General features: G+C 34.4%; 4 protein-coding genes, 1 long non-coding RNA gene and 1 pseudogene across 7 annotated transcripts in view; 3 read left to right on the plus strand and 3 right to left on the minus strand.

Moving 5' to 3' along the window:
- Positions 1-11,947: 11,947 nt before the first annotated feature.
- Positions 11,948-21,742, plus strand: LOC132613307 (nicotine N-demethylase CYP82E3-like; annotated as a pseudogene).
- On the plus strand, positions 13,384-14,255 carry LOC132614065 (uncharacterized). Its single transcript, XM_060328427.1, has 2 exons — positions 13,384-13,643; positions 13,716-14,255. The coding sequence occupies exons 1-2, from the start codon at positions 13,606-13,608 to the stop codon at positions 14,002-14,004; spliced, it is 327 nt and encodes a 108-aa protein (XP_060184410.1). The 5' UTR covers positions 13,384-13,605; the 3' UTR covers positions 14,005-14,255.
- LOC132614066 (uncharacterized) lies at positions 14,332-16,922 on the minus strand. Of its 2 annotated transcripts, XR_009572167.1 has the most exons (3): positions 15,618-16,908; positions 15,069-15,320; positions 14,332-14,522 (listed from the first exon to the last, which is right to left on the minus strand). It is a non-coding gene; the product is annotated as an uncharacterized LOC132614066 (long non-coding RNA). The 2 variants fall into 2 exon arrangements; XR_009572166.1 differs by lacking the exon at positions 14,332-14,522 and having other exon boundaries at positions 14,730-15,320; positions 15,618-16,922.
- Positions 21,743-23,234: 1,492 nt separating the features above from the next.
- Positions 23,235-23,837, plus strand: LOC132614052 (uncharacterized). The gene has a single exon (XM_060328407.1). It carries the CDS (start codon positions 23,327-23,329, stop codon positions 23,720-23,722), a length of 396 nt encoding a protein of 131 aa, XP_060184390.1. The 5' UTR covers positions 23,235-23,326; the 3' UTR covers positions 23,723-23,837.
- Positions 23,838-31,972: 8,135 nt separating this feature from the next.
- On the minus strand, positions 31,973-38,144 carry LOC132614998 (plasmodesmata-located protein 6-like). Its single transcript, XM_060329553.1, has 4 exons — positions 37,428-38,144; positions 36,391-36,600; positions 33,499-33,606; positions 31,973-32,438 (listed from the first exon to the last, which is right to left on the minus strand). The coding sequence occupies exons 1-4, from the start codon at positions 37,951-37,953 to the stop codon at positions 32,428-32,430; spliced, it is 855 nt and encodes a 284-aa protein (XP_060185536.1). The 5' UTR covers positions 37,954-38,144; the 3' UTR covers positions 31,973-32,427.
- A 33,617-nt stretch (positions 38,145-71,761) lies between these two features.
- LOC132614960 (uncharacterized) overlaps positions 71,762-72,089 on the minus strand; it is a 5,954-nt gene continuing 5,626 nt past the window's right edge. For both annotated transcript variants that reach the window (XM_060329515.1, XM_060329514.1), the window contains one exon: positions 71,762-72,089. This exon is cut by the window's right edge. The gene's annotated coding sequence lies outside the window, so the exon portion shown is untranslated.

Here is a 72,089-nt window from a genome sequence, read left to right on the forward strand (position 1 = left end):
GCAATATTAAAGAGGACCACTCGCTCCGTCTCAAAATAAGTGTCACCTTAACAGAAAAGAGTTATGCCAAAATAAGTGTCACTTTAGGAATGACATAATACATAGATAGGCCTCAAACTTGACCTCAACTGACAAGTATGTCATCCAACTTTGAATGTGTACAAGTAGGCACCTTAACTTATCTCCACTTTATCGGTTGAACGCTCCAACTTACAAAATGATTATCTAAATACCTCCAAGATTTATGTGTCACGTCCGCATTTGTGTTAAGATGTTCAACTTTATATAAGTTGAGGTGCCTACTTGTGCACACCCAGAGTTGAAGGGCATACTTGTCAGCTGAGGCCGAGTTTGAAGGGCATACTTGTCAGCTGAGGCCGAGTTTGAAGGCCTGTTTATGTATTGTGTCCTTTAGGAATTCAAGATAAGATCTGGCAAGTGTTTTTAACTATGCCCTTAACATGAAAGAAGTACACCCTCCACCCCAAAATTGTACAGTTTTGAGATTTTTGAAAAACAATTATAGAGAAGGGAGATTTTAGAATTAATACATCTTTGTGCTTTGAAAAATTCATTTATTTTGGACCATAAAATAGTGTCAGAAATTCATACTGGAATCGAGATATTGAATTAGAGAAAATATATATTTATTTTTTTAAATTGGAACAGATGAACTGCGTACGTAATAAATATATTTCTGTAATTACTGCATTTGTTTTGGTGTGTGTGCGTTCAAAGATTGTACAGTGTTCACAGATTGTGCAATGCCCAATGAGACCCAATTTGATATGTCATTGTATTGTCAATTTTACAGTGTTAGGACATTAGGAGGGTGTATTTAATTCGTTTTTTTGTGTGGTTCTAATTTTGCCTTTGGCGCATCTGTGCTTGTGCATAAACCTATTCAACATGCAATCATAGCATATTGTTTGATTGTATTTTGCATCTTTTTATAAAAAAGATTTACTTTCTTCTATTTCGTAGGACCATTTAAATTTTTGTTACTATATTTTTAAATTTTGATAGTGAATTTGAATATGAAACTTTTACATTTCTTAAAAAAAAATGAAGAAAAAAGGGTTAAAATAGCTCTTAAGTCTTAACTATGAGAATTGGAACAAGTTTTACCTCCATTTGATTTGATCCTAAATATGCCTTTAACGCAGGTGGACTCGCTTAATTGTGTCCCCCAAGTACGCAATCAGTGACTATTTATGCCATAATAATAGTGATGATCGTCAATTATTCTACCTTATCTTCATAGGCAAGTTTTGATATTTTATCAATCAGGAACGAAGTTGTCCGTATTCATAAGCAATATTGATACATTAACTATTGGAAATAGTCTGCATTTATCATCTTTATTACGGATTATCGAATTCACTTCATAAACTAAATCGTAGTTATTTGGATGTACATCATGACCAAAACAGGCAGGGGCCTAGGCGCTTTACATATGTCTCAGCGAGGCGTAAGCCTCGTGAGTATTTAATTTTTATTATTTCATAAAATAATGTTATTACAATAAATATTTTTTAAATAGTTAAAATTACATAAGAAGGAAACTAGAAATAATTGGTAAATATATATAGATGTGCTTCACCCCACAAAAAAACTAATGAGAACAATCTATTATACGCTACTTACAAGCACAAATACTATTCGTTACTTTCTTTGAGACAGTAGAAGACAAGATAAAGAATTGGGAAAAAACATAAATTTGGCATCTAGCAATAAAAATAGGTCTTGACTTTTATATTTAGTGTTTCAGTTCCATCTTAAAACATTTGAGTAATAACAAGTTGACTTTGAGAATTCGGACATTATATTAAGGATTTATTTAATTTCGTTTTAATTTGAAGAAGTTTTCTGGGCTTACGCCCCAACAAAAAAATCTCGCCACACACGCCCATACGTACCACCCGAATTGCTGGGCGTACGCCTTTTGAGACTTTCGCCCCCCCCCCCTCCCCCCCACCATTGCCTCGGGACGTTTTTGGTGCGCCTGGTCCCACGACTCAGCCTGAAAATGCATTTTAAAAAACTAATCATGGCTCTATTTATGATTAATTATCTCTACTGTTTGAAATTTATTTTGAAAATCCTTTTATATCAATCAAAATAACAGCGATTAATTCATCAATCTCGCCTCCTAACCAGAGGCGGACCCAAATGGGTGGGTGGGAGTGCACGTGCACTCTCACCCTTCAAAAAAAATTGTGTATATATATATATATATATATATATATATATATATATGTGTGTGTGTGTATATACCTTGATAAATTAATATATATTTAATTGTGCACTCTAACAAATGAAATTGTTTTTGGGGCACGTTGGTTGCAACTGTTGCTTCCTCTACATGTCACCCCGGATCGAACCCGAATGTCACTTTTAATTATTTTCTGAGCCTATTTTTAGGAAAACAATAAGTGTTAAAAGAGCTCACCCAGATTTGAATCTGCACTGTCAGCACATGTTGCACAACCTTAGCCACTGAGCTATCTCTTTTATTTGCTTCACTATATTAAATTTTATTTATTACACATATTTGACCTATATACTTGTATTTTTCGCCACTGCTACGCTATTAATGACCAGTCAGATACGGTATTATCCCTTAGTCCTCATTAAATTTTTGTTAAGAGTTTATGTCAAGATAATGGTGCCCCCATCGTCTTAAAATCCTGGATCCGCCTCTGCTCCTAGCGATGACGACAATTATTGTATTATTTTTTCTCGGACTTTTCATATGCTTCAATATTCACTTCAAGAATGGAGCAAATCCGATTGGATTCGTAATATTTTTCATAGCCCTTAATCATTAGGAGTATTTGAAAATATTATTGTTTTTATATCGTATATCTAATAATCATTATCAGCATGTCTTACTCATCACCTAGTTGTATTGTACCATATTATTATAAGTGCAAAATAAAGAAATAAAGAAAAAAAAAAATATATATATATATATATATATTTATTTTTTGGTATGCACACACGACTATGAAATAGTCTTTCAATACGGAAAGGTCTTTGCGCCACACTGATTTTGGCCACAATGGCTAGGTTAAATTTAGGACCCGTTTGGCCATGAGAATTATTCACTTTTTTCCGGAATCAGCGTTTGGCCATGAAAATTCCAAATACAACTTGAAGTTGTATTTGGAATTTGAAAAACGCCAAAAAACTTATTTTCACTTTTAATACATTCAAATAACCAAATAGTTTTTGCAAAAACTATAACCAAATACAACTCCAACTTCAACTCCAACTCCAAAATACCAAATAAAGTGAAAAATATTTGGTTTTCATGGCCAAACGCCTACTTAATAATTTATGCTTGGTCTATGTCATTTTTACTCTTTCCTCCCAAAGTTCATTAATTCAAAATTTGCATGGAATCCTCTCTCATCAATTTAGTTTTGGGTTTTTCCTAATGCATTGAGAGTCTCAAAAGATGCACACATACTTTTCTTTCTTAATTACTAAAAAAAATAATCTATTCATTATTAAAAAAAACTTTTAGAAATTTTTCATACATGGATTACTTAATTACTTGTAACTTAAAATGAATTCGTAAAGTTATAACTTTAAAATAATGACATATGTTAGTCATTTTTCCTCTAAAAATTTTTAAAATGAGAAATTCAAGAGTTTAAGCTATAAGTTGAATGTAACTTTATTATTCTTTCAGCGCCATCGCATAGGAGAATTCAAAACTTGACATCCACGGTGGACTATTACATTTATAGTAAATGAGGTAGTAGTCTAAAAATGATAAGGACATTTATATTCAGACGGTTTGCGATTGATTCAATTATTATAATAATTTTTGTTTAAAAATATGCAACAAATCAAGAAACCGAAATTTGTTGAATTTATTAGCAAATTCTCTCCCATTTTTTTACAATGAATATTTTTTAAAATAAATGGTAAATAAACTCTTTCTATTTTTAAAATTGTGCATATTAATTAGACAAGTTGATGAAAAATTTGTAGCTGTATTTTGATATTTTTATTTGATTTAAATTGATTACTTTATTATTTTTAATGTTTTATGGTATTAATCTCTTTTTGTTAATATTATATTTTAAAATTATTAAGATTACTAAAAAGTACTCAAAGGCATTTTTGACAACTATCACATTTTTACATAATCAAATCAGAAGAAAATAAATGCACATTAACTAACTAAACTCACTAAAACTATTAACAAGTTCAATTAAAATTCTCAACTCTTTATTCTAAATTAAGGGTGAAAGATAACTTGTAGTATAAAAGAATAGAAGAACAAGAGGAAAAAAACATTATGGGACAAAATAAGAACAATGTAAATGAATAAAAATGTAAATAAATCAAAATATGAAAGATTGAGAGGGTAGAAAGCCTGATACGTAAAAAGCAAAATTATATTAGCCTTACAAAGTTAAAATTGGATCTTGCTAGTGGAGAGGCAATTTTTTCAAAATTTAAGGCATCGGTAAACCTCACTGTTACACGTGAGTCCGTCCTTATGTTAATAACGCTTAGTTTATTTTTCTTGATTTAATATATTTTTAATTATATTTATCTAATTTTCTAAGATTTGATTTATATTTTTTAAGATAAATAACCTTGCATATATAGCAGTAACAGAATAACAAGAAACTTATTTTTACTATTTCTTTTTTGTTTTCAATATGTAGTATTCAAATTAAAAAAATGTAACTCTACTTAATTGATGTATTATCTAGATCGAATACTTAATTTGAAATAAATTAAAATTTTCAAACAAAACGATGAGTATTTTTTATGTTTTCTCCTCTATTTATTCTTAAAAATTTCAGTTGTTAATCTTGTTGCAAAACTTTAAGCTTTGGTGAGTTATAGACTTACCCACATTTGAAGTGCGAAAGAAAAAATAATCATAATGTTCTAATTCGACCATCTGATGCTTAACTAGTTGAATTACATATTTAAATTCATTTTTCAAGTATTTTTGTAAATATATTAGATTAGGTTTTGTTCTTATAAATTATTTATACGTATCAACAGTTTTATAATACAAATATAATGAAAGAATTGTTGCGTTGCGGCAAATAATCCTTCTTTATACAAATTCTCGAATAAAATTTTTAAGCAAAACTTCAATAGGCGAGATATGATATTGACCGGAACTATATATTAACTTCTGCCCGACTTTATAGTTAAAACTCTAGTTCCGCTTTTTGCCAAGAAAATATTGGTGTAGTAATAATTTTTTTCTTTGGTGGGAGGGCTAGGAGTAATTTTTAACGAGGAAAAAATTAATAATATAATTAATCTTTTTTTCATTGTTATTTTAATATAATTATTTTAATATTAGTTAGCCTTACAAGATAATTATTACCGTTATAATTAATAAAGGAAATAAAATAACTGCAAACAATTATTGGGATTTAACATTTTAAAGTATACTTTTTTTTCCCATTATGTATGCCATTTTTCCCATTATGTATGCCAAAAAAATCTAGCAAAAGTTCTTAGAATGCTTGTAAAGTATCTGATTTCTTTTATACAATTATATAATTTTTTTGACCTATTCATGTTTTCATATTACCTCAAATTATTTAAGTGCTAGGAGACAATAATATTTATAAAATGAGCTAATTATTTTAATAATGATGATTTTTCTTTGATTAAAGTTGGCGAAAAGGATCAAGCAAGAAGAACATTCTATACGTTATCTTATTTCAAATTTTTGTATTTATTTCTCCTTGAAATTTTCAAGTTGAAATCTACCAAATATTTTGACTTGTATAAGCATAAGTTAGTGTATTTAATAGTGTGTTTTGGAGGGAAAATTATTGGTGGGAAATTGCTGGTAGCAAAAATTCTACAAGTAAAGGTTATGATGGTCTTTTTATAGGTGTGGCTAAATTTGGGCCAAATATTTATATCATTATTTGGCACTATTTACCTTGAGAAGTAATGTTTTGAATTGAGAATATCTGCCGTTATACATCCTACAAAAAACAATTCCGGGTTTTCATTTTTCTAGACTTCTAGTAGTGCGAAGAAAAGAAATTTGGAGCAAATACTCTGTTGTATCCATGATTTTAATAGGAATACACAAAACGAAATCATAGAAGAAATTGTCCACAACTCCACATACCAATAGTGACACGTTTTAAAGTCGTGGGGGCCTAGGCAACGAGCGGACAATATCACTAGGGGATTGAGCTGTTACAAATGGTATCAGAGTCACTGTAATGACCCGCTAGGTCGTTATGAGCATTTTGACCATTTACCCCCGCTAGTTCCTTTCTGAGACTAGAAGTGAGTCTAGTGATAATTTAAGGAGCTAGAATTCTGAAATAAAGGCTTTTGATTATATTTGTGTACTTGTTTGAAAACTTGACTTATTTTCGTTGTGGGGTGACTTAGTAAATTTGACTTCCGTTGGGAATTCTGAGGCCAGGGGTGAATCCGTAGCATGTTTTTACATGGAACTGCATGTTTGGTTTGCGTATGAAGGGCCTCAGATTGATGTTGGGATATTGGGTGTAAATCTGGTGAAAAACCAGAGCTCATTGGTCAGATGTGACCGCTGTAGTGGGTGTACTACCGCTGCAGTAAGTCCGCCGCCGCGGGTAGCTGGTCATCGCCGCGGGATTTCGGGTTTAATGAGGTCCGCCCTAGCGATAGGATTTCCTACTGCAGCATTCAACGGGAGCAGAAACCGACTTTTATATTGTAAATACCAAAAATAGTTCCCAAGAAAGTGAGAGGCGATTTTCTAAGGCTAGGGTGAAACTCCTCTTTGAAGGGAAGACTTAACCCTTTTTTTGTTCATTCGATTACCATCTTTAAGTGCCATGTCTAGTTTAAGATCCTCGAATGATGAATGAAATATTAGAGCCCTAGAAATAGTAAATCATTGGGTAATGAATGGGTCGTTGATTTTATTATTGTTTACTCATCTAGGAGTGTAGAATATCACTTCCTAGGATGAGAATAGATTACTTATGGTGGAAATTGCATATTGAGACTTAGGGTTCTAATAAAAATGAGAACTTTAACATAAAAACTGCTTGAAAGGGGTTGAATCGATTGGAAACTCATGAGTTGGAATAGTATGATTGTTGGGATAGAAATTATGATAAGTTCATCAATAAATGATGGTTTCTCCATTTGAAAAGGTTAGAAGTAATTGGGTTTTCTTTCCCAATTGTTGTTCCTGTTAGAGTAAATGACCCATTACTCACCTAGCATTATATTGCTAGACTTTGAACGTTCCAAAGCTTTGTGAAAGGAAAAATTTGTTGCAGAGTAGCTTGTATTGTTCCATTTCTGCATCTGAGGTAGGTTACGATCTACTTGAGTTAGACTTTGATTAGTTGAATGTATATGTAATAGAATTGATAGGAAAAGGCATGTATAGGTCTTTAGACATGGAGGCTGGTTGGAAATTCCTAGGTTGGTACTGATGGTTGATTAAGTGGGCTTGTCGCCATTACTTTGTGTACTGAAACCTAAGGTGTAATTGTTGTGTTATAAGAAGGAAAAAGTTCATAGATACTCTTCTTATTGATTGAGATGATTACATACTCACTATGTTTATGAGTTAATTTACTTGAGTCTCAATGTGACTTGTGGCTTGATGCCTTGTAATTCTTGACATGATATTGTTGGTTGATCATATTCCATATTGACTGTTGGACTGGAAATATGTTGAGATTCATATTATGATGAGATATAGAAAGAATTCATATAGAAAGACACATTTGACAGGGGGTGAGGATGTGGCCTGTTAAAGGCTCATGATCCGAGGTCAGTTCCGGAGCGAGTGGTACATGGACACCATGGGTCCCATACAGGTCATGGCTAATTAGGCAAACATTACCAGTTGGCATGTGTGTACACGGTTGAGATACTATTATTGTTATATTGCATTGCATCAGACTTGTATTATTCCTGTTGATGGTTGTGGCTGGACTTATCTTATTCCTGTGTTGGCTGATTTCTATTGGTGACATTATTTGGTTATGTGTTGTTGTGCCTATATGCCTATCTTATTAATTTTATGAACGTATGCATGATACTAATCTTAGTCGGCTTATGATATCTACCGGTACATAGTGCTTGTACTGATACTACCTTGCTGCACTTTTATTTGAGTGTGAGAGACATCTTCCAGACCTCATATTTAGCTTAAGGCCGGTTCTTGATCAGATCCGAGGGTGAGCTCCTATCCATGACATGCCGCCTGAAGATCTTTTTTTTTTATGTCTACTTTCATTCCAGACATTATTTACATTTATAGACAATTATTCATTCTTTAGACAGTTATGTTTTAGAGTCCTTGTACGATGACTTTTGGATTTTGGGGTTGTAATAGTTAGAATTTCCGTACCTTTATTTATTTATGGCATGACTAGACAGTTTAGTTATTATTATTATTATTATTATTATTATTATTATTATTATTATTATTATTATTATTATTATTATTATCATTATATCCTGGAATGTTTTAAGATTGATTAATTAAATGATGATTGGTTAAGGAGATTGATTCGCCCACTAGGAGAATTAGTATGGGTGCCACTCATGGCTATTTGGGTCGTGACAGTCACTCATGTGTCAGCCTTGTCAATGTTGGGTCAGAGTTCAACTATGTTTAAGCAACTCTAAATAGGCGGGGCGAACCTTAGTGCTGAGTGCAAATCCCATACGGTGGGGCAAATGTCAGCAAGAACGCTGAGTCCATAAGAGAGGGTATATGTGACATCCTAGCTTAGGACAAGAATCTCGCATCGGTAAAACACAGGAGAGATGTTGGTACTCCCTCCGTCCCATATTAGTAGTCCGCATTACTACAAATATCTGTCGCAAAATACTTGTCTATTTACAAAATCAAGGTAGAATTAATTAAATTTTTCCTACTGATATTGACTTTCTCGGTCAACATTACGAGTTCATTTCGTTTGGCTCTGGAAGACGATCTTGTCCAGGAATGACCTATGCATTGCAAGTGGAGTACCTAAAGATAGGTCATTTGATCCCAGGTTTCAATTTTAGAACTCCATCGGACGAGCAATGGATATGAAAGAAAGAGGTGGCATGACTATGCGTGAGGTAAATCCTGTAGAAGTACTAGTTAGGTCTCGTGTCGCGTCGCGCCCAAGCTTTATAAAATTTAATTAAGATGTTTCTATCTTTGTTGAAATTGCTTAACGGTGGCTATTCAAGGCATATATACTAATCATGCTTCCTTGAGCCTAGGGTCTACCGGAAACAACCTTTCTGCCTTTTTAAGGTAGGAGCAAGGTCTGCGTACACTCTACCTTCCCCACACCCCACATCTGGTGGGATTGTATATACTGGGTATGTTGATGTTGTTGTTGTAATATTAATCATGCTGATGTTTTACCTCTCTATTCATTCCACAGACTACTCTGATTATAGTATTAAACAACTTTAAGTAGTAAGGATATAAACAAGGGAAAAGGCTCAAATGCCATCGAACTATCGGAAATGACTCATTTATATCATTCATTAATAGTTTGGCTCATTTATGTCATCGAACTATCAGAAATGACTCATCCATGCCATTTTTCATTAACGCTGGTTTTACAATACTAGATATGATACTTTGCCTCCAATTAGAGGTCTATGTCGTTTGATTAAACCAGCACAGATTTGTGGGTCGGATTTTAGTTTAATTTAGGATTTAATTTGTGCTGGTTTAATTAAACGACGTGGACCTTTAATTGGTGACTAAGTGTCATAATTGGTATGGTAAAACCGACTTTATTGAAAAATGACATGGATGAGCCATTCCTGATAGTTCGATGGCATAAATGAGCCAAACTATTGACGAGTGACATAAATGAGTCATTTCCGATAGTTCGATGGCACATTTGAGCCTTTTCCGTATAAACAATACCCAGTGTTGTTCGATGGCATATTTGAGCCTTTTCCGTATAAACAATACCCAGTGCTTCCTATAGCTGATCTCATTTTGATGATTCACCTCCTCTTTGTGGGGGTTCTTTTGTGTGAAGTTTGTATCAGTAAGTATCTAAAAGCTCCTTAATTATATATAGCAGTCAGCAAAGAAAGAGGAGGATTGTGCCATGATACAAGGTGCAGAAAGTTGACTGCTTTTATCACAATCTCCTATATAATTAGTGTGTGTGTATATTACTCCACAATATTCAAGAAAGTTATGACCATTTTCTGTACTCACTTTAAACGCTAGAACTTGTGGAAATACACTTTGGTTGAGTGATTGCTCTCAAAACTTCAAAAAATTAAAAGATCCCCACACCACATGACACAATTGTACAAACAGAAGCTAGAATCAGTTAATTTTTCCCTATACTTTTTGCAGGACATTCCTTCAAATGATAAAGAAATTTTGCCAAAGATGAGATTAAAATGCTGATTCACTTGACAAAAGGAATGAAATGCGATGGAAGTTGTGTGATTGGGACACAGAGGAATAGTAGATGGTGTTATCTGTTTGTTGCAAAAACTTAAAAAAACAAAAAAAAACAAAAAAAAAAAAAACAGTACTAAAAAATCTCTATTTTCCCACTAATTTTCCATTAAAAAATGTTGAGTCAATTCCTTAAATGTTCATTGAACTTGTAGAAAAGCCTCATTAAAATAACTTTTGAATTTTATTGGACAATAAGGTCATCAAACTATCCCTTTTTCCAATAAAGTAAACCATCCATTTTTAGACATAAAACTCCTTAACCCATATACAAATTTTAAAATTCATTACCTAAGCACAATTTTTTGATACTCCGAAATTCTTGTTCAAATTAATAATTCTCAAGTACCCTTTTACTGTTTACTTAGACAAAATTTTGCAATATTCTGAATTTTTTATTCTAATAATAATATTTTTCACATTTTGAAAACAAAGTAGAAATATTCAAATGGGTTTAATAATCTAATAATAGGTTAAGGGTCTTATGTAGAAAAATAGAGTGTTTTACTTTGTTGGAAACATGAGCATAGTTTGATAACACTATTGTCCAAAAAAAATCAAAAGTTATTGTAGTGGGATTTTTCTATAAGTTTAATGACCATTTGAGGAATTCTCAAAAATGTTAAGTGGCTACACTCGGTGGGAAAAATCTATAAATAGTAGTGTTTTTATATGAAAAAATTAGAAAGTGTTTTCAACTTTTTAATGAGGACCTGTCTTCCACCATGCGTTTTGTCGTGAGCTGATTTGGTAAGAATAAAATAAAAAATCATGTTTTTTAACATAAATTTTACACATAACAAGAAAGTATACAATTAGATACCAAAAAATGGCAACAACTTCATTTTGTCGTTGGTATAGCCTAAAACTTTGAAACATGAAATTTTTCTTGTTGGCAAATAATTTAATCTTGTTGCCATATTTTGGGGGCAGAATAACTAATTTAAATGAAACATGTCGTTGCCAAGAATATTTGTATTGTTGGTAAAATACTTAATTTTCTCAACAACTTATTTAGTTTGTTGCCTTTTAAAGTCTAATTATTTCTCAGTTTTGACGACAAACTAAACGCGCCAAAACTTCCCTCGTTTTCCTCCTTTTTTGGCCCAAACTTTTGCCATCAAACACTTCAAGCGGAGCTCAAAACCTTCGTCACCGGAACCCTAGAGAAGAAAGGCGTCCTCGCCAAGATCAGAGTATGAATCTATTTTTTTTTTCTCTTCTCAATTTTCTCAACAACTTATTTAGTTATTCTCTTCTAGAATAGTTGAAGCTAGGATTGATGTAGTGAGTTGAAAGAAAAAAAGAGTGCAGCGAGAGGTTGATGTATGGATTTGAAAGAAAAAAAGAGTACATGAGAGCCTATGTGAGTGAGAACTTTGAAAGAACGGTTTACGCGCTTTACGAGTAAATTTATAGGAGAGACTTGTACACTTTACGAGTAAATCTATTGGAGAGGCTTGACTAGTAAATTTCATGGAAGGTAGGGATGACAATAGGGTAGGACAGAGATACGACAGGGGAGGACACACCCTTAACGAGGTAAGGCAGACGATTGTCCTTTAGCTCGAAAACTATTACATTTAGCTGATAAATACGGCCCTGTTTTCACTTTCCGGTTAGGACTTCCACGTGTTATGAAGCTGTAAAAGATTGTTACTCCACAAATGATGTAGTATTTGCTAATCGTCCAGCTTGTCTTTACGGGCAGGACTGTTCAAAATTGAACTGTTATCAATAATCCAACTGCAAAATTGGCTTATTGGTATTGAGTTACCGGATTAACGGTTGGTGAACGGATTAAAATTTTATAATTAACGGCTTATCGGTGCGGGGATGGATTACTCAGTTTCTTTATCGGGTAAACCGTTAACCCGTTAAGAATTATCAAATTTATTCTTTTACTCCTAGATATATAAAATACATATTTTAAACCCAAAAGCAATAAACCCCAATGCTCCGGCCCCCATTCAATCAGTATTCACTTCTTACGAAAGCTGTTTGTTTTCAGTCAATTAGTTCATTCCCTTGTTCTTGTTTACCTGTATTGTAGTCTACTGATTTTCTTGGGAAAATGTTGTTACGTTATTGTTACAAATATGGAATCCAAGATTTCAATCTTTTTGGTTATATTTCTATTCATTTTTTTGGGGGTAAATCAGTATCTTCTCTCATGACCTGGACATTTTGTAAAATAAGGTGAACTATTACATTTTGAGCGACTTTAGAAGCAAATAATTTTCCCTGTTACAACTGCGTTGGATCACATGTGATTTTAACTTTCATTTTCTCTTAGATTTAGCCGATACACCGCCCAGTAACTGCCCGATAATTGCTAACCTGATACCGAACCAACCAATATCTTATAGGTTGGCTAGCGAATTAGTACATTTAAAAACCGATAAGCCAAATTGTTAAGTGTACTTATCCATTCAATCCATCTGATAAGCAGCCCTATACGGGAATACCTCGGCTATAATAACACCATGAATTTTCCTATGAATTACGGGCCTTACTGGCGAAATGTACGAAAATTAGTCATTAGGAAGTCCTCTCCAACACTAGCCTCGAGAAACTGAAACACATCAGGTTAGATAGGGATTCAGAACTTAAATTTTTTGGGTTCAACCTTTTAAAATTGGGAAAAAGGGTCAAATATACCCCTGAACTTTGCGAAAATGTCTAAATATACCCCTCGTTAAAAATTTGGCTCACCTATACCCCTACCGTTCAAGTTTTGGCACAAATATACCCTCATGGACGTTAAGTATGTGATTGGATTTTATAAAATTATTTTCTTTTCTTTTTAAATTTCCACATGGCAATTAAAACCAGACCCTTCCCTACCCGGCCCATCTGCTAAATCCAACTAACGCCTTCATCTTTTAACCCATCGATCAAGCCCTAAACTTATAACTCCACCATTCCTTAAAACTCTCTTTCCAGTGCCAAGCTTCTCTTCTCTCTCCACCAAACTAAAATTACCCCCATTGATTTCCTTTTCAAGTGCTTGCCATCTTTCACAATTCAGTTTTCAAACAAAATGAGCCAAAATGAGAGTGCGTCTAATGGATCGAGGATGAATTGTAACTGTGATATTGCAGCGAGGATTTTCACGGCTTTCACTCCTATGAATGTTTGGAGACGCTTGTATAAGTGTGCTAGACCTAATGTACGTTATATTACACAATTCCATCAATTTCTAATTTTTTGCCATTGCTGATTCATTTTGATTTTTATGCAGGTTTTTAAATGTGTTTTGGAAATGGATTGATGAGTCGCTCCATCCTAGATTTTCTGATCTCATTCACAATTTGAAGAAGGAAAATGATAGTCTTAAACATGAAAAGAATGCTTTGGAGACTGATCTTGAAAAGTTTTTGGCATATGATATTGAAGAAAAATGTGGTGATAAAGATGAAATTAGTGTCTCCAAGGGTGAGGAGGTTGTGTCAATAATGAAGAGATTTTTGTCGACAATGAAGTTGTTGATAAGCCTTTGGCGGATGTTCATGATGGGACGAAAAAATTGACGGAAAAAGTGCTGAAATTGTGGATTGGGATAGCTATGTCGTGGTGTTGTTTTGCTGGATTCATCACATCTTGGGTGATGAAATAGATATCGTTTTCCTTTTCAATTTCAATGTGGCAGTTGTAATCTCATTAAGGATATGTTTGTGTTAGTAGTTGTTTTGAATGCAATTGTAAATACTGTGTCAAATTGTAGTTGTTTGTGTTAGTAATTGTGTTCAATTTGAATGCAGTTGTAATTGTAGTTGTTCAATTTGCTTCTATCATTTCATTTCTATATACAAGCTAGAAACAAAGTAGTCTATGTCAAATTGCAGTTGTAAGACCAGTTCCGGTTAAAAGAAAACTACTCACAAATCAACTTGAGTTGTCATTTCTTAACGTTTTAGCATTACCAAAGGCTTCTAAAATCGGATTTGTTTTCATAATCTCATCCTCTATTCCACTACCACCTCCAAGGGCAGCCAAGTATTACATTGCTATTTTTGCTGTTTCAGTTTTGCCAGCTCCACTCTCCCCACTGCGTATGAACAAAGCAAGGATTATCATAGGATGTAGATTATCTAAGATGGTCTAATCAATAAATTACTACTAATGATATTCTTAAAAGTCAAGATATACACACACATACACAGAAAAAACTCCATTTTTTCAACTAAGGATCAACTAGGCACACTGTACATTCAAGAAAACACAAAATAACATACACTATTGATCCAAATAACACTTTAGTCCAACACAACAAGATGGAAATTTGACAAACACCCAGAAAAGAGTTAACCAAGAATTCATTGCCATTTTAAAGGGCCTGAAGTTAACATCAACTTATGATATTCAGCTCAGACCCTGCTATTATTTAGGTGGATTTCACTAGAATTTCAAAAACAACCCATTTAAGTATAACAAACATTCAACACAATACATAACCATTTCAGCTCAAAATTTTATCAAAACATAATAGACCATTCAAGAATTTGTAACATCTTGATTATTAGCTTTTGTCTAGCCTCAAGGATCCAGGAATTGAATGACTCAGTGAAGTTGTTATCAACCATCATGTTCTTACATTGAGTGTCCAAATAAGCCCTGCACCATGCCCTTGGTGGATATTTCACCAAGTCCCTTGCAGCCTCTTCTGATAAATTTCCCAACTTCTTCAACTGGTCCTTGAACTTTTCATCATATGTACTCCATGCACACCACCACATAAAATTCCTCATTTGGCCACTCCATTTTTGCACCAATTACTCTCAATATGCCCTACACAAAACCTGTGATTAGCTTCAGGCAGAATTTTGTCAACAACATCTATCAATCCCTGTAACAGTGAAAGAACAAATAAAATCACAATATGAAAACTAAATCAGAATAAGAACCGCTGAATAAAATAAAAATCTAAAAATAAAATTAGAATCTAATCTTGAAATAAAATTAGAATCTGAACTGCTGATCAAAATCAAAATCTCAAAATAAAACTAGAATCTAAAACTAGAATTAGAATAAGAACTGCTGATAAAATCAGAATCTAGAAATAAAATTAGAATAAGAATCTGGAAATAAGATCAGAATCTGAAAATAAAACTAGAATTTGAAATTAAAAAACAAAGAAGCATACCTTTTGAATATTTAAAATGAATGTGATCCTAGCACCTTCTTTAAGGTCCAAAGACCTCTTCAGTAGCTCACAAAACCAGGACCATGTCCTGCTGGTTTCTTTGTCCATTATTGCCCAAGTTAATGGAAAGAAATGGTTCATAGAATCTTGTCCTAGTGCAACCAACAAGATGCCTTTAACTCTACCTTTCAAGAATGTACCATCAAGGCCAATTAGTGGCCTCAATCCAGATTTTCAGCCTTTCTTCAAAGCATTAAAGCACAAGTACATCCATAAGAATTTCCTTTTTCCTTCTTCTAGAGCATCTTTGGAGATATTTATCACTTCCGAGATTAGACTGTCTAAGCTTTTGCCCATAGGCCTCAAACTTGTTGTAGTCATCTATAAAACTACCTTTCAACTTCTCAAGAATCATAGACTTAGCCCTTTTCAATTTAGATTGGGACACATTCAATTTTAAACCAGTTTCAAGCTCTCCTCTCATGTCTTTGACCTTGTACTTGGGGTTATTTTGAAGCTTATTCTTAAAGTATTGAGCCAAAGTGGTTGCATCAGCCCTAGGATTCAGAAAGGTCTCATCACATGTGTGTTGTTTGATCAAAGTTTTGATCTTGAACCCTTTACTGTTACCATCTTTTGAAATCAAACACCTAAAGGGACACCCCTTTTTACAATGATATCTAGTTCTACTAGTATCAGCCTTAATTATTGTCAAAGCCCTTTGTTAGCTAATGCATAATAGTTCACAACCTGCCTGCCTTTTTCTAGGTCCTTAAATGACATACCAACTTCCAACTCACTATAGTTTTCCAACCTATCACCTACTACCTTTCCCTTTTCCTTGTTAATAGCCTTTAGTCCCTCAAAATCATACTCCTCATCCCCAGAGAGATCCCATTCATCAGCAGAACCAAGACTATGTTCACAGTCTATACCAACCCCCACAACTACAAGGTAAGTTTCAGTATGGTGTGTGACATGTTCAGCAAAGACTGTCTCTTCACCCTCTAACACAACAAAGAAGTTGATGACTTTATATTCCTCACACACTAGGCTGAGGATGGCCCTAATACCATCATCCCCATCAACTATATACTCCCTCCGTTTCAATTTACGTGAACCTATTTGACTGGGCACGACATTTAAGAAAGAGTGAACACTTTTGAAACTTGTGGTTCAAAATAAGTCTTGAATATTTGTGTGGCTGTAAATCATTTCATAAAGTGAATTTATTTCCAAATTAGGAAAGAAGTCATTCATTTTGGCATGGGCTAAAAAGGAAATAGATTCACAGAAATTAGTAATACTTACCAAAGGGCCCAGTCACTAACAATTGTTTAACTTGAAAAAACCCTAGCTTGGAAGTAAACTCATCACATACATCCTTATGACTTAGCAAATCGGGGTCAAAAGAAAGCCACAAGTGCACCAGTTTTTTAATGTATACCAACTCAGGTGAAAAGACCCTATTACCCCATAATTGAACACAATATCAACATCATCAATCATCCTTCAAATTAACATAAAGGAAAAAGTAAATACACAAAAAATAGAGGGACCACATCAGAACAAACACATTGAAAGCTACAAAAATGGAATAAACAAAAACCTAAAATACTAACATCATATCAGGACCACCAAAAAACAAGGGAAAGAACAGACCCTACAAAGGCATAGAGAGCATAATTTTTAACATTAAATAATGGACTTCATTCATTTATGGTAGACACAACCAAACCCTAAAAGTCTACTAACATTACGGGACCACACATATATAACCAATACAAAGGCATAAAAAAGCTAAATATTTAACATTAAACAACAAATTTCATTCGATTTTGGCATACATAACAAAATCCTAACATACCTAAAAAGCATAAATAAATGAAGATATAGGCTTACCTTGACTGATAAAATCGGTATGTCTCAGAAATCGAAGATCTACACCGGAGAAACCCTAGCGGCGCTGGAAAGATAATTTTTTGGAATGATGGAGTTATACAATTAGGGCTTAGTCGATGGGTTAAAAGGGGAAGGGGTGGGTCAGGTTTAGCAGATGGGTCGGGTAGGGAGGGGTCTGGTATGAGTAGATGTGGCGTTTTAATTGCCATGTGGCAATTAAAAAAGAAAAGAAAATGATTTTATAAAATCCAGTCACACACTTAACGTCCATGAGGGTATATTTGTGCCAAAACTTGGACGGTAGGGGTATAGGTGACCCAAAGTTTTAACGAGGGGTATATCTAGATATTTTCGTAAAGTTCAGGGGTATATTTGACCCTTTTCCTTTAAAGTTGTGGGTACATGTCTATTAGTTATTACTCCTTCCGTCCCAAAATAAGTGTCGCTTTAGCTTTTTTCACGCCCATTAGAAAAAATAATAAATATAAGGTATAGTTTACTAAATTACCCCTATTTATAGTAGATGTTTTTTGAGAATTGAACAATATTAAACATGACTACTTCTTTAATGTTAAGGGCATAGTTGGAAATACCTGCCAATTTCGGTCTTGAATACCTAAAGTGACACTTATTTTGGAACAAATTTTTTAAGCTAAAGCGACTCTTATTATGGGACGGGGGAATAAATTTTTAACACATAAATTTATACCCTGTGTCGAAAGTTATGGATCAATTGAACACGTACTAATCCTATATCAGGTTCTCTAAAGTCCAACTCAGCATCAAACAGTTGCATTCTCGAGTAATCAACGGTGAAAATTCATTGATTAACATAACCGATTGGTTAGAGGAGTTGAGTTTTGGACTAATAGTGAAAATGATAGCTGGGAAAAATTACGAATTAGGAGGCCATGGAGAGGAAGAAGTAGAGAGATTTAGGGTGTGTTTGGTACGACGGAACATGTTTTCCGAGAAATATTTTCCTCAAAAACTTAAGTATCCACCCCCCTCGCAGCCTACCCTACTCTCCACCACCAGAAGTTGCACTCCGGATTCAAAAACTTCATAGTGGTTTTGCTTTGAATATATGCAAATGCTCTTAAAATGACATTTTCCAACTCGCGTACCAAAAATAAGAAGATGAGTAGGAAAAATCACTTATTTTCTGAGAAATTCTTTTCTTGGAAAACATTTTCTATCCTACCAAACACACCCTTAAGGAAGCTTTTAGGAAATTCCCGACTCTGTCAATGGAGTTTGTGTTGTGGGATGCGTTTCCAGTTCCGTTATTCAAATGGTTGGATTTTCAGGGACATGTGAAGTCGATTAAGAGGACGTTTAAGGATATTGATTCAATTTTTCAGAGTTGGTTAGATGAACATATATATCAAGCAAAGAGAAATGTTAATGGAGGTTAATGGTAATGGAGTTGGGAATGAAAGGGATTTTATTGACGTGATGCTTTCGAAGATGAGCAATGAACATCTACATGAAGGTTACTCTTGTGATACTATCATCAAAGCGACAGTTTTTATAAGTTCATTTGTCCTGAATTATTTATATATTCAGTTTATACATGATATACGAATTGATTTACTGAAAAGACGAGGAATAACACAATAGATGTCTATGGAATATGTGTATTAGTAATACGCCAATAAAAGTATTCTAAATGCAAAAATACCCTTATATTAGCAATTTCGACAAAACAATTCATGTATTATCATTCAACGCGTAATAATCCTGACATTGTTATTGTTCATTGCATAACTAGGGATTGCAAACCAAACGATTCCTAGGGAGCTACGACTACAATGGTAAGGGAGGGAGTAACATGGAAATTTAGAAGATAATTAGAGTGGGAATTGTTATAAGTAGTTAACTCGAGAGTAGGTAAAATACTTATATCCTTTTTGTTAAATTTTTCTCTATTATATGGGGGAAGGGGAAGGAAATTGGTGCTGTAACAAATGAATCCACACCTATTGTGGGAAAGATTCAGGCACGTATCAACAGGAAAATAAACTTTGGTGGGGTGGTCAGCATAATACTCATTTTGTTAGTTATGTGATACTGTAATACAGGGGAAAGCAATACATATGAGCCCTTGTTATCCATAATATTGCATCGCATGTTACTTGTTCGGTTAGTATTTTTGAAAAACCAATCAAACAACAAGACAAAAAACACAAAATCTTATTTTAACAGATTTTAAGTGATATGTGCTGTCAAATATAAGCAACTTTTACATCATCAGGTCAATTTAAACTATTGTGGCAGCTATCCTTTGAATGACCTGATAATTGCAAAAATTTCTTAACATATATAACTTCGATTGCAATAGTCATGGAGCTTTTTGTTCCTTTTTGTTTCTTTCTCCTCTTTTATCTCTTCTTTAATATTGTCCACAGAGTTTGGTCTTGGATGCTGCAGAGACAGTTGCTCTTCATATAAATTGGGGAATGACATTATTGATAAACAATCAGCATGTCCTGAAGAAAGCACAAGAAGAGATCGACACGAAAGTTGGTAAGGATAGATGGATAGAAGAGAGCGATATTAAGGATTTAGTGTACCTTCAAGCTATTGTTAAGGAGGTGTTACGATTATAGCAGGGTCCTTGTTAGTACCTAGGGGTGACAAAACTAGCTCAAACCCATTTGACAAGCCCAATCCGCCCAAGCTTTACTGGGTTTAGGTTAGCGTGATTTTGAAGATGGGCTGATTTGGGCTAAGCTCAAGTTAACTCATCACAAATCATCAGTCAAACTAGCCCATCAACTGAGCCCAAACTGATCCATCAATTGTCCTCCATGCATATATATAAAGCTACAAAACATGATTAATTTATTTTTTAATTATTATTTAATTTTATTTTTGTAATTATTTTTATTTTTAAAAATGTTTTTTTTTTTAATTTTTTAGAAAAAAATATTTTTGGATCTGCTCCGTGTGAATTAGTGTTGGATTGTAAGCACTTCAAGACTGACCTTAAGAATTATTGAATGACAAACCTTTTCTATACCCTGTGAGATTATGAACTTCACTCCATACTCTGCCCAGGCAAGACAATATTATAGGTTCACCTCATCTATGGTGTTAGCCTTACAAGACTAGATAGCATACAATACCCATTTAATTTCATTACTGATATACGTATGAAAAAATGTTCATCACTGTAGCTCTAACTTATGTTTATTAAGCTAGTTTGGAACTATCATTTTGTTTGTGTCTGATCAAATTTAAAATTACAATAGTAGCAACAGATACTTATTCTCTTCACAAAGTAACTAAACTAGTACTGTAGTACTAATTAATTGCCTTGAGTTTGTAGTCATGTCTCGTGAAGTAAATGATGCTTTATTATTAATAGTTGCTCTCTTAAATGGCAAATTCCGAATACCATACCGAAATATACCGAATCGAATCGAGCTTTTTCAATTCGGTATTTAGTATCTACTTTCAATTACCGAATTATCGAACTCGAATTTTGAAAACACCGAACCGAATACCGAACGCTCACCCCTACATATGAGGAAATATTTACGGTGAATATCTTTATAATTTTGAGTAAAAGCATACGTTTAAGTTTTTTTTTTATATCCAAAAAGTATTTAAAGTTGATTTTTTAAAAACACCGTTTATTTAGAAAAGCATGAGCGAGAGAATATTTGCAATCAAAGAATATCGATATTTTTAGTTTCTCAAAATGTTGAAAAGGTGGGTTAAATTGGGCGGGTTGGGTTATGACCCTTCATTTAGCCCATCTTAGCCAAATAAGCTTTGGGCAGGGTCGGGCTTTGGCCCATCTATAGGCTCCGCTCATCTTGACCTGCCCAAGTTTAGCCCAAACGGCCCATTTGCCACCCATATTAGTACCACACGAAAACACAGAGGAATGTGTTGTCAGGGGTATCACATCCCTAAAAGGACTAGACTATACGCGAATATCATGAAACCACAACAAGATCCTAAATATGGTCAATTCTTGAGAAATTTGATCCAGATAAATTCTTCGATACTGATATTGATTTCCGTAGTCAACATTATGAGTTTATTCCGTTTGGCTCTGGAAGACGATATTATCCAGGAATGACCTATGCATTGCAAGTGGATCGGAGCACCTAACGATAGGTCATTTCATCCAAGGTTTCAATTTTAGAACTCCATCGGACGAGCCTTTGGATATGATAGAAGGCCGTGGCATGACTATGCGTAACTAATTACTCCTCGTCTCGCGCCCAAGCTTTATAAATTTAATTAAGATGTTTCTATCTTTGTTGAAACTAATGATGGCTATTCAAGAGGACTTTCCAGATGCATTTATACTCTCAATAATTTTAATCATGCCGATGTTTTACCACTCTATTTATTCAACAGACTACTTTGATTGTATTTAAGTAGAATGGAATATGTATAATACAAAGTTATTCCTATAGCAGATCTCATGTTGATTGTTCACCTCCTCTTTGCGTGAACGTCATTACTTGATAGTATGAGTTTTTTTTAGGGCAAGGGGTCAAATATACCCATTTACTTCATTGGTTAAATGTACCCCTACATGGATGAAAATGTCCAAATCAGATGAAATTAACTATTTAACTTAAAAAAAAAATCGTGCCCATAATTTTAACCCGACCCGACCCACAAATTCAAGAATGTTGTTTCAATCAAGAATTCAATCAAAATTACCCTGACCAATGCTCTCAGGGAACTATTCGATGCGGATCAAGCTTACCTTCACCGTAAATCCATTCTCCAAAACCTCAACTCTCGCAGGTACTCAAAATCCCATCTTTAAATTACCCTTCTTTTTGTGCAAAGAAAATTAAAATTACCCATCTTTTTTCTTCTTGATTAATCAAATTTCCCATGTGTTCAGTTGTTAAAAAGTATATATGTTTTTATTGTTTTCAGTGCTACTGCAACTTCACTTGAAGAATCAGAACTTGCTCGAAAGATTGTACATAAATGGGATGAAGGTACGATTTATTTCAAGAATCTCCTTCTTGTTTTTCTTTTTCGTCTGAATATACTTCAAGAATGTACGATATACATTAATATATGTTTGAATTATTTCAGTGGATTCTTGAGGGCTCAAAAGTAGTAAAATTTGTGGGTCGGTTCAGGTTAAAATTATGAGGCATGTTTTTTTTTTAAAGTTAAATGGTTAATTTCATCTGATTTGGACATTTCCATTCATATATGGGACATTTAATAACTTTGGCTGGCAGAGAGATATATTTAGGTACTTTGACTAACGAAATGTATATTTAACCAATAAAGTAAAGTAGAGGGATATATTTGATCCTTTGCTTTTTTTATTTGTGAACTTTGTGTCATAGGTAAATCAAGCTCCTTGTTAATTTTTTCACGATCCCCTTAAATCTATCAATCAAAATTCTTTACAACATGACGAAGTCCAAATATACTCACATTTGATAAATTAAATTTAGAATATCAAAACTGCTAATTATTTTAGTCTCACCACAAGAGGTCACACTTATCGTTTTCTTAACTTAAAAGAAAAAAAGAAAAAACTGAAAATAAAAGGAAATAGGACGAAGAAAAATCAAAAGGAAACACAACAAAGTTCGACCCAAAACCTGCCATCTGTACAATGAACGTGTGCGGAACTTATACACATGTCACCTTCTTTCTTTGCCACCCCATCTCCAAATCCCTCCCCACTTTCCATTTAAACCCCCACAAAAAATAAAACCCATTACGTACTCATAATCACCACCTTCAAGCATAGACAGAAAAAGAAAAAGAAAAAAAAACACACACAGAGAAAATAACAAAACATGGCATTAGAATGGGTAGTTGTAGGCTACGCTGCAGCAGCAGAAGCCTTAATGGTAATTCTTTTAACACTTCCAGGCACATACCCTTTACGTAAAGGTTTAATATCCGTAACACGAAATCTTCTAAAACCCTTTCTTTCTATAGTTCCGTTTTGTATTTTCTTGTTATTGGACATTTACTGGAAGTACGAGACTCGGCCGAGATGTAAATCAGCCGAGACTTGTACCCCGACAGAACTCACGAGGCACCAGAAATCAGTCGTGAAGAGCCAACGTAACGCCCTGTTGATTGCGTCCGCCTTGATGTTTTATTGGCTGCTTTATTCGGTTACTAGGTTGGTTACACGAGTTGAACAGTTGAATCAACGGGTTGACAAGTTGCAGAATCAGGAATAATAATAATTCCAAATGACAAAACAAGTAGCTATGTTTGTAATTTTTTTTATTTTTTTTTGAGTATTTCTCGTTTGGTGTCTTTAATTTGTAGTAATGGATTGGAAAACTTTAAGTATGGAGTATTTCAATATTGATCCCTGCTCCTTCCCCCTTTTTTTTCTGAATGATTATGCACATGATTAAAATAAAAAATGTGAAAGTAGCTAGGAATTCGGTTGCTAAATTGCTCGAAAATTTTAGTGTAAATAACACTCTGTCTATTTAGCAAAAATAATTATCCGAAATAGCCCATGCTTGTAATCTTATCTTACCCGAAATAGCCCAATTCGTACCCTCACTTTCAAATATCACTTCCACCCCTCGCTAGCGATTAAGGCATAGCTGTTGTAGCAGGCGCATGGGTCGGTTTCTCAATGGCTCACCCAGTTACCAAATTTTGTACCAAAACTCGGTAGTTCAGTAGAGTGAAAACATTAATTTACACTTAAATAATTCGAATGTCTCGTTAATACAAACAGTTACCTCGTACCCAACAAGGAAGAAACAAGAATTAACAAGGAATGAGGAAGTACGTACCTGAGAGGGAGGAGTACAGTGGCATTTGATTTTGCTTTTGCAGTGCTTTTAGTTTCGTTTAGGGCTTTTAGTTTCGTTTAGGGTTTAATGTTGGTGTTATTTAGGGAAAAGTGTGTAACCACCACTTATACATTATTATATACTTTTATACGGTATAGAAGTATGTATAAACACCTCTATACATTATACATTATGTATAAACACCTCTCGAATAAATTTGCATAACTTGTATATAAGTGTAAAAGTGTATAAACACCTTTTATATATTATTATACACGTTTATACAAGGTTGATACATGGTCTGCTTCAGGTGTATAAAGTTATTGTATACCGTGAAAAAGTAGCTATGTGGGTGTAATTTAAAAATATGGCTATGTAAATGTAATTTTGTATGCTAGATTGTACAATATTGAAATTTCCCCTAAATTTTATGATAATGATAACCCGTCGCTAATCCCTCTTAATAGCAACTTTTCTGTTTTAGCTACGAAATTTATCCGCTAATTCAGCACCAGAAATCAGTGGTGAAAAGCCAGCGTAATGCGCTGTTGATTGTGTCCACGTTGATGACAGTAGTATATGCATAAGTGGAGTTCAGTCATCCGTGGTCACCTAAACTTTGTCTACAAATTTCACTTACACACCTTTCACTAATTAGTCTTGTTCATCCGTGGTCACCTAAACTTTGTCTACAAATTTCACTTACACACCTTTCACTAATTAGTCTCGTTCAACTTAGTCTTGTTCCGATTGAACATCTGTACTTCTCTGAATTAGTTTAGGTCTACAGATTTCACTTACACACTTTTCACTAATTAGTCTTGTTCCGATACTTTTCTGAATTTAAATCACTTGAACATTAAAACATTTTTTAATAGGACAGGTGTTCTTTGTAATGGGTTGGAAAGATTTTCAGTGTGGTGTATTTTAATATTGATCACTTTTTCCCTTTTTTTTTTAATCCGTTTTTTCTTAATAAGGTTCGTACATTGAACATACACACATGTGGAAAAAACTACGTGTGAAAACATTCAATTGGTTGGAACTTGGAGCACTAGAAAGCATAGTAGAGTCTCGTATGGAAAAATGTTACTCCCTACCAAATTATCTCTTTTTTTTTTTTTTTTTTTTGTGCGGATTGCCCTTCAAACGCACTGGTCTTTAATTTTTTCCTTTTAAATTGTTGGTCTTTAATTTTTGCCCTTTCAAATAAAAAAATAATTGAAAATATCTCAAGGTTCTGGAGTTCGCCCAATAAAAAAAAAAGAATTTTGCAAGGTAAAACTTTTGCAAAATCTCTGCTAGCCTAACATTTGCTCAAAATTAGGCTTATTCGGGCAAAAGTTAGGTCTTAAGGCAGAGGTTTGCCTTAAGACCTAATATTGGGTAAAAGTTTGCCTTAAGGCCTAACTTTTTTTCGAATAGACTTAATTTTGGACAAACGTTAGGCCTCAAGGCAGATATTTGCCTTAAGGCTAATTTTGGGCAAAAGTTTGCCTTAAGGCCTATCTTTTGCCCGAATAGGTCTAATTTTGCTACGAAATTCTACCTTCCGATTTTTTTTTTTGACTGAGCCAGGTTCGAACCTAGAACCTCGGGGTATTAGGCGAAGGGCAAAAATTAAAGACCATCAATTTGAGGGGGAAAAAAATTAAAGACCACCTCCGAATAAGGAAATCGTGCAAAATTGCCCAATTTATCTAGCACGGAGTATAAAATTGAAGAAAAAAATTGTAAAGAATTCTTTATTTTACTCAATTTCAAACATAGATTTTTTGAGTATTTTATATTAATTTACATAATTAAAAACTATATAAAAAATATTATGAGTATGCATAATGAATAATTCATAATATATGAATTGAATTTAAAAAAGCTGTTTGACTTCCCAAATAGGTCAATGCCTATATAAATTTGGACGGAGGAAGTAATAAATAAAATAATAATTTTATTATATTATCTCTAATCATTGGGAAATGAATTGAAAATAATTAAAACATTAATAGTAAGGATAAATAAATATACAATGATAAATTATCTCTTAGTTTTTTAAGTTGAACAAATAAAACTAAAAGGAGACATTTATTTTGAATATAATTGATAAGTAAAAGTAGACTGAGGGACTATCTTCTTTAGTCACTAAGTAAATATATCGAGAGTTAATTCGACTAATTTTTGAAGTTATATTGGATCAGATTAATTTAATAATTTAAAATTTAAATTTACATATCTAAAAATTATACTAAAAGTATTATTAAGTTGCAATTCTTCGCATATCAATATGCTCAAAAATTACATCTTAAATTGTCGCTGAAATTTCATATAATTTGACTCTCGAAAAGCAAAACGTAACAAGTATATTGAGGATGGAGGGAGTATACCCTATCATTAAAAGTACAAAAGATGGATGTCTCACTGTTAATGTTCATGCATGATAGAATAATAAAGAAATATTTCATTAATGAATATTTGTTTTTTCTTTCTAAAAGCTAATGGAATTTTTTTATTTCTCTTGCGATTTAATTAACTAGTTAATAAATATGTCCATCAAGGCATCAATAGACGAGAAAAATCACATAATTAACGTTTAGTCTTTGCCAAAATTTATACGCAGTTGCAATAGTCTCCAAAGACTTCCATTTCACGTACGTCATAAAATAATAGATCGGACAATTTCCCCATCGCGTGCCTCGTCTTTTCACACTTCTAGAGCAACTAGAGACTTTGAAGCTTACAATTAGGGCAATTGAGCATGTTGGACTAAATTTTGACCGATTAAAATGAGCTGAGTTAATAAAATAATGGGCTGAAATGGGTTATAACCCAACTCGCACAATTTTTACTAAGTTTTAATTTATTTGTTTGTTCTTTTATAATTTTTAAAGTACCTAATAAAAGCATTTCCCCTTTATTATGGCTATACGTACCATATCACATAAAAACAAAATGTCTTTTGAAAATATCTTGACAAGGTTCCTCATTGATTAATTTGAATTGTATACATATCAGCATACTTTTTAGATGGACTGAATTGGGCGGATCAAACTTGGGGGTTCGACGGATCATATTTTTATGGGCTAATTTTATCAACCCCTCCTTACAATGCATAAAAGGGCAGCCCGGTGCACTAAGCTCCCGCTATGTGCGGGGTCCGGGGAAGCCTCCTTACAATGCATGAATTATTATATATATGGTTCTCTCATAGAATTCATAGGCACAACACAAAACTCTGAATATTACAAAGAAGCAAAAAATGTATTCTAAGTCAAGTTCTCTCATTGTCTTTTGCTTCGTGGTGGTCATGGTTTCAAATAGTTTTGTTGCACAGGGTGTTGTTAGAACATTTTTCATGGATGTTGGAACAAGCCATAACATTGCACCAAAACCCTCGCCGTACATCAATTCTATCGAAAATACATTTTCTCTGGAAAACATTTCCCTTCGTACCAAGCACACCCATGGTATAACTATAGCCCCAAATCCGTCGTTGGATGTTTTGGAGATCGGCCGCGTACCAAGTCCATCGCCTAGTGCCGATGTTTCAGAGGCACGTCTTTGATCTCATGGCTTTGAAGAAGATGATCATGCATGGAGGTAAAGGAAATTGAAGTCTCATTGATAGTTAAGACAATATATAGATATTCACTTTTTGCAAGTTGAATTCTACATATATCATTAAATAATTTGTAAAACTATGTACCTATATGGATTTAAGTTATATACTGTCTGAAGATTTTTACTCTATTAATGTAATTTAAATTGCAGTAGTAAGTATTTATTATTTTACTATGTGTCCTCAATATTGAAGTATTGTACCAAGATTTTATTTAGGGAAAAGGGTAAAAAATACCTCTCTATTTTGGGAAAAGGGCTAAAAATATCCTCCATCATAAATTTGGGTAAAAAATACCCCTTCCGTCATTAAAGTTTTTAAATATACCCCTGTCTTAATGGAAATCCCCAACATAATACATTTTTAAATGCGCCCCATTTAAACTTGACCCAACTAAATAAAAAATTCATATGGGTTACCCGCTTATGTGCCTAGTGGCTCCAGATGTAATACGAGGGAACAAGTTGGTTGCATATGGATTTTTTATGTAGTTGGATCGGGTTTAAATAGAGCGGATTTAAAAATGAAATCGGGTTATGTTGGGATTTCCATTAAGATAGGGATATATTTGAAAACTTTAATGACGGGAGAGATATTTTTGATTCAAATTTGTAATGAAAGATATTTTTAGCCCTTTTCCCAAAGTAAATGGGCATTTTTGACCGTTTTCCCTTTTATTTAATTCTCAATTGTCCAATACATTTATAACTTTTTTTTGCACGGATTGTCCATCATTTGGGGTGGTCTTTAATTTTTGTCCTTCAAATTTATGGTCTTTAATTTTTTTGGCCTTTGCCTAATACACCGAGATTCTGGGTTCAAACCCCAGCTTAGTAAAAGAAAGAAGTAATTTTCGCAAGGCAGATGTTTGGATTCGCAAGGAAGAGTTTTGCTTCGCAACTTTGCCTTAAGGTAGAATTTTGCCTCAAAACTCTGTCTTAAGGCATAATTTTACCTTCAGGCGAAAATTCTGCTCTGTCTTGCGAATCCAAACTCTACCTTGCGAATTTTAAAATTTTTAACTGAGCGGGAGTTCAAACCCAAAACCAAGAAATTTTTAGCGAAGGACAAAAATTAAAGACCAACAATTTGAGAGCTAAAAATTAAAGACCAACCCAGCTAAGGACGATCCTGCAAATTGCCCCATTTATAATGAAAATGGTCTTCAATTACTGGCTGTACTCAGTAGATAATTGTGTAAAGTCGGCCCAAGATTTAGAAACCAGCGATTCCCCAATAACGAGTCCAAACATGTGGCCCATTTAACTTCATTTGTACTTCTGGGCTCTGGCTTCCTCACATTTAAGAGCACCACCAACGGGTCAGTCTAACAACATTTGTTTTGTGCGGATTGCTCTTCAAAGGCACTGGTCTTTAATTTTTGACCCTCAAATTGGAGGTCTTTAATTTTTGTTTTTCGCCTAATACCCAGAGTTTCTGAGTTCAAATTTCAGGTCAGAAAAAAAAAATCCCAAGGCAGAGTTTTGCATGCAAAAGGAGGTAGAGTTTTGCATTCAAAACTCTGCTTGAGGTCTAACTTTGGCCCGAATATGCATAACTTTGCTACGAAACTTTGCCTTGCGATTTTTTTTTTTACTAAGCCGGGGTTCGAACCGCAATGGTATATTAGGCGAAGGACAAAAATTAAAGACCACCAATTTGAGGGACAAAAAATTAAATACTAGTGCCTTTGAAGGCTAATCGTGCAAATGACCCCACACAAATGTCTCCTATTTCGGGGTGGTCCTTAATTTTTACCCCTTAAATTTGCAGTCTTAAATATTTTCCCTTCGGCATTTTTGATGAGGCATAATTAAAATTTTGCAAGGCATAGTTTACATATGTATCATAACATTCACACAATTTATGCAGGACTATGCAAAACTTTCACACTCAATATAACATGAAAAATAGTAACTCATGTCGCATAACTTAATTCTTACAGAATTTATGTCGAGCAAGATAAAAGTTCAGTTTCCGAAGATAAAAATGTTACACAAATTATGTCTACGAAATAAGGTCTGGATATTTCCATTAAATAAGTAGCAAGAACAAAAAAATTAAAGACCACATATACGACGGGAAAAAATTATAGACTTATGACAATCCGGGCGAAAAAAAAAAAAGACCTATGCCTATAGAACAGTAGTACCACAGGAAAATCCATTTTTTTTGCGCAGATTGCCCTTCAAAGACACTGGTCTTTAATTTTTGTCCCTCAAGTTGGTCTGTCATTTTTGGCCTTCGGTTAAAAAGGTGGCCGAAAATATCCAGAGGTTCTGGGTTCGAATCATCGATCAGTTAAAAAAAAAACCGCAAGGCAAGACATTGCAAAAAGTCTGCCTTATGCGGCAGAGTTTGCCTTAAGGCGTGACTAAAGTCAGCTGCATAAGGCAGACTTTTCGCGAAGCCTTGCCTTGTTATTTTATTTTTTATTTTTATGACTAAGCCGAAATTCGAACTCAGAACCTCGAGATATTTGAGGCAAAAAACAAAAATTAAAGACCAGCAATTTGAGGGACAAAAATTATGGACCACCCCCTGAGAAGGACAATCGTGCAAGTTGCACCGGAAAATATCCTGCACAGTAGGTGCGTGTTCGATTTCTACGATTCATTTCTCACTTTCCCATAGTTATGTAATAGAAAAAATTAAAAAGAAAAGGTACTTGTGACATCTTGATCCCTTTAATAATGTCTCCCTTTGGTATATCATGATTTCCATGCTTTAGCAAGTTTTATTTAGGAATATACAAACTTTCTGCTCTAATTCTAGTACCCTAATTGTTAATCACAATAATTAAGTGAAAAATCCACAACTCAGCGGTCCCAATTATATATCTCAGGTCATTATTAAACTTGGACGCTTTAAGCACGATGGAATTAAAAAGTTAAACAAAAGGTAGGATCATTGTAAGATTCGACTCGATAGGGATCATCATTTCACGTAATTCTTATGAATGAATGCTTAAAATATTCCAACAGTCATGATATTGCAATCTGATTACTGATAAGTATCGCCGCACGTTTATTATTATCTTTATCATTAAATTTAAACATCGATAACCATTTGATCGTCCTTCCATGTATTATAGTAATAAGAGTAACTTTATAGATGTCTAATTGCAACTAAAAGTAGACGGAATATTGTCTCGAATCATTGTCGTTGTGATAAATAGCATTATATTTACTAATGTTAATTATTTTAACTTTGTTAAATAAAATGAAAATACATTCTTTGGATTGGGGTTGGGGAGGAGCAGAGATGTACAATGGCAAATTAAATGCATCCACTTATTTGATTGATAAATAAATAGTATTATATTACCCAAAAGAATTTCATGCGCAAATTTGACCAACCCAATTAGTCACTTATTGTTTGTGAAATAATTTGAGCATCCAAATTCAAAACTTTAAGGTAATAGTTGGAGTAGCCCAAGACCTACATTTGGACCCTTTTAAAAACCCTTATAACCAAGGAAGTACAAGTGCTCTAACACCCTCCGGCACGTATAATTCGGTTCTTGAGTTTACATGTGAACTGCGTTTTTTTTTAAAGATTGAATAGTGGACTTTGATGTAGGAGAAAGAGATAAAGAGTGTGTTTGGAGCTGAGAGGAGATTAGGCTCGACATGCTTAGGAGTGAGCCGGAGCAAATCAAAATTTGTGGCTCGATGGACTGAATTAAAAAAAAAAAGCTTAAAGCATGTGTTACATTGAGACAAAGCCCAGAGCATTATGATAGGTACGGAGAAGACAATTGAGCAAAACGGCTCATCAAAATTTGGCTCTGATATCATGTAAAAGAATTTCAGTATCCAACACAAAATCTTAAAACGGTATAGCGTAGGATCGTTTAAATTCTTTTGAAAACTCTTACACTATCGATGAGTTACAAGTGCTCTAACATTAAATGAAGTATCCAAGGACAATAGAATATCAAGAAATTAAAACCATGAAATGTAATATCACTTTTTATTTTTCTATTTTAAAGGATATCATGGCAAATGAGAAGTAGAGCTGACGTGATTAGCAAGTGCAATGACGAAGAAAAAAAAATATTCTTGAAAAATAGTTAAATGATTTTGAAATAGGAATGAACTTTCCGCATATGACTTTATAATTGAATATAGAATGTTGCTTACATGAAAAGGGGGGGTTTCGCAAATTGCATAATTCACAACAAAAAGTGCACTAACTCCACACTTACCTTTAGCAGAAAGTGAGCCCTTTTACAAAAAGTATAGAGGCCATTTGTACATAATGCACTAGCTACTATTATTGCAAGATGATATCTTCCTTATATCTTGCTACTATGCTCCTGTTTCCTTCAAAAGCACTTCTTAACCAACCTTTTTGAGTCTTGTTTTGAGGATAAGAAGTGGGAGCTAATTTACAAAAGCTAAAGAGCGCACCCCCCCCCCCCCCTACCTAAAAAAAAAAAGTTCAAGTTACCCAAGTGAGAAGCAAGGGAGAAGAAGTTCTATCCACATGGATATGATATGATCTGCCTTATTTATTTACCACCTGAAAATTTCAAAGTAAAGAGGGTCAATTAATATATAAGTTCATCAACTCATTAATTACACCTATGCAAGAGAAGATTAATTTTATCTACTTCTTATGTCCCAACTTATGTACAGATGTTTGACTGTGTGCGTAATTTAAGAAGGAAAGACTTTTAAATTTATAGTCTAAATCAAACTACAAACATCTGTGTGTTTATATATCATCGAATTAAGGTAAAATGACATCTTTTTAGACAGAATATTTGGGTGTAGGGAGTAAAATATTGGATTGACACTGGCTTAAATGAGGTGAAATGAATGGTGATAGTTCATATAACTGACCCAATTAATTTGGGATTGCAGCATAATTGTTGTTGTTGTTGTATTGACTCATTGCCTTATTACAGGGCCGGCTAGAGGGTAAGGCCTCTAAGGCCATTGCTTTAGATTGGGGGCCCCACTTTCTAATTATAGTATGTGTGTATGTTATTTTATTTTAAAAAAAATAATATTAAAAAGTATAGTGTAGAAACTATGAAATATTTAGTCCCTCAATTCCCAAATAATTGGTATATTTCATTTCTCGAGAGTCAATTTGATAAATATTCGAAGCAAAATTCGATTTGATTAATTCAATAAATCAAAAGTTAGATACTCAAAAACTATACGTAAAGTACTGTAAGTTGCAATTTTTCTCATATTAATATGATGAAAAATACATCTTAAAAATATTAATCAAAATGTATACAATTTGACTCTTTAGAAACGAAATATGACAAGTATGTTGGGATGAAACGAGAAGATTTTTTTTTTTAAATTATGATTGATATTAGTGTTAAAAAAACTAAGTAATAGGAGTAACTCATTTATATCTTTACATTATCTCGGACTATAGATCTTTTTGGATCATCTACATTATCAGTGAAATATATGACACAAAATAAATTAAGGCCTCGTATTGCAGTTTGCCTTTAGGCCACTAAGTTTGTTAAACCGCCCCTGCCTTATTGTGGCCGTTAACAAGTGGCATGAAGTATAAAAGTAGATAAGCATGATCAAGATAAAAAGAAGAGACTGACCTTTCTTTTCACAAAGCTTATTTAGAACAGAAAGGAAAACAATGAGGACTGCCACACCAGCTATAAGCCCAATTGTAATTGCAAGTGTCTTTTCAGCATCTTCATCTCCTGCAGTTGTATGGCCAAACTTAGAGAAGTATATGATCTCTATACATAATGAAGAAGATTAATTATATTGTATTTGTACTTCAAATTGTTTGCTAATTAAAAACTACTTAACTAGTTTGTATAACTACATTTTATCAACTTATTACCTATTCAATTTACATTTTTTTATCAACTTCTATTTCAATTCTAGTCGTTCATATAGTTTAATTCATTTCGTTTCGTGCAAACTTCACCCACTCGTATATACTAGAAAAAATGTGATCATGACTCTTATATACTAGAACCTAACTTTTAGATGAGCTGAATTGAACAGTCAAATGAGCTGCGTTATTTAATAAATAAGGGGGTCATTAACCAACCCAAACATAAATTAATTAGACCGATCATATTTTCATAGGCTAATTTGCCACCCACTTTACCTACTCGTATATAATAGGGGAAAAAATGTGACCATATCTCCTATAGAACCAAAACTTGAATCTGTGAGTGGTATGGAATTCGTTCCTTTCCAAGTGAAATTTCCCAATAAATGAAAGAGTGACAAATAAACAAAAAAACAAGTGGAATATTTTGAGAACCACAATGGGATTTTACTAGTGGAAGAGTGACCTCATTTTCTCTTGTCATGACTTATAAGAGCGAACTTCGTGGAAGTTCTTTTGCATATGGAAAATGACAAGTCATGCATGGACTGGCTGAGTATGATGTTTCCTAGAAATAATCAAACGATAAAACTTTTGTAGATTGACGTTGATAAAGTGATTATGCAGTTAAGTTATGTAATGACAACAAGTGTGTCATATAATGATTATCTTTTCGAATGATCTCGAAAACTCAAAATATGATCAAGTGATTATGCAATTGAGTTATCTGTACAAATCATCAAGATTACCTAATAGTACTATCCACAATTAAAAGGTTGACTAAAAGGCGGATAAGAATGAATTTTAAGCCTAATTTAATTCCAAAAATTAGTTTATGAAGTGAAAATCACTCAAATCATATAGACAAAATCACCCATTAATTAAGGACGATACAAGATATTCTAACACTCTCGCACCCAGTTCTCCTAATCGAAGCCTGTACTACATAATATGAGGCTCTAATATTGAGTAAATCAAAAATTAAAATTGATCCAACTCCTATATCATAATAAAAAATCGATTGATTCTAACTCAACCCAATAAGATTGAGGCTCTAATATTGGGTAAATCAAAAATTAAAATTGATCCAACTCCTATATCATAATAAGAAATCAATTGATTCTAACTCAACCCAATAAGATTGTCAAAAAACTATCTAAAAGGACAAAATTATCCATTGAGAACTGATGTTAGAAATTCTAACAAAGGGTTTCTTAGGAAATAAAGCTTTATAAGCAAATTTTCATGAGATGGAAACATTATTTTTTTTATTCTCTTTCATATTGTGGTAATCATCAAGAAAAGGAATATGCCACCTTCAATAAACAATGAGAAGAAAGCTCTTGCAATTATGATGCCTGTTTTGCTCTTCGATTAAAAAAAATGAAGAAGGCAAGAATAGTACAACACATACATTTTCTTCACTTTTGAAAAATTGAAATCTACGTAATAATAATGCAAATAAAGCAAAAAAGGACATACAGGAAAAGACTTCTTTTCCCATCCTAACCTCTATGATTGCTCACATAGCCAAGCTAAAGAAGTAAAGAACCCTCCCTTTCTAGTAACCTACCGTCTACCGTTTTTTCCCCGTTATTACTTAGCATTTCTCCTATCTTGTAAAATAAAATTATATCATTTAATTAGAGTTGGCTTAAATCACCTTACACCTACATCATAACTACCCATCTCAAAAAATAAAGAAAAAGGAAACCGTTATCCATAGGCGGAGCTAGGATCAGGTAAGGAAATTAAATTGAATCCCTATAAAATTAATTTGAATCCCTATAAACATTATACTGCAAATAAGAATAAATAAATTTCTTATTACATATAAACAGTTAAATACATACCCTGAGAATAGATTATATTGTAAGGATAAATGAGTTTTAAAAATTATTTTAGGTCACAGGTTTAAATCCTAGATATGACATTTTAGTATATAGTATTTTTTTTTAATGATCTCCTGATATAAGTTACTATGCAGCATTTGTCCATTCCAATATGTTAATTAAGCAATTATCACCATGTTAACAAAATTTTGTCAAATCCAATCATCAAAACTTAAATCAATTTTATACAATATTTACGTAATCCATCCATCCTCATTTTCAATTACCTATGGACTTAAAATCACAATTTAACAAATTTCTCCTGACCATGCAATGAGAAACCTCCCGTAACTTAAATTTACGGGTTATAGAGCCTGTTTGAATGGACTTATTTTAAGCAGCTTATAAGCTGCAAACAACTTATAAGCTAAAAAAAATAAGTTGGGCTATATGCTGAAAATCCCAACTTATTTTTTTTGGCTTATAAGCTGTTTTCAGCTTATAAGCTAAGTCAAACGGGCTCAATTATTTTTTTGAGCTTATTTTAAGCACAAAATGACTTTAAGCTGACCAGTCAAACACTCAAAAAAACTTAAAACAGTTTATAAGCAACTTATAAGTCAATCCAAACGGGCTCATAATTACCACAGAGAAGAGATGTTGAAAAAATAATAATTAAATAAACTACTTAGTATAATATAATTTCACCACATTTTTACTAATATAATTTCACCACATTTTTACTAACACGAAAAAAATAAAAAGAAAGCCATAAACCATGCACCACTGATTATGGCGGAGCAGCTTACCACTTTTAGAAGTGAATCCACGCTCCGAGAACCGCGCGTAGCACTTTACCAAAAACATATCTCCCCAAGGTGAGGACCCACACTCACTTTTCAACCTTCGGATCGCCTCTGATAAACAATCTTGACACTCGCTCATACTCATATCTTGTGTACACTGCGCTACACCGTGTATTTTCCCTGACCCAACCACTCTAAAATATTGTTCCTCACCTGGTAATAGGGTAAGGAAAATCAGTCCATAAAAGTATGACGTTCAAGTTTGAGCTAACCATTGACCCTATCATTTATGAAGTAATTGCACGGTTTGTCCTTCAAGTGGATTGGTCTTTAATGTTGGTCCTACAAATGGGCTGGTCTTTAATTTTTTCCCTTTAAAATTGAATTTATACCTAGTGAAATATAAATTCTATATATTGAGGACATAACTTGTGTATATTATGATGCGTATATGAAGGATAAAAATTAAAGACTAGGACAAAATAGGAATGAAAGTACAAATGACCCTCATTCATTAGCTCAGCCCAACCCATTTCAGCGCATAAGAAGTTGGACTGATATGTAGACCAAATTGACCGATACGAAAATATTTTTAAAAAGATATTTTTTTATTTAATATGTCATATATATCCATAATAAAGAAAGAAAATATTTTTATTAGGTACTAAGGGCTCGTTTGATATGATGGATAGAGAAAAATAGTCTTGAAATAAAAATTAGTACCGCCTTATCCCATGTTTGATTGGAAAAAAAACTTGGGATAACTAATCTCACTAATCCCAGGATTGGAGTGTTTTTTTATCCTACCTTGAGGGTGGAATACCTAATCCCGGGATTAGTTATCCAGGAATAAGTTGTTTCCAACCAAACGAGCCCTAAAAACTTTGGATAACAGCCAACAAAAAATTATTTTTTTTGGACAGGTTGGGTTATGACACGCTTTTTAGCTCGTTTTTGCCCAAATAACTTTTATACGAGTTAATAGTCAACCCATTTTAATCCGTCCAAATTTAACTCAACCCGCCATTTAACACCATTACCTGATAAATACGTCAAAACACCGTCGTTCCTAGCCAACATATCCGAGTCATCCATAATCGACGGTCCACATTTATGCATGACAATTCCTTTGTCTTCAACGCCAAGAAAAGAAACATTATCGTACTTCACGAAACAACCATCCATCTGCAACGCGCCGCCGTACGAGTCAACGCATATCGTCCCGAGTTGACTCACCGCGGCAGCAATGCATTTCCGGCAGTCGGAACTTCCCAAGTCGCCACGGCATTGGAAAAGCCCGTAAACGATGTCGTTTTGGCCCGAACCCGGCATGGAAATCTTGAAATTGTTGAAACTTGCATAGCCTGCTGAGTTGACTAGGGAAGTAAGTACCGAGTTGACGTTTGACTCGTATACTGTACCAGGATTGTATTTTTGTTGTGAACATCCACCATAGACAAAAGATTGTGTAGATGCATTTGATGGGTACGTGAAAAATAAGAAGACAATAAATAGCATATAAACAAGAAGAACATGAAGAGAAATTTTTTTAATACAAAATTTCATTTTTATTTTTTTTGCTTGTTGTTCTTTGAAGTTATGGCACTAGTGTTTCAATATACTTTTGTATGGAAGGGGGTAGTGTTGCTTGGTGGAGATTTACGTGAGGAAATGGTGAACTCAAGAAGAAGTATATGTGATTAAAGTTAAAGGAGTATGGGATATGGACCATGGAGCTATATATAGGACGACAAGTATAATTAGAGCATGAAAAAGAAGAGAAAAGAGAGAGAGAGAGAAACAATTAGTGGGGAAGACCGAAGACTTAATTTTGTAGTTTCATTTTAAATATTTATTTAGTTATATGACTTAGTTTTGTGGTTTCAATTTAAGTAGTTAGTTATATCACTCTTTTTTACGAGATCAGTAAAAAATAATATAGGTAGAGGCGGATGCAAATTATTGATACCAAATTTATCTGAAAGCAATACTTTTGGATGTGAGATATAAATTACTTATGTGTACAAATTCATAATAAATTAGTAGATATAAATGAATTTAAAGATACAATGTGTTCAATGCTAGAAACCTAAAAGGTTGAATTTATAAAGATTAAATCTCCATGAGTTCACCTCTGAACACGAAATATATGTAAATAAAGCGCGTATGATCTCTATAGTGTCATTTCCCTAATTATATTCAAACAGTCTTTTGGATTTTATCTCCTTCAAAATAGCCAGTGGTTGGCTGTTCTATTGGGATGAGTATAGAAATTTGTATAAAGTTTTAATTTTTACACCATTAATGTAAAAATAATTATTTGCATTATCAAGTTATCCAAAGAATATAGTTAAACCTCTATAAATGTAAAAAATTTAGTCTTATTCATATTCAATCTTAAAAGTAAGACAAGTCATTTACTTTTATCATAATATTATATAAAATAAAAGGAACCAAATAACATAAAAGATTTTTATTCTAATTATATGTATAACTTGAACTCATCTGTATATGTGACTAGTATAATTAAGGCATGGAAAAGAAGACTTAAGGGGAAAGTCTTTGTGTATGGTGTGTTGAGGGGCTATTGTAGCCGTGGATACAGTTTCTATGGAAACAGAAAAATATAATACACAGTACTAGTGTTTTTAATAATATAGAAGTTATAATCTTGTCTTTATACTGTTTGCAAAGGCATTTTCTCATATTGGCTGCTAAGGCTTTTTCTAGTGACTTTCCTTTATATATAGGTGAATGATCTAGAATCATCTTGTTCCCTGACATTTAATTGTAGTAGAAAAAAAAAAAGGATTCTGAAAGAAGTTTGAAAGAATTATAGCCTGTTTGGCCAAATTTATTTTCCCCCGAAAAGTACTTATTTTTTTAATAAGTGCTTCTTTAAAAAAAAGTGAGGTGTTTGGCTAAGCTTTTGGGAGAAAATAAGTACTTTTGGGGAGTAGCAGAAGCAGTTTTTCAGAAGCTAAGAAAAACAGCTTTTACTCAAAAACACTTTGTATGAAAAGTACTTTTGAGAAAAATACAAATAGAAGCACTTTATAAAAATTTGGTCAAACACTAATGACTGCTCAAAAGTGTTTTTTAATTAATTGGCCAAACACAAACTGTTTTTCGCTAAAAGTGTTTTTTTGAAAAGTACTTTTTAAAATAAGCTGATTTTAGAAGCTTGGCCAAACAGGCTATTAATTTAGTATAAAAGAATTTAAGTTAGTATATGCTTATAATGTGAAGATTTTTTTTTTATGGCAAGGGAACCCGCAGCTGCTACGTTTTGGTTGGGTGCGCGTAGGAAATTTTATTTTTTCTTTATGACAAGGAAACCCGTAGTCGCTACTATTCGGGTAGAGGGTAAACTCTGCTCCTGTACAATATCCCGCAAACCACACAGGAAAGATAACCCGCATTAGGCAAGCCCCGCGCAACGGGCTCGATCCAGAAGGCAAATTCCCTGCTGTTGTAGGCAGGGAATTTTGAACCTGAGAGCTTCACTATGAAAGTCTCATGTTCAACCAACTGAACACCCTCGCGGGTTAAAGTAATTTTATATTATTAATATAATTTAACCTATAATAGTATATGAATTACTCTCTCCACTGCCCTAATTACAGTGCCGGCTGAAGGGCAAGGCGGCCAAAGCAATGGCTTTAGGCTCCAAAATTTGGGGGGTCCATTTTTACTAATAATATGTTTATGATTTTTTTTATTTTTATAAATAAGTATTTTAAAGTAAAAAATATAATTCTAACTGAAAAAAGGAAAGAAAAACTAATATCTATTACTAATGTTTATCATTGAGAGTGTATAAAAATATTCTTGATTTTCTATTTAGAGGGAATAAATACGGATCGCTAGATGTTGAGAATATGAAAATATTTCCTTAACCTTGAAAGTTCCTTGGAACCTCAAGGTGAATTTTGAACCCTCTAAACAACGAAGCCAACCTCTAGTCTAGTTCTTATGTACATGGGATTAAAAATCTATATATGTACAAAAAAAGAAAAAATACCTTATATAACAGTGTAATTTTTGCTGAGTAGGTTGGGGTGAACATTCTCCCGCCTTCCAGATCCGCCTCTGAGCATAACAGTCACTATGATTCTTTTCCAGTTGCCTATATTCCTTATGGAATAATGTCCTGTAACAATTGCCGGGAAGAAATTTCCTAAAGTAAAGCTGATAAAATCTTACATAGGGTCAACAAAGTATTATGAGCACACACTTTGCATCGGTTAGAAAAATAGACTTCATAATAAAACTATATACGTATTTAAAAGAAAAGTTAGGGCCTCTCATCAAGACTTGGCTTTAGGCCACCCAAGCACGTTGAGCCGGCCTGCCTAATTGTTGTACGATATAATGATAATTCACTAATTAATTCAAATGCTCGTCATTAAAAAAAAAAAAAGATTATTTCTACTCCTTGGAAACTTCCGTCCAACTCCTAATGTTAGAAGGTGTGCCAATTTACTTGGTGCACTATTGAATCCGGTCTTACATAGACTGAATGATATTATAATTTTTCCGAGAAATCGATAGAATTTCTGCTGCTTAGTTTTTATTTGGGCTCTTGTCGTCAAATGAAATGTAAATAACTCCTTTTTTTTTTGTTTAAGCAAAGGGGGCACGCTTAAAACAATGGTCTTCTCCGTATTAAACTCAATTCACTTATAGCCGTTATTTTTTTAATTTTCTGTTAAGGTATATCCAGCTGCGATTCCAAAATTTCTTATAGTATCATTCAGTCTATGTAAAACTGGATTCAATAGTGCACCAATTAAATTTGCACACCTTCTAATATTTTGTCTAGGGAACATATCAGTTATTCCCTCCGTTTCCGAAATTTCCTTTTATTGGATTATCCCTTGGAAAAATAGGTAGGTATGTATAGGCTATAGGAGCTTTGGTGCTGAACAATTAGGTGAAGTGTCGTTTGACAAGTAGGTTTAATTTCCTAGTAAAGCTTAATTAATTACCACGTTAGATAAGTTGTGATAATGCTAACTACGACTAAGACTACTTTAAAGGAGAGAGTACCATAAATAATTTTGGTAATCACCTTTTCTACAATTATTTTACTAATTTTTTGTCTAACTACAGGTGATATACATTTTTTTGACGGTCAGTGGAGAATATGATCATCAAAAACTATTTTCGATAGACTTTTGTCAGAAATTTGATACCGAGAAGAATGGCCGCGGAAAAAGCACCTACGTGATGCTAATAGTAATTTTTTCGGAAACGAGTCAGATTTTCCCTTGTACTCTCACAAATAAATTATATTTGCCATTCGTTATACTTTTTCAATATATTTGTCCTTGCCATTCAACTTTAGTGCAATATTTGTCATTGTACTCTAAAAAATAGTCATATTCACCCCTACTACGTTAAATCCCTATTTCACACTTTAATTTCCGCTCTCATAATATTTAAAAAGAAAAGACTATAATAGGAGAAAATGTGATGAAGCTGAGGTAATTCTTCTGTCGTAAAGAAAGAAGTTCTTTCGTTAAGAAAATATGATATATTTTGAAATTTGAATTTTTTTTAACTTGAACTTTTTATTTATCCTTAATGATAAATCTTTGTAGTCAAACAAATGTTATTACATATTTATTATATAACTTTTAAAATTGAATTTTTATAAGCGTGCGAATACTAGTTATGGCATATTAAAAATTACAAGTTTTATTTTCTTAAATTCTATAACTAATAAAACTAGGCATACAAATCGAAACAGATGAATATACTATTTTTCAGTAACAGGGAGATTGTAGTAAACTAATTGTAAGTTTGACCCAATTCAAGATTTAGAGTGGAAACTAATTAAACATGGAAGGGGAAAAAGAGTAGCGCTTTGGGTATATCGACTACTTTTAGACACTATCTTCAAAAAGAAGTAAAAGAAAAAAGAACTGTGCTTTTCATCAGAACTGTTTTTTAGCACGTTTGGTCGTTAACTAACAACTCTTTACTACTTTAATTTTGAGCCTCAAAAAGTCAAAGAACGCCTCAAAAAGTCAAAGTTCTTCTTGAAGTTTTAATTAAATCATTCATTGTTGCTTTCTTCTATTAATTGTTGTTCTTCTTCTCCTTCTTCTTTTCTCTTCAACATCCAGCTTTATGTTTTTTAATATCTGTTAAAAATAATAATAGACCCCTAGGGTATTGAAAAATGACCACCGAGTGCATAATTCTAAGATAATAAGAATTCAATTTTTGTACACCTTCAAATCAATTTGTTTCTTTTCAAATAAATACCGTACGTATAGAAATAATATTTTGTGTCAGAGTTCTCGTGCGAAGATACATACATACAGTTTGATTATTTGTATTAAATAAATGAAAGCATGATTTTCAAAAGGAATATAAAAACTAACAAGTAGTAGTCAACAAGGACCAAGGGAATAGAAAAACAAGTACTAGTACTCAACAAATTTGCTTTTTGAGCAGGATTATTTTTTGTTTAGCTAAATGATCACCAAATTAGGTAGTTTGGGCATAATAGTTCTTTCCTTCGAAGTCTTTATGTTAAACGTATTCTGGTGAATCCAGATCGTTCAGTCAACATTATCCATAAAAGCATCGTTGAAGAAATGGGACTTGTATGTAATGCATTGGCGGAGCCAGAAATTTTGGTAAGGTTGTTCAAATGTTGATGAGTATATAATTTTTTTTCCGATGAATGAGTGCAACGAAATTTTTTACATCATCACTGCACACCGGCCTAAAAATTTAAGGTCCATTTGATTTTGCAAGTTATTCTTCATAAATTTCATTGCTAGAAAACTCAAGCTTTAAACTAAATGCAAGTCGTAACTAAAATACAAATAAGTTTAGTCAGAACATGGAAGGAAATAAGTGCAAATACAAATCAACCAAGTAACTTCAGACATTATTTGTATGTTTTCTTTTAAAGAAAGAAGATGACTAGCGTTTGACGCAAGCTTTAAACCTTGACTTTTAGATAAAATTGAATACTCTTTACCTCGAAGCTATCTATCTCAATTATTTTAAGGGTGTTCAAAATTTAATTTATATCCAGTTAACTATAATATCTAATCCATATATTAGTACCATTTTCCAGCCAAAGGTGTGCAGGTGACCACCCTTGGCCATGAGTAGCTCCGCCACTGATGTAATTCCATGTCCTTGGTCGGATTCAACGAGACAAGAACTTCTAGCTTGACGAGATTGTCCTCCCTACCCACGAAACAGCAGAGGCTGAGCCAGGACTTGAAGCTTGTGGGTTCAGAATTCTAATTCGTTTAAGTTATTGCGTTCTAAAGTAACAATTTATACATATTCAATGAATTTTTCAAGACAAATACAAGGTTTGAATCAAAATTACTGGGTTCGGCCGAACCCACAAATGGTATGCTGGCTCCGCCCCTGTGAAACAGGAATGAACCTTTCATAACATCATATCAGGTACTCCCTCGGTTCACTTTTACTTGTCCAGTATGGATTTTGCACACCCCTTAAGAAATAATAAATGAAGTGTATAATTTACCATGGTATCCATATTAATTGGTAAATATTTTAAATGAATTTGAAAAATGATTTGGAATGAGTGATTAATACTATTGGTAAAACAGAAAAAAGAAAATTATTTTCTCTTGATATGCTAAAAGTGACAAGTAAAAGTAAAAATGTATTTTTCAAACACTGGACAAGTAAAAGCGAACGAAAGGAGTATTAATAGTATTTCCATAAAGGACCATAAATTGATTTCAAAGACTAGTAAAAGGGAGCGGTAAATTTAGGGTTGTACATAGAGGGCCAAGGGGTAGGGACCTTAGGAAGAATAGGACATTCGAGACTTAAAATTGATGGTACGTATTATTGAAATCTTTCACATAACCTATATATATATATATATATATATATATATATATATATATATATATATATATATATGTTTTATTCATGCACTTCACATTATCCCCTTACTTAACAACAAAAATTTATTTTCCAAAATGACAATTTTTGGTCCCGACTTTCCTAATTTGAATGGCATCCTTAAATGACTGACTTTTATTTCTTAATTATGCTTGAGGTATATCGTGTAGTCTAGTTGAAACTAAAAAATTATTCGAAAAATGCTTATCAATTGTGCAGTAATTAGTTGACACTTAACTTTCACATAAGATAATGATAAGGACCTTAAACAAAAACAAAAAAAGGTGTTCAATCTATTTCCACCCTGCCTTATTAGTCAGTTCTTGGTAGCTATGCTATTTTCAAAAATTTCCTCTTTTAAGGAGTCATTTGGACATGATCTGAAATCATGAGATAAAATAATGATGATTTGAAATTGAAATTTTGTTTGGACATGCAATTTGGATTTCTTAAGTTGTATTTTTTCTTATAGATATAAAAACCCCACAAATTGTGAAAACCATTAAAACTTTCTCAATTCTTATACAATCTTACCAAATGAGTAAGTCATAGTTATAACAAAATTAATACGCTAATAGAAGGACTTTCTAAAAAATATAACATCAATTAATCAAACTTTAATTCAATAAAATGAAAAATTGAGTATGAATTGTAGTGTAACTACTCTTTAATATAATCCTCCCACATGGTTGGTAAGATTAAATTTGTTATAAATATACTATCAGCCTGTAGATCTTTTAATATTTGATATAAATGGTTGGTATATACCAGCTTATGGATCTATTTTACAAAATATAAACTTATGGCTAAACGTTTACATTTAAAAAAATTGAAATCATGATTTGGAATCCCAAATCATGTCTTTTTGGATGATTTGAAATTTCATCTCATAAGATGAAATCGCATGTCTAAACGCCTACTAAGTTAGTTGCTGACTTGATAGAATTTGTTTTTTTAAAAGAAAAAATTTCCCTATTCTTGGCAACCCTACTTTTACAAAAGAGAAAAAGGATAAAGAAATGACCTGATTATGAAAAACTATTTACACTGACAATATATATTCCCTAAACTCATAAATTATTATATTAGGCCTTCCAGTTTAGACGATCACTAGACAAAAATAGCCGTTTCTGGAGTACTTTCAATTTGACTTATTCATATCTGTCATTATTCCAAAGAAATTAATCCTAGATACTATTTATGACATATGAATATATACATATCAACCATACCATTATAATTAGAATTAACACGAGAGACGCCTTTACAATTTTTAATAATATACTCCATTCGTTTACTTTACTTATCCATTATTAGCTTTGTACTCTTCTTAAAAATTAATAAATAAATATATATTTTACACACACATATTAATTGGTGTATAGTCTAATAAATTTAAATAATTTGGAAATGAGTAATTAATATTAAAGATAAAACAAGAAGGAAAAAAAATGAGCTTGTCTTTGTTCTGATATCCTATATTAGATAAGTAAAATGAAAATTTATTTTTTGTTATAAAATAATATTAAAAGTACACGACACAAGAGATATAACCAAAGAAGTTGGGAGAGAGAGAGAGAGAGAGATTTTATTGTCTCTTCAATTCATCAAATGGACCTCCTATTTATAGGAGGAAAATGGTAGCCAAAAACATGATAATAGCTTGAAATGTAATGAACTTGGTGGCCAAGTAATTTCCTTGGTGACCAAGTATTCATGGTTTTCAAGTATATTAAATGAATATCCATCACTAATATTTACAACACTCCCCCTTGGATGTCCATTAATAGATGATGTGCCTCGTTAAAACCTTATTAGGAAAAACCCTGTGGGAAAAAGTCCTAATGAAGGAAAAAGAATACACATATCTAGTAACACGCTTTGAGAGCTGTCTCATTAAAAACCTTACCAAGAAAACTCAATGGGACAAAACTTTGGTTAAGGGAAAAAGAGTACAGCACGTATTTCACTCCCTCTGACGAAGACCAAAATTCAGATGTCGGAGTCTTCGCATTCCAATCTTGAATATCATCTTCTTAAGAGTTGATGTTGGCAAAGATTTAGTGAACAAATCTACAGGATTGTCACTTGAACGGATTTGTTGCACATTAATATCACCATTCTTGAAGATAATATACTCCAATCTTGTATACCAACTTATCATATCTTGAGGTTGGCAGAGGATTTGTGATCAGATCTGTCAAATGATCATTTGACGAACTGGTTGATGATTTGCATCTTCATTCCTTAGATAGAGTTGCATCATCACCATATAGTATTGTTACAGTCACGCTAAGTACATTCTTGACTTACTTTGATAAACTATCTGATGTTATTATTCTATGGTTTGACCGTCATGTATAATAACATGGTTTGACAGTAATCTTTCATGAAAAGAGATAACATATTTGGATCGAACTCTTATGTCTATCAGATGAATGCCCTGTATATCCAAAACACTTGACAATATTTGTTAGGATAAACACATTCATGCCATAATTTCATTAGTAGTATGCAATTGATCTTATTTCAATATCTCCATATTATATCATGCTCGTAGTTATAGCAAGATATATAAGTGCATCAATTGCATAAAGATATGGTACTTCAGGACCAATTTAATTTTCTTATTTCAACAGATAATGTACTGCTTTTAAAAACTCTTCAAGAGCTCCAATGATATTCAAGCCATCATCAACTTTGCATAATAATATGAAAGGTTCCGATTATCATAAAGAGACAAGGATAAACAGGACCATTTTTGTTCCCTTCGTCAATGAATATTTACATTAAGGCGATTTCAGTACATCAACCTTGATTCATTTAATCCATTTAAGGATTATAAACCAGGTTCCCAAGAATTTGTATATGCTTCAGGCATTTTGAATCCTTCAGAAATTTTCATATAAATTTTGTCAGGTAAGCCATATAGGCTGTGACAACTTCCATCATTATAAATTATGACATCTTCTAATGTCTGGACTACAGGTCCAATCGCTTACCAAGATGCATCATTTCACTTGCTAATTATTTCTACGTCAACATGCTTTAAGAAATGTAGAATTCTGATCCTCACAACCTTATACTATATTGCGAGCTATATAGTATCAAAGATATCGTCGACGATATATCATTTGTATCGGTTCGCAATTTGACATAACTTACTGAAATCTCATCACTTCATTATTTTTAGGTACCTGAACCTTTCATAAGGTTTATGAAGTGATATGTCATAGCTCTTCAAGAGCACATTGCTTCCTTATTATGATCATTTGCTCCTCCCTTTTTCAAGGATTATTATATTTGAAACTGATTGGTCTATCATGCTCTATGCATGTTGTAGACTCTGTCCTTCAGGGAGTTTAGGAGCATTTTGCTGATGAAATATGAAATAGATGGGTCAGCAAATGCTTCCAGCATTTGACTTGAATTATCTGAGGATCATACTGATGATAATTCACAACATATTTCTTAGCTGTTTATTCTCTTGCCCTTATGTTAGTGACATATATCACCATTTTCTTTGGGAAAATCCATCTGTGTGCATCATGGCATATCCATTAATCATATACCGCACATCAAATGCTATAAGATGGAAATATCTAGTTCCTGACCCTAAACCAAATATGAGGGGATAATTTATCAAAATTTATTGATCTGAAGCATACAAGTGTTATTGTATGCAATATATCATATCTCAGACCAATATCTGAAGCTCTGTTCTTATAAGCAATGGTTTAGCTGTATTATGGAGGCATCTAATGCCAAACCAGCTTAGATATAAACCAGCATTATCAAGATGAATTTTCTTGATTACATGTTCTGAAAATTGTGCTTCCAACTCAATTATTTGAGCAAGCAACTTCGTAAATGTTAAACTGCAGGTTGACAATAAATGCACATGTGACTGTCTCATAGATGCATGTCACGACTCAACCCTCCATGACTGGCACCCAACTAAGTCCTAGTGGGCGAATCAACACACATGATCTCTATTCATTCAAGTCTGATTTAAGATTAAACAAGTCAAACGATTATACTCATTCACGCATCAAATGAACTGTTAAGTCATGCCATAAAATATTAAAACAAGTCCGGAAGTCTAACTATTACAAATTCCCTAAAATCTGAAAGTCATCGTACATGACTCTAAGCCAAAACACGTCTAAGAACTGAAATCTAGCTAATGAATATCCATAATGTCCAGAAAAGAAAAGACATCATAAGTAGAAGATCCTCGGGCGGCCTGGCATGAGAAGAAGCTCACCCCAAAATCTGTTAGCAAATCTCCTCCACGCTAGATGTGAGGACGAGTAGCGGACTCTATATCAAAATCTGCACTCAAATAATGCAGCAAGGTAGTATCAGTACAAACACTATGTACCGGTAAGCATCGTAGGCCGACTAAGATTAGTATCATGCATATCTTATGAAATCAATAAAATAAGCAAGACAGTCAATCATACACGAATATCAATGCTTCCCAACAAGTCAACCACAGACAAACAATACAAATCACCGGATTGCCAAGAATCACAAACACGTTAACTACCACGGAGATAAAAGTACACTATTTCCCCCACTCACTGTACACACATGCTATCTGATGTCATAGCTCAGTAGTCATTACCTGCAGGGGACCCATGGTGTCCATGTACCACTCGTTTCGGAACACTCCTCGGACCCGAGCACAACTTCCGCTCCGGAATGAACCTCTCATTTTCGGAATTAGCCTCGGACCACGAGTGTTATATCCCGTATTTTGCACATTCGGATAATTTGAAATAATTGCGACAAGTTAAAGATAAGGCTATATTTTAATCTTGTTTAATACATAAGTTGTTCATGAAAATATTGACGTGGAAATATTGAGGAAGGCTAAGGGAAAAATTGGAAATTAGGAAAATAGTTTTCATGAATTACAAAAATTTGTCATGAAATAAATGGGCTTGAAAAGCAAAAAAAAAAAAAAAGGAAGAAGAGCCCAAGTATGGCCGGCCAAGGGATGGGCCAAGGCCCACTTGGGAACTTGACTCAAGTCAAATAAAAGGGATAATCCACCATTAATTGTCATTTTCCCTTCAAGAACATTCAAGAAAGAAAACAAAACCTTGAGAGCAAAAGAACAAGGCCATTCGGCCAAGAGAAGAGAAAGAAGAAAAATTTTGAAGCCTTCAACCTTGATCCAAAAAAAATATATTCTTCTAGTATTCCTACTAATTCAAAGGTCCTCTTTAACGTGGTATAATTGTTGGAGCAAGAAAACTACTCCTTGTTGCAAGTCCAAAATTTTAGTCAAGTGGGAAATTAAGGAAAATGGTAAGAATTAATATTCTTTTATATGTTATGGAAGGTTTATGTATGTTGTAGTATGTAGAAATGAATGAAAACCATGGAAATAATGTGTGTTGTGTGTGGCCGTGTGGGTGTGTGTGTGGTATTGTGACCGTGTGGGTATTGTATGGTGGAGAAGAGATGAATTAATTTTACCTAGTATGTTAGTTGTGTTGTTGTGGACTCTATGGTGTAAATGAAAGTTTAATGGTTCAAGTTGACATTGTAATTGGTTATGGGTTGTGGTAAGAATTAATGTGATTCTAATATGGTTCTATGTAGTTATGAGAATGATGTTGCTAAAGTGTGAATTGTTGTTGTAGTTTATGAATTTGAAAGAAGGAAATATGTTGTTGTGGCTTTTGTTACATTGTGGAGTTTCGGGTGGAATGGAGTTTGGTTGGATTGCTTGAACGTTGTGCGGATTACTAATGTTAGAATATGTTTTAAATTGATTGTTGGTATTGAAATAATTGTTGGTATGGTTGTTGATAAATTTGGCCGAGTTGAATTCTTGGGATTGTTGTATTTACAGGGGAGATGCTGCCGAAATTTCTGTAGACAAGTGCAGAATTGAATTTCTAAGTACTTGTAGCTAACGTTTGGTATTTAATGACGTTATTGTAGATCTTGGGGAGCCTGAGACTTTAGTTGGGATTAGCTTAGGAAGCGAGCGAGGTATGTAAAGCCTAACCTTTTCTTCTTTGGCATGATCCTTATGAAATAAGTATATGATGTATATGTATGACTTCAAAGAAATTTCTATTCTTAGAGCCACTAGGATGACTAGCGTTCTTGATTCCCATAAGCTGTTTCGTATGGGTTTGATGTGTATCTATGATGTCCGAAGTTCGGCTAATATGTTTCCGTATGGCATTCGAAAGATAATTGATATGACTAAAGTTTTGATTTTCCAAATGTTAACATGTTCGATTATTCCATCGAGTTTTTGATATATTTTGATACGTACATATGGTCCCAAAAGCTCTATTTGATTTGATCCATAACGATATCCGAAAGGTACTTGACATGATTATGGCTTTGATTTTCGAAAAATGGCTTCTGAAACGCTTATAGAATGTTCTGTACTTCAAACGCTCGTAACTTTCTCATATTAAGTTGGATTGACCCGAAACTTGTTTCTGAGCCTTCAGGAGTCGGTAAGTATACTTATCCATCGAGTCTTGATTTATGTGCATATGGTTTCTCACTACTCTGCTCGTGCATACTACTATTATGTCGTTCGCCGGGTCCCGGGCCGGTTTTGTCATCGTGCGCACTATGTTATATTCGGCAGTATGATGTGTTACGGTTCCCGAGTCCCTCGCCATAGGGTTGGGTACCGCTTATATACGACGTTATGATGTGATATGGCATATGATGTGTTATAATGTTATGATGTGCTATGATGTTACGATGTGTTCGGGGTTGTACGGAGATTTGAAACCTTCTGGAGTATGATGTGTTGTGGCGCCAGCGTTGGAGTGGCGACCACGTTCCTGAGCCCTCTGCATGACTTTTGTATATATGCATCCTTTGTGTTTTAAAATGAGCTTCTTGATATATTGATTTTTATACTTATTTTCCATACTTCGTACTTCCGTTATGATCTTGGTTATTGTATTTCATGCTTTACATACTCAGTACCTATTTCGTACTGACCCCCTTTCTTCGGGGGCTGCGTTTCATGCCCGCAGGTACGGACGCTCAGTGTGGTAATCCGCCAGCCTAGGATACCTATTCTGCTACTTTGGAGTGCTCCTTTGATTCGGAGCCCATACTTTTGGTACAGATCTTTTGTTGCACATGTTTCTGTATATAAGTATATGACTATTTGGGGTACGGCGGGGCCCTGTCCCGTCATATGTTTCTGTTGTTGTTTGTAGAGGCCTGTAGACATATATGTGGGTCGTGGGTCGTTATTGTTCGCTTATGTCTGTGATTTGTGCCTTAAGCGGTCCCGTTTGCTGTGATGGCCGAAACGGCCCATCTGTATGTGTATGGATGTATATATTTGGGCGATGTGTTTTCCGCCAGCCTTGTCGGCTTCTGTATGATATTTTGCTATATATGACCGCTTAAGACGACATCTGATCTCAGTATCTGTGTAACTTAATGTATGCTGAATACAGATAAGTCCTTGATGTATCGATTTGGTAAGTAAGTGTGTACGGGTGTCCAACTCGGGCACTAGTCACGGCCCACGGGGTTGGGTCGTGACAACGAGCCCATAATCTAGGCCACATATGTGCCTTGTTATACCTTTTCAATATCCATATTAACCTCATCTTTCATGTCACAAACTCTCGAGAAGAATATATTAACTTCTCATCACAATACAACTACTGCAGAGTGAATCACACAGGAATAATGGCATAAAGCCTACACAACATTCAATCACAAACACATAAGAGCTTAACCACACAATATCATGTAATGAAATACTAGGCATGCTTTCTCCTAATGAAATCGCAAACATACATTCAACTAACCAAAGTCTAACTCAAGTTAACTGTAACCTACCTCAAAGCAGAGTTGGAATAATGCAAGTCACTCTGCTACAGCCTTTCCTTCCTCAAAGCCTTAGAACGCTGAAAGTCTATAAATTGGGGACCTAATGAGTTATAATACTCAATCACAAGTTCCAACGCAAGAATACCCTTCCCTTACCCCATTCCAAGGGTTGGATGATTTTCTAGGTGATAAACAACCTATTTAGACTCTTAGTAATCATTAATCATCACATTATAACGACATTCATCAATATTTCCATTACAAGCAGTTTTCTATTGCAAGACACCATTTTTATATAATCCTAGGTCTCCAATCACTTAGCTTATGTCTCTAAATGTTCAATTTACAACAAGAACAACTAACCAACGTATTTAGATGATAACAAAGCGATTATAATCATAACCCAACAAATTTAGAAGTTCCATTAATATTCTAGGGTTTTTAAATTCAATTCCACCATTAAAGACCATGAGGATGATTATAATCATGAAGGGGAAAGGAATGATAGAATGGAAGCAATGGAACTTACCTCAAAAGATTGTCTTGCCCTAGCTTGGAATTTCTCTCTAAGTATTTGTTGGGAAGTGTGTTGGGGTGTTATGAATGAGAAAATAAAACTAAGGCACTTAAAACTCGCATTCTGCCTCCCGTCGACCGCTGGGGCGGTCACTACACCGCTGCAGCGGTCCCGCTATAGCTGTCCCCCACTTTATCGACTACCGCTATGGCGGTCGGGTCACCACTATAGAGGTATCGCCATAGCGGTCAACCTTCCGCCACAACGGCCACCAAGGAAATGGTTGGCCGCTGGAAGTGGTCGAGTCACCGCTACAGCGGTACCGCCGCAGTGGTAAACCCACCGCTGAAGCGGTCCATTTTGGGCAGTGTGGTCGTTTTCTGTCTAGTTTTCCCCCCTACTACCCCACATTTCATCCAAGGTCTTAAAGCACAAAACAAAACATACATACATACAAAAGGACGCCCTACGAATCCAACCGCGGCCTCGGAATTCCTAATGGAGTCCTAAATTTTCATAACGACCAGAAGGGTCATTACAATGCATCTATCTACGACATCACATTGCAGGTGAACGGGTCCACATTCACCTTTTATATTTTTCAGAATTTAGGGGATTCAGTCCCAACATTAGCTGGTGTAATAAACATATCATGAGAATAAGTAACATAAAAGAAATTTTGAAGAATCATCTAGTTTTTCAATATATTTCGAATACTTGATTAGCACATCAGATTTAAATCAGGACGACCAAAATGGTCTGGTCAACTGATAAAATTATCTGTACCTGTAAAGTTCAAGTTTACCATGACAGGTGCTTTTTATTATAATAAACTTTTAGTTTACTATTGCATGAGATTGTATGTCAATAAACTTCTGGTTTATCATAGTATGTGATCTCATCATGCTTGGGTAACATTTCACATGCGTATTTCTTACCCGTAGTAACTTGATGATATTTAATATTCCGATCATTTGTAGTCTCAATATGATAACCATTATTATTGTTAGTAAACTTCAGGTCTACCACAATTTGTTTTCCGAACGTAACAATTACGATCTAGGATAAATGGTGCTATCACATATAACCTCTTCGAGAGACTTCAATTTATCTACCATAATCAGATATTATTGTGATACTTGTAGATAAACAATTAGCTCTTCTGGTGCCCTTGATTATTAGTTTGTACTACCAAATATTTTTTAGATACTTCTGGTATCACGAAAGAAAATTTGGTTAGACACTACTGGTGTCATGAAAGAAAACAGTGATCAAATGAAAATTTAAAGACAATATTCAACTATAAATTATGAAAATAAATTTTTAACTATAAACTTTAGTATTTCAAATATATCCATCAAGGAGATCAGCCATTGACATTTGAATATTTTGTATCAAAACGGCAATCACATATTAATCACATCCTTCAGGAAGAGATACATTAATTTTTATTTCCTTCAAGGAAATCAATAACAACCAACCATAATGTATTATTGTGGTTATAGGAGAAAGCATTCTACTCTGCTTTCTTTTGCCTTAGAAAGATACTTTGATAAAATTATTAAAGATGTTTCTGCGTACGACAGGTACGTGTTGCTATATCTTAATTTCATACCACAAAAATAACATGTATATTCCTTGTATTTTATCTCTCCAGGAGATAAGTTGTGGTATTTGTTCATTCACTTCGGGAAACGAAACCTGATTATTTAAATGTGCTTGAAATACGACGCTCATCAATAGCTCGTTATTTTGCTCAAACACAAGAAGAAGTTGCTTCAGAGTATTTTTCAGATATTTTGCTAATTCTTTCTGCTTCAGGAGTAAAGTTTCAAGTTTTACCACTTCTGGAGTAAAGTTTAAAGGTTTACTAATTCAGGAGTAAATTTCATAATTCTACTACTTCGAGAGTAGATTTCAGAGTTGTACTACTTTGGGAGTAGAATTCAAAGCTTTACTACTTCAGGAGTAAAATTCACAGTCTTACTACTTCTGGAGTAGAATTCAGAGTTTACTATCTTATGAGTAGAGCTCAAAGTTCTACTACTTCGGGAGTAGAGTTCAAAGTTTGCTACTCGAGGTTCTCAATTATTCTACCTCTTCTAGAGATGAATCATGATATTTTCACAATTAAATGCACGTTTATATTTAAAGGCTTTACTACATATTATCACATTCACTTCAAGGAATGGATCTATATTTATAGTTTATATCAAAAGGTCTCATTCTTAAAAAATGGAACATAATCATCTGAACGTGCAGGCCTTAAGCATATCAAATTGTGATAGCTTAGAATTTCTTTTAAGATATTGCTACTTCAGGAGCAAATCGAGACATACATACAATTTATAGAATCTTTCTCTAACATATCTTCACTTGTTGACACTACAAGCCTATGAAAATATTATCACTTCTAGTGATTAATGAAGACATGCTATTACCACTTCTGATGGTTGAACACATGATAACATCACTTCTGATCGTGATGTTAATAGCATAATATTTCTTGATGTCTTATCACGTATTGCTCTTCAGGAGCAATTAATGCTTTTGAAATTTTAATAGCGCGAAAGAGATTAAGACAACATACAAATCAAAATTCATAAATTGTTAAAGAATCATACCTGCAGGCAGCAGGTTGCCCACGAATCTTATATGCATATGCATATGTTAGTCTCTTTTTCTTTAAATGGCAGGAGCATAGCAAATTATGACTTGTGATATCTTATGGCATCATTTGTGTTCTCCGTAGCATTGCAACATTTTGATCCTTTCAAAATAAGCGCTCAAGGTAGAGTCTCGTGCTGATAACGTGTTATAAAATAATATTAAAAGTACACAAAACGAGATATAACCAAAGAAGTTGGGAGTGAGAGAGAGATTTTATTGTCTTTTCAATTCATCAAATGGACCAGTGACAGATCTAGTAAGAGCCCAGGGGGTTCTTCGGCGAAAAATTGCACTGTATATACAAGGTGAAAATTATTTTTGATGCATATATAGTAGACGTTGAACCCTCTTAGCTTCTTCATTTATGGCTTCTTTATATTTTTGAACTCTCTTGACATAAATCCTGGCTCCGCCACTGAAATGGACCTCCTATTTATAGGAGGAAAATGGTGGCCAAAAACATGATAATAGCTTGAAGGCCATGTAATGAACTTGGTGGCCAAGTAATTTCCTTGGTGACCAAATATTCATGGTTTTCAAGTATATTAAACGGATATCCATCACTAATATTTACAACATTTTTAGAAGTTTAGACAAACAAAAGTGAACAGAGGGAGTATCAAGTCTTAATCTTGAAAAGTTAACCTACTATTGTGCTGAGTTAGGATTGGCTAGAAGTGAGGAATTTATGAAGCAAAAAAATTAAAGAAATTCAATCTACGGAAGTGCTGGCCACGGGGGTGCAAACTGCAATAGCATATATCCAAATATTTTAGTTTAAGAGAATTTACAAATAGTTTATTCACTGATAATTACGCAATCAAAATATCTGTGAGGTAATCGCATCAACAAGGGAAACTGAGTACATATAGTTGAACCAATAATTAAGTATACTTTAATTACTTTTAAAAATTATGATAGAGGGATAAGTATTTCTCATTTTTTAATTAAAACTCTTAGGATTCAACCTCCGGTCGAAATCGCTTTTGATGAGGGTACTTGCCCTCAAATTGGGACCATACCGAGTGTAAAATATATATAAAAAAATAAAACTCCAACTGTTAATCTCCATGAAGTGTTGTATGGTCCAAAGATATTTGACCACGACCCCATTACAGATTAATCATCTCGTTTAAAGTGGCAATTTTCTGACATCTCAGAGCTAATTAGTTTCAATAGTTCAACTCTGCAGCCTTAGTGCCCTAAGATAAGAGGAAAACTTATTTACGGTTAGGGATTATTGTTTAAAAGGGTACATAATTAATTGAAAATAAGTGAATAATTATTTTTTTATCAGATCAGAAAATTTAATTGGAAAACATGTTTCCTTGCCTGCATTTAGATTTAAAACTTTTTGTGACGAAAAAAAAATAATAATCAAGAAAAAATATTACTATAGTGAATCAAGATCTAGTGGATCTCTCTCTATGAACTGGCCTAGATTATTCTTTATCCGGATAGATATATTTGATTTGACCTTCCAGTAACAGGCTCAAGTGCGAAAACTATATTCATTGCATGCTGCCCCCTCCCAATTAATGATACGTGTTTCAATCTCAAGCATTCTCTTACTACAAGAATGTATTGTGATGAGAGTTAAAGTAGTCTTGCGAGTGCTAAATTTTCGTGTCTTTTTTGGGTCCTTAATAGAACTCAAAACTAAGATTTTTTTATTTTTAATCAAAAACCTCCTATATATCCAACCCAAACAAATGCCGAAAATCCCTTTATAAGCTGCATTTTGAATGGAAAATCAAATCTCATTGTTCTTAAACGTGGATGGACCCTTACATTCTATAGGAAAAAATCTATCAAACTCTCAGCGCAATAATTTCATCTTCAGATTCCGGATGAAGCATGCATGCATGCGTTTGTGATGTATCAATGAAAATTCTCATCAATCAAGACCAAATGATGAAAATATGTTTAAATTTTTGAGAGATTTGTAATCAAACCCCATATACACTACCGCTAATTAATTTCATTGATTGGGTCGATCCATCTATGTCATCAATCGGAAGAAAAGGCAGACAGTGATTCCCAACTAAGGTTGTCTGTTGTTTAATTTATTTGGAGCAATTGAGGAAAAGAATAAAGATATATTCTTTTATTCTTTGTCGATTGTCAAATAATTGCAAAGGTAACGAGACAAAACCAATTAAGTTATTCATGTCTCATTTACTTTCCAGCTGCTTCAATTGGTGGATGTTTTGATTATTATTTTCTTAGGTAGACTTAAAACAGTATATAAAAGAAATTGAATTGATTAATGCTCGACCAAATTATTTCCATGGGGCACACTTCTTTTTCCACGAATATTATATATTGACTTGACTATGACTCCCGTAAGACACGTAACTTGCTTTAAGCCTGTCTTTCCACTTTGTGATTTTAGACCAAGAGTAGAGATCGGGTTGGGGTGACTGCTCTATATCTTTTGAGAAAATTGATAATGATTTGAACATTCAAGAAATGGTTATAATATTCATATCATATTGAAGCCGTTGAATTGTGAATAACAAAGGTTACCTGTGATACTTAAAAGTTATATATATTGACAGTGTAAGATTATTTTGACTAGGTTACTTATTATTTTATCAGGCTACTTGTTACTCTCTCTTTTCCAATTTTATTAGTGTTTACTTTCATTTTAAGTTTGTTTAAAAAAGAATGCTCTTTTTATATTTGACAACTTTCTCATTTTAATATTTTAAATAACATTTTTAAGACCACAAGATTTAATAGTCACTTTGGTACATTACACAAATCTTTAGTTTAAAATCACAAGGTTCAAAAGTCTTTTTTATTTTCTTAAACAATTTGTCTAGTCAAACTAACACATGTAAATTATAACGGAGTGATATTTATCATAAGGATCACTTCTTAAAACTTGTAGCAGATTGTTCTTGTGAACAATTGTTAATTAGTTAAGAGTCAAAATCCACAGTGACAATTAAATCTTAAACCTTAAAAACTCAACCAAAACGTTAAAATTAAATAAGCTTACTTAGACCAACAAATTTGGTTTGGTGTCCATTGTTTAAAGTTGAGGACACCTAGTCGTGTTTGTATAGAGTCAAATAAAATGGCGAACAGATTGAACCCACAATGGTATGAAGATTAATCTGAAGGACCATTAATCTAACGACAAGAGATTAAAGTTGATAAGACCCAGTAAGGACAGAAATTTTCAGCTTTTACGATCCTAGAGTAAGTAAAGTATTTATAACTTGGAGATGTCTCAGTCTAGATTATGGAGTAGCATAAAAATGCTTGGTTGAGATGGTTGGCCAATGAGTCAACAAGTGTGAAAAATGACATTCCATTATTTACTCCACGTTTTACAGTTAACTGGGTTGTCGATTGACTTAAACTCTGTACATATAATTAAATAATTTTGAATATACAATAGCAGATATACTGGTTTCGATACCTATTATGTTAAAATGTGACGCCCATAACAGAGGGTATGTTGATGAAAACGGGTCAAAGAAAAAGACTTACAAATTTCTAGACGGATAAGTTTTTGAAGAAGCGATGCATATAGTACTTTAGATAAATCTCACATCGAAAAAAGGTAAATTGATTTGAAGTGGTACCGGTCCTTTATGGTTCCAGGTGACGTAGGGTGAATTCGTAAAGTAGGTTGGATCTAATTTAGCAACATGTACTATGAACTTGGATTTTGGCATAAACGTAGATTTCTTCTTCTTCTCATAGCTAGTTTTAGACTAGTTTCGGGTTCAACTTCCAGGCATGCGCAATTCACTATCATATCGAAATTTTAATTCTCTATAAACATAGATACATAGTAATATAGAAAGAATTTCTACTTCATGAGCTAAAACGATAGAAAAAATAAAGGATGGTCTCATTCAATCGTGTCTTTTACGTATTTTATGTTTTGAGCTGTGTGAAATTTGTCTTTGTTCCAATGCATGCCCACATAGTTAAGGCAACTTCTACTTCAACTCTCCGACCAAATTGTTGGATTTTTGTTCTCTAGGTAAGGCCTTTCACGAGCACCCCATATCTTTGTGTTCTCCATATAATAGTTTCCCATCTAATTAGCTTCTTTGAATTGGTCTCTAGCCACGACTTTAGTGGTGTCAGGATCAGCTTGCAATTACATGTTTCTCCATTAATTTTACGGGGCACCTGCTATCTTTAGAGCGGAGCGAGAATTTAAAGTTTATGAGTTCAAAATTTAGGTGTGTTGAGTTCTTGGGTTCTAAATTAATAATTTGTACATAATCAATGAATTTCTTAAAATAAATATATAATTTGGATCAAAGATACTGGGTTTGACTGAATTCGTAAAATATACCATCAGGCCTTGGACAAATGAGAACAAATCATCTAATATTTTTGCCTCATGATTCTCAACCCATTTTATTAACTACTAAACCACACCTTGTGTGAAGCTTTTTGAACCTTCTAACATATTAAGTTTCGACTACTTGACAAACCACAAAAGCAACAAAAAGCATATACATTAAGTTGTACCTAAGTTTAATTTCCATGAGAATAGAAAAAGTATGTGCTTTATGTTTTCCTGTTATACCATGTGGCTTAGTTTGGCAACTTATGAAGTTGGATCAGATTGCAAGTGCCAATTAGAAATTCTGTTCGCTGTATCCTGTTTCGAGGATTTGAGTTGCCCCCAAATTACTGTAGGAATATTTACTCCGAATCTGCACAGCAGAAGGATAGCCGGCGAATATATTTTATATACTGTATATATGCATATAATATACATGTTTTACATATAACTAGTATATATTTTAAATAAATTTGACTTACAATTATAATCATCTTTAACGAGCGGCCAAATGAGTAACTTTTCCATTATTCTAACCTCACTAAAACCCCTAATTGATGCTCCTCGTCCTTCAGTTCACTAGACATCCTTACTTTCCGAGCTAGAGTTTAAACATTTGAAATATAAAAATTTTTAAATATATATGTATTATATATATAAATCAATTACTCCTTTTGGACAAAAATAGCTCCACTCTTATCTCCTTCAAACCTTCTTATTACTTTTCCATCCGACCTCACAAATCAAGCCCATTTTGACAGTTCTAATTAAAATTTCTCAAAAAATCTTTCACTTTTCTACCTTCAATTGATCACTCGCCCACCCTTAACCCTTCCTCCAACCTTCTTTTTGCTTTTCAACCCGGTATTACGGGTCAAGTCCATTTTAACGGTTTTAATTAATTAAAATCTCACTAGGAATCTTTCACTCTTCTTCCTTCTGTTCTGGCCCATCCCTCCTCTCATCATTCTTTTATTGTTATTTAAAAAAAAAAATCAGAAAAATGAATATCTTTTTTATTTAGTTCCACATCTAATAAACTAACCACTGGGCTTATCCGATCACTATACGTGCCACAATTTGTCAATATTTTGGTCCTCAATTAAGGTTCTTGTCATCGGGCAATTTGCAGGATTGGTCTTCGCTGGGGGTGGTCTTTAATTTTTGTCCCTCAAAATGGTGATCTTTAATTTTTGGCCTTCAAGCAAAATTTCAGTGAAATTCTGCCTTAAGGTAGAATTTGGGCCTTACAGGCAGAATTTGCAAATTTCTGCCTTAAGGTAGAATTTTGCAACTTCTTTCTTGCGATTTTTTTTTTTATTGAATTGGAGTTCGAACCCACAACCTCAAAGTATTAGGCGAAGAGCGAAACTTAAAGACCACCAATTTGAAGGGTAAAAATTAAAGACCCCGCTAAAAAATAAATAAATTGTCATCACCCTGAAAAGACCAACTCTTTTTGATGGACCACTTATCGGAATAGCTATCCAATACTCCTTAAACAAAAAGTGGGCTTGGCAGCAAGTACGAGGGCATTTGCATCCCAGCTAAAAACCTCGAATTTCAAATTGGGAAACTTACGTAAATATACCCTTTTGCCAACTAATTTACCAATATAGTTGAAATATACACTATCTATATATTTTGACAGCATATGTTGTGTATACGTATGTATAATACATGAATAGTATATGTATATTCAATACTCTAAAGTATACAGTACCTATACACTGTGTACATCTTCTGTAAACTAGATGATTGAATGGTATTTAACCGTAATTTTTCCTTTCAAATCTTTGCAGCCTAAGCACATATCATTGGAAAATCAGATAGATTAAATCAAGCTTCAATTGGAACATAAAAAAATGGATTAAAAAAGAAATTCAACAGCCTAAGCATACACGCAATATGGACTTTCTTCGATATATATTGTATTATCATCTTCATATGAGAAAAAAAAATTGTGAACAAGAAGTTAGTATAGTCAAACGGTTAATGAAGTGGTGACATTTACGAGAGATTGGGATTAAAATAGTAGAGAAAAATTGTGCATATCTTTACGTTATATGTGTTTAATTAGTTTTGTTTGCTAATAAGATAAATTATAAGATAACAAACAATAAATTAAAATTTGAAGACTTAGGGCAAGTCAGCTACGATCCATTGTTAATTAGTTTACTAGACCGCTTATGCCCGTGCTGCGCACGGGCCAACATTTTAGATTATAATGTATCTATGTGTATGTAGTTGTCTTTGAATAGTGATTATATATATATATATATATATATATATATATAGAGAGAGAGAGAGAGAGAGAGAGAGAGAGAGAGAGAGAGAGAGAGAGAGAGTATATGTTATGTTTAAAATATGATTAATATAACATTGTAGTTTGTGCTCCGTATCTAAAATTTTATTATATTAATGTTTGCTACGAATACAAAATCGGCAAATTTATTAATATTTTTTAAAAGAGAAGACTTGTTGTAGAAATTGATTTTCTATCTAAACGAAGAAATAATATTTTTTAATTTTTTAGTAAATATTCTCGGTTTAGCTCATTTTACTTGTCATGTTGTCTTTTGTATTAAATTCTATCTAATTTTAAAATATAAATATTTTAAGTATATTTAGTGAACATAACAACTTGATTTTGTCAATATGGGATATTATGTTCAAAACACGATTAATATAACATTGTAGTTTGTGCTCTGTATTTAAAACTTTATTATATTAGTGTTTGCTACGAATACGCATGGTGTTTAATATGGGGCCCACATTTTTTTTAACATTGTTTGTTTTTTAAATATGGGATTCACTTTTTTTTCCAATATTGCTTGATTTTGTTAATATGAGGTTCACTTTTTTTTTCCCGTGAGTTTGGATGTGGTGGGTTCAACTTTTTTTTTTTACACTGGATGGTGTTTAATATGGGGCCCACAATGTGGGATTCATTTTTTTTTAATATATATTGCTTGATTTTGTCAATATGGGATACTATGTTCAAAACACGATTAATATAACATTGTAATTTGTGCTCTGTATTTAAAACTTTATTATATTAGTGTTTGCTATGAATACGCACGGTGTTTAATATGGGGCCCACGATTTTTTTTTAAATATTGCTTGATTTTGTTAATATGGGGTTCACTTTTTTTTTCCCGTGAGTTTGGATGTGGTGGGTTCCACTTTTTTTTTTTTAATACTGGATGGTGTTTAATATGGGGCCCACATTTTTTTTTAATATTAGTTGTTGTTTAATATATATAGGGTCGACAATTTTTTTTAATGGGCCTGTTTAATATGGGGCCCAATTTTTTTTATTTTTTATATATACTATGTTCAAAACACGATTGATATAACATTGTAATTTTGTGCTTCGTATCTAAATCTTTATTATATTAGTGCTTGCTAAGAATACAAAGTCTGCACTTTTTTTTTTGACATTGTTTATTTTTTTAATATGGGATTCATTTATTTTTTTTATATATTGCTTGATTTTGTCAATATGGGATACTATGTTCAAAACACGATTAATATAAAATTGTAGTTTGTGCTCCGTATTTAAAACTTTATTATATTAGTGTTTGCTACGAATATGCACGGTATTTAATATGGTGCCCACATTTTTTTTAACATTGTTTGTTTTTTTAATATGGGATTCACTTTTTTTTTTTTAATATTACTTGATTTTGTTAATATGAGGTTCACTTTTTTTTTCCCGTGAGTTTGAATGTGGTGGGTTCCACCTTTTTTTAATACTGGATGGTGTTTAATATAGGACCTACATTTTTTTTTAATATTAGTTGTTGTTTAATATATATGGGACTCACAATTTATTTATTTTTAGAAATGTTTTTTATGGGCCTGTTTAATATGGGGCCCAAAAATAACATTGTTTGTTTTTTTAATATGTGATTCACTTTTTTTTTAATATTATTTGATTTTGTTAATATGGGGTTCACTTTTTTTATTCCCGTGAGTTTGGATGTGGTGGGTTCCACCTTTTTTTTAATACTGGATGGTGTTTAATATGGGGCCTACATTTTTTTTAATATTAGTTGTTTTTTAATATATATGGGGCCCACATTTATTTTTTTTATATGTACTATGTTCAAAACACGATTGATATAACATTGTAATTTGTGCCCCGTATCTAAAACTTATTATATTAGTGTTTGCTAAAAATACAAAGTCTGCACCTTTTTTTTTATATATGTTGCTTGATTTTGTCAATATGGGATACTATGTTCGTATTTATATGTACTATGTTCAAAACACGATTGATATAACATTGTAATTTGTGCTCCGTATCTAAAACTTTATTATATTAGTGTTTGCTAAGAATACAAAGTCTGCACCCTTTTTTTTTTATATATGTTGCTTGATTTTGTCAAATGGGATATTATGTTCAAAATACGACTAATATAACATTGTAGTTTATGCTCCGTATTTAAAACTTTATTATATTAGTGTTTGCTACGAATACGCATGGTGTTTAATATGGGGCCCATTTTTATTTTTTTAAATATTAGTTGTTATTTAATATATATGGGATCCACAATTTTTTTTTTACATTTTTTTTATGGCCTGTTTGATATAGGGCCCAAAAGTTTTTTTTTTTTAATTTATGGGGCCGATCAACTACGACCAAGAGGGACGACCAAACTTCCTCTTCTAAGTAGTAGTAATTTAAACCCAAAAAGTCTTAGTCAAAATAAACTGTAGGCGAGTTAATGATCATGTATTTTGATCCTCCCAAATTCAACTCAATACGCTCATTTTGCTTGGGTTTACTCTGAATTTTCTATCTTATTTGAATTTTACCATAATTATAATTTAATTCAAATATGTTTTCTTGGTGGAAAAAGTTTTCTTTGTTAAAAAGGATTCTATCATATATATCATTTTCTTGGAAGAAAAGTTTTGGACTCCTATAAATAGGACATCCTTTCTTTTCATATTCAACACAGTAGCATCCACAATGTAATCTCTAAATGAGTCTTTTTTATGCGAGTTTTTTCTCTCAATATTTTTTATACTTTATTAAGTTTCTTTTATATTAGCTTTTATGTACGTCAATGGACCAAATAATACCAAAGTATTATGGGTCTCGGTGTAGTTTTCTTTGTTGTCTGATTTATCGCCGTTAAAGATTTACAATTATTAGCTTTCGCATGATTCCCTGTTATTTCGATCCCAGCACATTTAACACCCCTAAAGCCATATACTTTCACGGTCTTAAACTCTTAATGAAAAAGTTATATAATATATTGTACCTTAAGGGATCGTTTGGTTGGAAACAAGTTATCCCAAGATAACTTATTCTGAGATTAGTTATTCCACCATCCTATAGAGATTAAATAACACTACAATCCCGGATAACTAATTCCGGGATTAGTTATACCACCATTTTATTCCAACCAAACAAGGGATAAATTCATCTCAGATATAATTATGGGATTATTTATCCTTATCGCTTGTACCAAACAAGCCAGTATACGGGTAAAACCAAGGATACAGGCACGCTCGATTTCCCGTTGTCATGGTTATGCTCGGTCACGATACGACCGTCTCACCGGGAACGCGGCTTCGAGTTTGGGCCGGGATAAGGCGATAAAGGAAGGGCAGTTGACTGCCATAAGGAGAAGACCGAAATATCCGCCCTCAACCGGATAATTCGGCGTCGATCTCGGTAAAACAGCTGTCACCAGATTTATTTTCTTTATTTAGAATTGTATTAGGGTTGAAACTCCTCTACTATATAAAGAGGAGGTTTTAATCCATTAGAGGGGTTGGCAACAGAAAGGAAGAAAGAGTTCATATAAAAAGAGAAAGAACTACTTGCATTCACCTCCATTTTGTTCTTGAATTAATTTCTATTATCCATCGTATACGTACTCAACATCGGGTATCGATCTCGGTTTTCATACCCGAGGCCGGACTCAATCAACATCTGGTCAAATCCGCTTCCTTATTCACTTATTGATTTCCCTTGTAATCTAATATCAAATTAAATTTAGCCACATATCTTTGGCATCACGTATAAATGTAATTGTTCCCCATTTTAAGGTTAAACAGTTTGGCGCCCACCGTGGGGCCCTAGATAGTAGTGGCGGTTCAATACAACATTCTAGTTACACTCGATATTCTTCACTTGTTCTTTAAGGTTTGATTTCAGGTGTACCAGAATGTCGGATTCCCATTCTGTCAACTTCCAAGTGGAACCAAGCCATCCCGAGCACGACAACGGGGACGCACCAAACAACAACGCGCCCCCCGTTAACCCTGTTCAAGTCGAATCATCGGTGGGCAACATACCGGCCGGCGAGAATAATGGAGTCATGCTGCAACAGCTCCAAAACCAGTTAGACATGGTTATGGCACAGTTGCACACCCAGCAAGAGATCATAGCTCAATTGCAAAACCGGGGTCAGACACCTGATATTGCCCCATCAGAACAAACCCAAGAAACGGAGGAAAGACACATCCCACGGGGTAACGAGAACCACCCCGGACAAAGCAGCGAATTAATAAGAATGCTCGAAGAATTGACCAAACGGGTCGAGTCTGGTGAAAAGAAGATAGAGGCGAACGACAAGAAGGTGGAGAACTATAACTCGAGGGTCGATCAGATTCTGGGGGCTCCACCAGTGTTGAAGGGACCGGATTCGAAAAAGTTTGTTCAAATGTCATTTCCGCCGAGTGCGGCACCGATGAAAATCCCAAAGAGATTTCGCATGCCCGATATCCCAAAGTACAATGGGACAACGGACCCAAATGAGCATGTGACTGTGTATACGTGCACTATTAAGGGCAATGATCTCGCCGATGACGAAATGGAATCAGTGCTACTTAAGAAATTTGGGGAGACTCTATCAAAGGGGGCTATGATTTGGTATCATAACTTGCCCGAGCACTCGATTGATTTATTTGCCATGCTCGCTGATGCTTTCGTTAAGGCCTATGCCGGGGCCATCAAGGTCGAAACTCGAAAATTGAACTTGTTCAACGTTAAGCAACGAGATGACGAGACCCTTCGCGAGTTTGTGGCTCGATTTCAAATGGAGCGCATGGACTTACCTCCAGTTACTGACGATTGGGCCGTTCAGGCTTTCACCCAAAGGCTCAATTCGAGGAGCTCGATCACATCTATGGAGCTAAAACAAAACCTGATAGAATACCCGACGATTGCCTGAGCTAATGTACACAACAGGTATCAGTCGAAGATCAGGGTCGAAGATGATAAGATTCTGAGGGCTGCTTCAGTATCATGGCATTCCGGTAAAGGGAGTGATCGCTCGAGCAGAGTGATAGATCGGGATTCCAGATCGTCATATGAAAGGTACCAGCCTTACCCGCTCGATCGAAGGGGGAATGGGCGTAATAACGAATCGGGCAAGAATGATAGGAGAAACGATCGAAGGAATGATCGAGGCCAAAATAGCCGTGGTTTGGTAAACAGAAATGCTGTTGATAGAGCTCCGGGAAATAAATAAACTCCAAGGTTATCCGAGTACAACTTTTGCGTCTATGTAGCAACCATAGCGGCGGCCGTTATCCGAAACAAAGAAACAAGACATCCGAGGCCAATCCAATCTGACCCGGAGAAGTGGGATAAAAGTCTTATTTATAAGTATCATCATACTCACGACTATCGAACCCAGGATTGTCGACAGCTGAGAGAGGAGGTCGCCCATCTGTTCAATTTGGGACATCTTCGAGAATTCCTAAGTGAGCGAGCAAAAACCTATTTTAAAAACCTAGACTCCAACAAGCAGGATAGGCCGGAAGAGCCTCAGCAGATGATACACATAATCATAGGAGGAACTGATGTTCCCATTGGGCCGTTTATAAAGCGCACAAAAACTTTCCATAATGAGGGAAAAGTGTATCCGGAATAATGACCCCGATGGCCCATCACATTCAATGACGAGGACATGGAAGGCATCGCCTAGCCGCATAATAATGCATTGGTAATAGTTGTCCTTGTCAATAAGTTTAGAATTAAACGTGTGCTGATTGATCCAGGTGGCTCGGCTAATATCATCCGATGGAGAGTCATCGAACAGCTGGGACTATTAGATCAGATCGTGTCGGTAATACGGGTCATCAACGGATTCAACTTGGCATGGGAAACTACGAAGGGTGAGATCACTTTACCGATCAGTATGGCAGGAACTACGCAGCAGACTAAATTTTATGTGATAAAGGGAGACATGGGATACAATGCATTGATGGGCAGACATGACAGGTATTCCACCGAACGTGACGACACACAAGTTGAGCCTGGATCCAAGTTCCCCTCCGGTCAAACAAAAGCGGAGGCCACAACTCGAGGTAAAACATGCATTCGTCAAATAAGAGGTAACCAGGCTCCTTAATATAGGATCTATTCGAGAGGTAAAATACCCAGATTGGTTAGCTAACGTGGTAGTAGTGTCTAAAAAGGGGAATAAGTTTAGAATGTGCGTAGATTATAACGATTTAAACAAAGCCTGTCCGAAGGATTCATTTCCTTTGCCCAGCATCGATCACATGATCGACGCTACTGCGGGTCATGACACCTAAGTTTTCTCGATGCCTACTCCAGGTACAACCAAATACAAATGGACCCGGAGGACCGAGAAAAAACCTCCTTTGTAACTAGATCTGACACATATTGCTATAATGTAATGCCCTCCGGCTTAAAAATGTCGGTGCCACCTATCAGCGCTTAGTCAACCGCATGTTTGAACACCAAATAGGAAAATCCATAGAAGTTTATATAGATGACATGGTCGTTAAGTCCCTGCGAGCAGAGGACCACTTGAAATTTTTGCAGGAAACTTTGAGCATATTAAGAAAGTACAACATGAAGCTGAACCTAGAAAAATGTGCCTTCGGAGTCGGATCGGGCAAGTTTCTCAGATTCATGGTGTCAAACCGGGGAATCGAAATCAACCCGGATAAGATAAAGGCAATCGAAGATATCACCGTGATAAACGACATCAAAGGGGTACAAAGATTGACGGGACGGATAGCTGACCTAAGCCGATTCATCTCCAAATCCTCGGACAAGAGTCACCGTTTCTTCTCATTGATCAAGAAAAAGACTGACTTTGCATGGACCCCCGAATGTCAGATGGCCTTGGTAGAACTCAAAAGGTACTTATCAAGCCCACCTCTACTCCATACGCCAAAAGCGAACGAGCAGTTGTATCTATACTTGGCGGTGTCTGAGATAGCGGTGAGCAGTGTCCTGGTTCGAGAGGAGAATGGTACGCAATACCCGGTTTACTATATAAGTAGAACCCTCGGTGACACCGAAACCAGGTACCCACATTTCGAAAAACTCGCTTTGGTTTTATTAAGTGCATCTAGAAAATTAAAACCTTACTTTCAGTGTCATCCCATATGCGTCGTAACGTCGTACCCCCTAAGGAACGTTATGTATAAACTCGAACTCTCAGGCCGACTAGCAAAGTGGGCTGTGGAGATTAGCGGGTATGGTATTGAATATAAACCCTAAACTGCAATCAAATCCCAAATACTGGCTGATTTCGTGGCTGATTTTTCACCGGCCATGATCCCCGAGGTCGACAAGCAGATGCTTCTTGCCTCGAGGAGTAGCACGGGAGTCTGGACCCTTTACACGGATGGTGCGTCTAATGTAAAAGGGTCCGGGTTAGGGATCGTTCTCAAACCTCCCTCAGGTGACATAATAAGACAATCTATTAGATCAACTAATTTAACTAACAACGAAGCCGAGTATGAGGCTATGATTGTAGGTTTAGAACTGGCTAAAAGCTTGGGAGCCGAGATCATAGAGGCCAAGTCCGATTCTCTCCTGGTGGTCAACCAAACGAACGGAACCTTCGAAATCAAGGATGATAGAATGCGGAGATATCAGGAAAAATTACAGGTTGTCCTTCGCTGGTTCAAGGAGTGGACGTTGGAACACACACCCCGGGATCAAAATAATGAGGCGGATGCCCTGGCAAATCTGGGATCCTCGATCAAATCAGAAGGGTTCGCCTCCGATGCCGTGGTGTAACTGACAAAATCGGTCATAGAGATCGGCCACGTCGAGATAAACTCGACCAGCTTCACTTGGGATTGGAGGAACAAGTACATAGATTATCTTCAAACGGGAAAGCTACCATCCGATGTCAAGGAATCAAGAGCCCTCCGAACCAAAGCATCTCGATTTTGTTTGGTCGATAGCCATTATACAGAAGGTCATTCCACGGCCCCTTGGTGAGATGCCTGGGGCAAGGAGAAACCGATTACGTTCTGAGGGAAGTTCATAAGGGGACTTGCGGAAATCATTCGGGAGCCGATTTATTGGTCCGCAAGCTGATCAGGGCAGGATACTACTGGAACGAGATAGAGGACGACACCAAAACCTTCGTTCGAAAATGTAACGAATGCCAAAGGCACGCCCCGTCAATACATCAACCCGGGGAAGAGCTCCATCCGGTCCTTTCCCCATGGCCGTTTATGAAATGGGGCATTGATATAGTAGGGCCTTTGCCATGGGCCCTAGGTAAGACGCAATTTATTTTATTTATGACTGATTATTTCTCTAAATGGGTCGAAGCACAGGCCCTCGAGAAAGTCAGGGAGAAAGAGGTCATTGATTTCATTTACGACCATATAATCTGTCGATTCGAGGTACCAGCGGAGATCGCGTGCGATAACGGGAAGCAGTTCCTAGGTAGCAAGGTCAGCAAGTTTTTCAAAGAATACAAAATCAAGAAAATCTTATCAACCCCGTATCACCCGAGCGCGAATGGCCAGGCCGAGTCTACCAATAAAACTATATCGCAGAATTTAAAGAAACGACTGGCCAGCTTTAAGCACCGATGGAAGGAGGTTCTGCCTGAGGTTTTATGGGCCTACCGCACAACGGTGAGATCAAGCACCAGGGAGACTCCATTTTCCCTTGTATACAGAGCCGAGGCCCTGATACTCGTTGAAGTTGGTAAGCCAAGCTTAAGATTCCGTTATGCCACTGAAGACTCGAACCATGAAGCAATGTCTGTCAATCTGAATCTCGTGGACGAAAGGAGGGAAGCTGCTCATATCCGGATAGCCGTACAAAAATAGAGAATGCAAAGGTTTTATAACCGGAGGACCAACCTCAGTCATTTTCAGATTGGGGACTTAGTGATGAGGTAGGTCACACTTCATACGAAGAACCTTCATGAAGGGAAATTAGCCCCGAATTGGGAAGGACGTTACCGAGTCACTGGAATAACCGAGAAAGGTTCTTATCAGCTCGAGAACGAAGACGGACAACAGCTGAAACACAACTGGAATGTAGCACACCTAAAACGATATTACTGTTAAAGGTATGAATAAATTTTATTTTGTTTTCTTCTCTCTCGATCTAACCACGCAGGGATACAATTCGTGGGACAATGAAGCAGCACAACGGAAACTGGGAAGTCATAGACTTAGGACTGAAAGCACGTGCTGCATTATTTTTCCCTTTGACCGTTTTGTCCCGAAGTGAGTTTTCGCCAAGGTTTTTAATGAGGCAGCGCTGAACAGCGTGCTACGCATATAGAGCACACCGATCAAAGACCGAAGACCGGGGACTGCACATACCGGGCTAATAGTACCCGAGCCCTCATACTTCGAACTCAAATACTAGGGGACTATTATACCATGAGTTAGGTGATAACTATGTAAAAGCCAAGGTCTGAACGATAGGATCAAATGTAAGAACCAAACGATCGATTGAATCGTGTCCACTTAGTTTGTTCTTACCGCGGTAAAAATTACGAATGCATCCCTGGCCGGTTTTTCAATAAAAAACTTACTTCGAACAAAAGGATCCAATGTTGCCAAATACCGAAAAACTATGGCGTAAACAGTTAAAGACTACGGTCTAATCTATGGCGTAAACAGTTAAAGACTACGATCTAAAAAACATATGCAAGCTCGAAAGCTGCGACCTAAACGGTTAAAGACCAAGGTCTAAAAACGCAAAATTGTCGTGATCGGGTCTATCTTGCAAATTATAAATAAAGCAATGACTAAAGTCAACACGGACTAAAACCCAATCACGAGCCGTTACCACTTGAATTTTATCCTAGCCGAAACAATATGGCAAATTATAATGATGGCATAAACCGAACAAACATTGAACCAAGCAGTACTTTGCAAATGTCAAATACAAATTTTGATTTTCATTCATACATACGTAAAGTAGATTTACAAAGGCTCGGACTAGTGGCCTCAAAACAAAGGTGTAAAAACAAAAGAAGGGATGCAAGGCCCCGAACCTAATCTTCACCCAACCCCTCGGCCTCTTCATCGGCTGTCTCGAGGTCGATATCCGAATCCTCAGGTTAGAATGCAGCCTTTTCTTCCGCTTCAAGCTTCTTGGCTTCCTCGATCAGATCTAATAAGTCCACGCCAGTGGCTTAAAATTCTTTGAGG

This window comes from Lycium barbarum, chromosome 10, assembly GCF_019175385.1.
Source record: "Lycium barbarum isolate Lr01 chromosome 10, ASM1917538v2, whole genome shotgun sequence".
Taxonomy (NCBI): domain Eukaryota; kingdom Viridiplantae; phylum Streptophyta; class Magnoliopsida; order Solanales; family Solanaceae; genus Lycium; species Lycium barbarum.

Excerpts from the sequence above, each read along its gene's own strand:
- LOC132614052 (XM_060328407.1), top strand. The coding sequence starts at position 23,327 with ATGGCATTAGAATGGGTAGTTGTAGGCTACGCTGCAGCAGCAGAAGCC.
- LOC132614998 (XM_060329553.1), bottom strand. The coding sequence starts at position 37,953 with ATGAAATTTTGTATTAAAAAAATTTCTCTTCATGTTCTTCTTGTTTAT. Across the intron at positions 36,601-37,427 it reads TGTTTTGACGTATTTATCAG|GTGAGGAACAATATTTTAGA; the intron begins GTAATGGTGTTA and ends CCCTATTACCAG. Across the intron at positions 33,607-36,390 it reads TGGATTCACTTCTAAAAGTG|GAGATGAAGATGCTGAAAAG; the intron begins GTAAGCTGCTCC and ends ATACAACTGCAG.
- LOC132614065 (XM_060328427.1), top strand. The coding sequence starts at position 13,606 with ATGTTTGGAGACGCTTGTATAAGTGTGCTAGACCTAAT. Across the intron at positions 13,644-13,715 it reads ATAAGTGTGCTAGACCTAAT|GTTTTTAAATGTGTTTTGGA; the intron begins GTACGTTATATT and ends ATTTTTATGCAG.